Source organism: Ischnura elegans, chromosome 6, assembly GCF_921293095.1.
Source record: "Ischnura elegans chromosome 6, ioIscEleg1.1, whole genome shotgun sequence".
In the NCBI taxonomy this organism is placed as follows: domain Eukaryota; kingdom Metazoa; phylum Arthropoda; class Insecta; order Odonata; family Coenagrionidae; genus Ischnura; species Ischnura elegans.
Window position 1 is genome coordinate 1173703 of NC_060251.1, and position 72089 is coordinate 1245791.

At 39.7% G+C, this 72089-nt stretch overlaps 3 protein-coding genes across 3 annotated transcripts; 1 reads left to right on the forward strand and 2 right to left on the reverse strand.

The window, feature by feature from the left end:
- Positions 1 to 19535: 19535 nt before the first annotated feature.
- LOC124160386 lies at positions 19536 to 20825 on the reverse strand. Its single transcript, XM_046536222.1, has one exon. It carries the CDS (start codon positions 20823 to 20825, stop codon positions 19536 to 19538), a length of 1290 nt encoding a protein of 429 aa, XP_046392178.1.
- Positions 20826 to 21076: 251 nt separating this feature from the next.
- On the reverse strand, positions 21077 to 21598 carry LOC124160387. Its single transcript, XM_046536223.1, has one exon. The coding sequence runs from the start codon at positions 21596 to 21598 to the stop codon at positions 21077 to 21079; it is 522 nt and encodes a 173-aa protein (XP_046392179.1).
- A 4774-nt stretch (positions 21599 to 26372) lies between these two features.
- Positions 26373 to 28007, forward strand: LOC124160190. Its single transcript, XM_046535963.1, has 4 exons — positions 26373 to 26549; positions 26670 to 26876; positions 27013 to 27187; positions 27349 to 28007. Exons 3-4 carry the CDS (start codon positions 27082 to 27084, stop codon positions 27828 to 27830), a joined length of 588 nt encoding a protein of 195 aa, XP_046391919.1. The 5' UTR covers positions 26373 to 26549; positions 26670 to 26876; positions 27013 to 27081; the 3' UTR covers positions 27831 to 28007.
- Positions 28008 to 72089: the final 44082 nt, after the last annotated feature.

Below are 72089 nucleotides of genomic sequence, written 5' to 3' on the forward strand. Positions count from 1 at the left end.
GTGGAGAATATCGGGAGGAAATTTCTTCTACCTAGAGGCTGCAACTGGACGTTAGGGATGACGAAGACGCGTGTTATGGTATTTTAGGCACTTTTACTATTTTCATAAAAACAATTCGTACAAAAATATGTGTCAAAATTTATGTATTATTACTAATGTAACCTATCGATTAAGGTAGGTTTGTAATGAGTATTTACGAAACATTGTGGCTGTACTTCCTCCATTCATGGATTTCCTCTTCAATTCACTATGAAATTCCTTTCCATCAAATCTCTTATTTCCTTCCTATCTCTCGTTTACCAAACATTCCCTCCTGTAACACAAATTTCTATCCTCTCGTTCTATGTCCTACACTTCGTCGTTCCTCCTCGTCTCCGTCCGCTTCACTTTCTCCGTTCTTGTCCACCTACTTTTATCTTGTGTCTCAATCGTAGCTCGTGAATCTTTACGAACCGCATAAATAATTAACCAATTTATTTTTATTTATCCGTGGAATCATCATTAAAAGCACATTTTACATTCCAAATAAATAAGGATAAAGTAGGAATCCCATTTAGGCCTTGCCTGTAGGATACCTCAGCACAAATGACAATACGAATTGAAAAAATTAGTAATCTGAGACCAGATACGAAACATAATAAATGCTTGAAAAAAATAGCAATTTTTTATTAAATTTCAACCTGTCGTGCAAAAAAATATAGTGAGCATTAAACGCACAATTAACAAATGATTTTATTTGGATTTTCTTCATTAAGTTACCATTTATTTAATATTTAAAAAAAGATGTTTAACTATTTGATTCTCATATACTTTCTGACCATCAAGAAAATAATTTTGTCTTACATAGACAAATGAGCGTTTGAACGGTAAAATTTAGCTTCGGCAAAATATAATTTTTTGTTGGTCTTAAGTTTAATACATTGGTTTCAGGTTCTTCTTAAGGTTTACATCCACTTATGGGGTAGAAAATTTTGGATACTTTGAAAAGGTAATTGTGACGTAAAGGGAGAACTGTAAATCTACAAATTTATAGGGAAGAACGGTTCAAATTATATTTTGTAGCAATCGGTCTATTGCTTTTTGGAGAATCAGTATCCAACTACTCGAATTTTAATACCCCTCACCAGGTTATCAAGTAGTTTAATTATGATTGCACTAACACATTATTAATAGTTTTAATAAATTGTGGGTAACATTTATTGCGAAGGGAGTAAAACATCGCGTGGATACATTTAAATTTCCTCGAAATTTGGTTAACTTAATTATGACTTTAGTCTTCTTCTGAGTAATCCTCATGCCATATTCATCGCATCTCTTGTCTAATGCATCCACTATAGCCTTCAGCCCTCTCGCTGACTGGCTAATCAACGCCTGATCGTCCGTGAACTTTACTGATTTTACATCATTCCTCCCACTTTTACTCCAGTTCCCAACTCATCCCACGCTTCTCTTGCCATCACCTCAGCATATACTCTAGAAAGCAATGGAGATAGTGAACAGTCTTGCCTTACTACTCGGCCAAAGCTTGCCCTTCCAGTTTCTCCGTCCGCCACCTTCACTTGCACAGTCTGTGCCATATGAAGATTACAAATGAGTCGCCTATCCCTCCAATTGAGGCCTATTTTCTTGAGAATGTCCATAATTTTGTACAGTCCACTCTATGAAATACTTTTTCAAAATCCACGAAGAAGACAAACACAACATGATTATAGCCTAGGTTCCTCTTCACCAGCGACCTCATTACCGCAACTGCATCTTCACTTACCTTTTCTGAATCAAAACTGATCTTCGCCCAAGTAATTGATAGCCCCTTTCTCTATTCTTCTCTCTAATATCCTCAGTACCACTTTATCTGTCCACTGTCGCGAAATCCTCCCGCCAAGATCTTCCCTCATATATCTTGCGTACTAGTTCGATTCGAAATAGGAGACCTTCTCTTACTATTCTAACCTAGATTATTCTGCAGCTTACATGGGATATTATCCACCCACACCTTTCCTAGGTTTCATATCAGGGAGAGCTCCCTCGATTTCCATGTCTTAGGAGCGGCCTCTTCCTTGGCTCAAGATTATGCTACACCACTGCCCCTTCTAAATGTTAAATATTTCCTGCCTGTTTACGCTGTCATGCAGATCCTCCTCTTTCCCCATCCATCTACTCTGAACCTCGATTTGCTCAGTTAGCATCCTTCCATTTTTATCATTAATTTTTGACATGGCTTGTCCTCTTTTGCCGCCTGATAGCAACTTCACCTTGACGTACAACTCGTCTACCTCTCGTTACTTCTGAATCTTTTCCATTTCCTCGCAGTGTCTCTCCTTGTTTTCCACCAATTCTTTCTCTCTTCTTGGTTTCTCACCGTAATACATGATTAATTTTACTTAGAATTTTCCCTGTACTGTGTCTACATTCTTCCACTTCCTTGTCACCGCAATTTCTTTTTTAGTTTCCTTCGTTATCAAAGTTTTCTTTGCCATACGAATCTCCAGAAGTTTCTAGTAATCTCTCCTGATATTCCCATTAAAGTTTCAACGTTCTATTTCCTCACCTCCATTTTTTCTCAAGTCTTTTGAATATAACGTTTCGTTTCGTTCACTTTAGGGAGAATGCGCTGTATTTTTCGCCATTCCTAAACGTCTGTTTTACTATTATGTGGTCTTTCTGGTGTATCTCCGTATCCCTTGAACTCTTCCTGGTAGACTTTCGCACTTTAGGATAATTGGACCAGGCCTTTGTGATGAATAACTTGTTTCTCCTGCAATATTTTATTGATTTCTCTCCCCAATCGTTTCGCGTTCCCTAATCCAAAATCTCCTATTTCGTAGCCCTTCGTCCCTCCCCGAGTGAGGCGTTATAGTTCCCCATCATTACTTGAATTTTTTAAACCAGGGATTCCAATTATTATTACCTGGTCTACTTTTTTCTCCATATGAATGTTAGCGGACTTGTAGACTTGAGCTACTACTAGGTTGGTAGGTCGTGCCTCAAGCTCTACAACCAGAATCCACATCGCTTACCGGATTTATTAATACCGTTGTCTTACTCAGCTTCCCATTTAATACTGAAGCTACTTCTGAAGTTAACTTTCCTCTCTACCATAACATATAGCCACCACAATATATATGTGGGATGGGAGGTGGCATAAATTCTACCAGCATTATATGGGCAATTTCTGCGTCAGATTTTGTTTTGTTGGTCTGCGGAGTATCTCCTAGATCTGTATTTGTAGCATCTCCGGAATCCTCATAAATATTATTAATTTGTTCATTACCATGCATTACAATGATGCCCGCTATAAGATGGATAAAAATATTGAGTCATCAGTGCCAGCAATAAAATAATTTACGAACAAGGGTGCAATACCACTTCACCAATGCTTTCTTCACGAAAAAAATATGCTTTCTTTTCTTTGCTTTTTACTTGCATATCTTATTTTTTCATCTGTTAATGCAATAGGCATGGTGGTACTCTGTAAAGAAAATTTTTAAATCCCTTTTCAAATACAATTCCCGACAGAAGTCTTTCATGTGAAAACTAACGAAGCATATCTATCGCAAAAATTAATTTTATAATTCTTTTTACTATTTTAATTTTATAAATGCTACAGAAAAATTAATTAATAAGTATCGATGCACGAAGGACTCAATCATTTTGGCTATTTTCAGGCCGTATATCGTTGGTGGGCGTTGTTGCCAATGTTAGAATGGGCGTGAATGTTCACATAATCTATGTGCGCATAAAAGGTTAGTTGTTAAAATTGTTAAAAAGTTATTTTTATAGGTGCGTATGTTCCTTTGCCCTTCTGGAGACGATTACTTATTCTACCAAAGCTTTCAGTTCGAGACGTGAGTAAAAAAAATATAGCGTTAAAAAATATGCTTTTTGCGGCGTATTTACTACAAATATTGGCTTCGCAGGTAAATCGACGAAATTGTGTACGAGAAGGTGCACATGTTTTATTAATAATAAGAGCGTATTCTTCCACTCTCCCTCCCCCGCACACAATTTCCTGTCACGCACAGTAGCGTAACCGGATAATTTTTGCGGAAATTATGTGGTACGCTCAATTAACTAATTTACACAATAATACTGCGTTAAAAATAATGTAGAAAGCATCCAAATCATGTCGATTAATTACCATGAATATTTGATCAGCAATATGAGGCATTATATACTCCGGTCCGGGTAGCCTTTTTTAGTCGAAATTAAAATGACGTTGATGCACTTGGCGGCATGAAACTATCACATTTGTATGGAGCGAAATATTTAAGTATGAGATGTTGCGGATATTGCGTGAACGCGAGCATCCTGTTGGCTTAATCAAAAGTATGCAGCCGTGAATCCTTGACAAATTTATGTGTAAATGATGTGATGTTATAATAAAAAAAATAAATTAGTGACACAAGCTGAGTCCTGAAATCAATCAGTAATTTTGAAGTTTCCTAAGAAACAACACTGGTTCCATTTAAAATAAGGCATCCACATAACCATGACTTTGAGTAAATTTGGTGCAAAGAAACTTCCCTCTAAATTATGTAACAGCGAATTTCGTCTTGTATTTACAAAGGGAAAAGGAAAAAAAGTCCGTGGAACGATGCACATCAGTGTTCGGATTTATGGTTTTCCGTATGCTTCATTCCAATACATGCAGGAGTTACGAATAATGCTGTCATATCTTTTGAACTATAAATTTGTTATTGTTTTCGTCGTCAATATTTTGCATAGACAAAAAAGGACGTACGTTTAATGAAAATGCTATTGTCGGGCACGAAGTGTAGAAGTGAGTTTTTAAAAAAGCCGGATTCCTAGATATTTTTCTTAGGATTAGAACACGCAAGTTTATTAGAATTCGCATTAAATTTTTTACAAACATATTGCAAAACATCATTCGTAGTACACGTTGTCCATGGGTTCTTGATATACCTCACAACAAAATTTAAATCACTTGGAGAAACTATATACGGTTCTATAACAAAGATGTAAATCCGCACGCAGGACCACGAAGCGTAATCGATGACGCGCAATGAACGTTCAAGAATTACTATGATTTTCGCAGACTGTAGGCTGTAGTCATTCTGCCTCCAGCTCCTGACCGGAACGGACGCATCCCTTGCGCGCTCCCCAGGGCCACCTGACTACCTGCTCTTGCTACCTGCGCTTGCTGCTGCTTGCTTGGGTCTTGCTGCTTGTGCATAATAGTGCAGTGACATATATTGTCGTAGCTTATTTGTTTATTAGCGTAGGATATTTAAATTAGTCTTAGTTTTAATATAGGGGTGCAATATTAATTGTTAGTTGGTGTGGGTTTTGTGTGTGGTGTGTGCGAGTGAGTGAATATCCTGATTTTGTTTGATCCCGGTTCCTGCGACGTGTGATTATCGAGTATCTGCTAGTAGTGATAAGTAGAAAACTTACGTATATCTCAAAATTTTCTCTTCCCTTTAGTATTATTTATTGCATAGTTATTTGCACGTTATCTTTATTTGTGTCGCTGCGCCTTTACTAATCTGGTGTTACGGTCGTTAAGTAGAATATATATTTGGCTGCTTTAGATTTAATTTTTCTATCGGAATAGTGTCTTAATATTATTGAAGTAATTTTGTGATAGTTGCCCTCTTTCTTTTACATCAGGTGTGTAATCCTAACTCTTAATTCTTATTATAGGCTAACGATATATATACATATTGTTTTAATATATTTTTTTCTGTTATAAATCTCTTCATATATTATTTGTTTTACCGTTGTTTTGAGGTCTATTTTGACTGTTAGGATTTTTATTGTAATTTTCGTAGCGCAGCACTCTCATTGTGATCTTGAAAACTCTCGTTCCGTTCTCCAGTAGTGGTCATTTTAGCACATATCTCCCCTTGAAACACAGGTAGTTTCTTTCGTCCCTCTTGTTGTTAGTCATTGACTCACCCCTTCACTCCTAGCCCTCTCAAAACAACACCTGCGTCCTTGAAGAGCTAGGCACACCTCCCCCCCTGCTATCAATCCCTTTTGCTAATCCGTTTCTTCCACTTTCGGTTAACTCGAGTGACTATTTAGAGGGTAGGAGGTTGATATTTTTCTTCTTCAGTTATTTTCCATCGCATTTTCGAGTGCGGTTTTGATATTTTTGCCTTGTTAGCGTTTTTCATGTGTTAGGATATACTTTCACCAAACGCATTGCAACTGATCACACTTTTATCTCAAGGACTCATATACTCTTTTTTACTTATTTATCCAAAGTCTATTTACACTTATTTATTTAAAGTCTATTTACGCGTATTTATATATTGTTGTTAGTACTTTTATTACTTATTTACCCTTATTTATACATTTTTGTTAGTCTATCACCCTTTTTATAGCTTTGCTCTTTCGTGGGGATCATATTGCGGGGAATTTATATTTTAGCTAGTTAGTTTCGTCTTTGCTCTCTTGTTGATTATTATCGTTAATCTATTTGTCCCACGTTAAGTTATATCTTAATTTCGTTAATTAGTCTTCTTTGGAACTATATAGTTTTCTAGTTTTAAACCCATTAATCGACTTAATCCATATCCAGGTAACTACATTCCCTTATTTACGTTTAAAAAGAGACAAGTTAGTAAGTTTATCGGTTCGTTTTACACTCTCTCAAATATCTATTAAGCGTAAATATCTATTAAAAAGAGACAAGCTAGTAAGTTTATCGGTTTGTTTTACTCTCTCAAATATCTATTAAGCGTATCTCCCGTCAGGTAAGCTTTTCTGAAATCCAAAGTTGCGATAGTGATAGGATGCCTTCGAATAGGTCACCCGTTGCCGGAGTTGAAAACGCCGGTGAATGCGAGGCTCTCGGAGACCGCATTACCGCGTTGGAGACGATGGTGCGGGAACTTCGGGCCCAGTTTGAAAGGGTGGCTGATACCGCTGAGGGGAATGGTCCGAGGGGTGGTTCTTCGAAAGGTCGCCGTGCCACAGGGGCTGCACGGGTTCGCCCGATTGCAAATAGCGGCTGGTCGATCGAGAGCCTTCCTCGAGGTCCATCTCTCGATGACGGGGTCACGTCACCCCGTAAATCTGAGTTTTGGAGGGTCGTGTCTCGGAGGGACGGTGGTAGTGTCACTCTAAGGCGGGGTTTGGGGGATGCTGAGGCAAATCCCGTCCCCGTCTCGAACAGGTACCAGTTGCTGTCGGATGGAAACTCCGAGGTGCCTGACGTGCCTACTCCTACCCCGAAACCGGCACCTAGGAAGGGGCGTCAGAGTGGGAAGGGGGGGATCATAGTGTTAGGGAGTAGCAATGTCCGTCGTGTGATGGTCCCGTTACGGGAGAGGGCAGACCGCGAGGGTGTAAGCGACCGTGTAACGTCATGGTGCATCCCTGGTGGCGGTGTTCCTCAGGTGACGCAGGCGGTCGGTGCGGCGGTACGGGGCACGAAGTGCTCCAGACTGCGGGTCGTGGCTCATGTCGGCGTCAATGATGCCACCTTCCGTGGATCTGAGGAAATTCTAGATTCCCTCCGGGATCTGAATTCCGAAGTGAAGCGGGTGGGTGGGACCATTGGAGTCGGCATTGAGCTTTCGATTTGTAGTCTTGTCCCGAGGATCGATCGTGGTTCTCTGGTTTGGAGCCGAGTGGAAGGCATAAACCAGAGGCTGCGTCGTTTCTGCACGGACATCGGAGCCTCCTTCGTGGACCTTAGGCCGGCAATCCGATCGTGTAGGATCCCTCTGAACCGTTCGGGAGTCCATTACACGGCCGAGTCGGCTAGTCGTGTAGCGAGTAGCATATTTGAGCACTGTAGGTCTTTTTTAGAGTAGAGAGTAGGGCAGAGTGTAGATATATTAGTGGGTTGAAAAATAAAGGGGTAAGTTCAAAACTTTTCACAGACAAAGATTCTTCCAGAAATGAGCATAGAGAAGTAGAGAGAAAAATCAGCGTTTCAGGTATTACATTTAAGCACGAGAAGCGTCAGTCGAGCAACACGTTCAAAGGCAGTCAAGGCTCAAGTCATTTTGATAGTGTGTCAATAAGACATGCATTTCCATTTATCAGCGGTATAGAGCCTGTGAATAGTCTATTCGACAAAAGCAAATCAGAATTATTCCCGAATCGCAATATTACTACTTCCGAAGTTTTAATCGTGGCTGTGGTTAATTGCCGTAGTTTAAGAAATAAGATTCCCGAATTCCACCATTTAATTCATAGTACGAAGTGTAACGTCATTTTTGGAACAGAAAGTTGGCTAACAGATGATGATTCAGACAATGAGATCTTCCCAAAATCGTTCACTGTTTATCGGAAAGATAGAATTAATCGAGTTGGGGGCGGAGTTTTTATAGCTGTAAAGAATTCAATCGTCAGCCAAGCGATAACCGTAACTGAGACCAGCGTTGAATCTGTGTGGTGTTTAATTAAATGTCCAAAATTCAAAACTATTTTATTATGTTCGTATTACAGACCACCTAACTCAGATATAACGTCAATGTTGGATTTTCAAAATCAAATAAACAGCGTAGCATCCAAGTATCCTGAAAGAAACTTGATTGTGGGTGGAGATTTCAACGTACCTTCTATAGATTGGGAGACTTATAGCTTCATTCCTGGTGGGAGGGATAAAGTGATCTGCGAGGCTTTATTACACACTTTCACATCTAATTCATTGTTTCAAATAGCATCCGCACCGAACAGAGGAGAAAATATTCTTGATTTATTAGCGACAAATATACCACATCAGGTAATAAACGTTGGCACTGTCGAAGGAATAAGTGACCATAGGGTAGTAACTGCAAAGTTTTCTCTAAATACCGCTGTAAACTTTAAAAAAGAGCGTAAAGTTTTCATTTTTAAAAGAGCTAATTTTGATGGGTTTAAGAGTCATATGAAAAATGCTTTCCCCGAGTTTCAAGAATCAGTATTAAAGTTAAATGTAGAGAATACTTGGAAAGATTTTCTTTCGCTCGTAACTTCGGGAATAAATAGCTACATCCCTAGTAAAATAGTAAAAGAAGGCAGCGAACCGAGATGGTACGACGCGGAAGTGAGAAAATCATTGAGGCGACAGAGAGCGTGTCATGCTAAAATGAAAAAAGTCAGCACGGATTTATCCGCTAATGAACGCGAGCTAATAATTAAAAAATATAGGATGACTAAAGCCGCCACGAAGGAAGCGTTCAGGAATGCGTTCACGAATTTTAAAAGAAAAACACTAGTAGAGCAGTTACAGGATAACCCAAAAGCATTTTGGTCATATGTTAGGGAAGTTCAAGGTAAACGATCTACCGTATGTTCGCTGAGAAACGACAATGGAGATGTGTTGACAAGCAGTTACGATAAAGCCAATTTATTAAATTCCTACTTTAAGAGCGTGTTCACGGAGCCTTCCGAAAACTCACCCGAGACCGATGACAATCCCTGTCTACATAAGATGCCAGCTATTGACATTAGTACGCTCGGAATAGAAAATATATTGAAATCGCTTAGTCCAAATAAATCACCTGGTCCAGACGAAATCCCTTCTCGCGTATATAAAGAACTAGCCTCAGAACTTGCCCCCTACTTGCAGTTAATATTCAGTAAATCCATCAAGCAACACGAAGTACCTAATGACTGGAAAATCGCTAATGTAACGCCTATATTTAAAAGTGGAGACAAGGAACAGCCATCTAATTACAGGCCGATATCTTTAACGTCCATCTCTTGCAAAGTCCTTGAACACATCGTAGTCAGCTCGGTAATGAAACACCTAGACGCGCAAAACTTATTAATGGGAAATCAACATGGATTCAGGAAAAGCAGATCGTGCGAAACTCAGTTAGCGCTTTTCGCCCACGATATTTTAGTCTCCGGGGAAGACAACATTCCAGTAGACGCGATTTTTCTTGATTTCAAAAAGGCATTTGATAAAGTACCCCACGGAAAGTTAATATTAAAACTGAAATCTTATGGTCTAGACGAAGATGTCATTTCCTGGATTAGAGAATTTTTGAGCGACCGCGTCCAAAGAGTAGTATTAGACGGTGCAGTCTCCAATGAGGTTAGAGTGACTTCTGGCGTTCCTCAGGGTAGTGTCATTGGCCCACTCCTATTCCTTCTTTATATAAACGACATTGGCGAAGTAGTGCAGAGTAAGTTACGATTATTTGCAGACGACGCTGTAGTTTACAGAGAAATTCGTTCCAGCAAAGATATAGATGAACTAACGAATGACCTTGCTGCTATCCAAGCTTGGTGCGATGCTTGGCAGTTAGAATTAAATTTGGAAAAATGCGTCGTAATGAATTTCTGGAAGAAGAATAACTCCCTACAGCGTAACTATGTCATTCGGGGCGCGCAGTTAAAGGCAGTTGAATCTGTGAAATATCTAGGGGTTAGACTCAATAATGATCTATCGTGGAATAAACATATTCGAGAAATAACCGGTCAAGCTAATCGTAAAATGGGTTTTGTTAAAAGAATATTAGGAAAGTGCGACGACAAAGTGAGAGAAATTAGCTACTTTTCCCTCGTTAGACCACATTTGGAATACGCTGCCAGTGTTTGGGACCCTCATGAAAAAGGCTTAATGACAGAGTTAGAACGCGTGCAAAGAAGAGCTGCCAGGTATGTGAAAGGTCGTTACGATAGTCTTGTTAGTGTAACTGACCTCTTAGATAAACTCGGATGGGAATCTCTGTCGGACCGTAGATTGAAAAATAGACTAAACCTTTTAGATAAATTCAAGAGCAGTGTCTTTTCTGACGAAGTTAACCATATCTTGCGGACGCCAACGTACTACGGAAGATCAGATCATATAAATAAAATAAGAGAGATAGATTGCAGAACAGACAGATTCCGAATGTCATTTTTTCCACGATCAATAAGAGATTATAACGGCAGCAATAGAACGCGTAAATAGATTGCATGACTTGTAGTGTAGCCTACTAACCTATGTAAAACTTACTGCATGTTTCTGAATTTCTATTCTATATTCTATTTCTAACAGCATATAGTAGTATAGTTTGTTATTATACGGGACGTTTCTTGGACGGTGTGGTGTGCATGTGGGAGTCCAAATGCATGCTGCATGCTGGTGATTGATCACCCCCTGCCAAACACCCTAGAGGTGGCTCGCAGGGTAATTTGTAGATGTAGATGTAGGCACGGTAAATTCCCGAGCTAACCTTCTCCATAAAACATGGTCGGAGTTTGATATTGATCTGTATATCACTGATAACTTTTTAGCAAGAGAGAATACACCGATATAAGGAAAATATTATCTTACCACGTTGACAGTAATAACGCGATACAATTTAATACTGAAGTTCATATAAACCAAACAGGATAATACGTAGGATTTTTCCCCGTTACCGGCGTTTCCGATACTCTATATACAAAATTCATTACCTCGCATATACTGTGTATGCGCAAATGCTTCTTGCTTGCATTGAAAAACATCACTTTTATATAACACGAGAACGAAATATTCATGGAAAAAGATCATCATGATGAAGAAGTAATCTAGCCATGAAGTCATGTAATGTTAAAAAAGTACGCCACGTTCTGCTCGTCTACCGTGAATCAGTTCCTATTTCTGAGCGTGTTATTGACCCAGAATCAAATTCGGCTCAGAAGAAAGGAGTACACATCACACGCTAAACGCCCCTCACAAAGCGCACATTCTACATTGGATGAGGACTACTCGGCGGCTGCCGGCGTACTGACGGCAACAGACCCTATGCTAGCGCTCCCTCCTTCCTCTGCCCCTCCTCCAGCGCGCTGAGACTCGCTCAGAGGCTGAGGCGATGTGAACGGGAGAATGACGCAGCCGTGGAGAACGAAAAATAGCGTGCAAAGGTTCGCATGGATTGACTTAGTGCCGCTACTATGAGGAATACATTAAAATGGTATGGATTAATATGAAGATAAAGGATTATCGTTTAAAAAGACCGTAAAACATTTTGGGTTCCGTCATCTTACACGCCGTAGCAGGCAGCCAATTTGGCCGAATTTAGTGTTTTTCCGTGGTCAATATTGCAGTATGAAAAACGAGAAATGAAAAATTACGACGATCTTTTTAAATATCCATGTTTCTTATTCGTAAATAAGCATTCAAATGTTATGTGCATACAATAACAGAGGCCTCAGACGAATCTGCCCAAACGTCTGCAGCGCAGTTTTTGGACTAGGTATCCGGGAGCCTTAATGTAATCGCATCAAGCACAATGCACCATAGTGCATGTCATCTTGAATCGAGTTCGGTGTTTATTATCTTGAATTTCTTTCGACGTGGCGTTGTATTATTGCACTAATAGCTCGTGTGTCCATTATTGTGAATGCTGCTAGGCGTAACTGATAATTTTTGTCTGTATTCAGGATTTCCACGCTGGCAGTGCTGACAACAACGCATGAACGGGACCACAGTAGCTCCAATTACTCTGGCTTATAGTGCAATCATCCTACGGCTTCTCCTCATTTCTCCATGCAATGAATTATGCATTCCAACCGCCTGTGTGAAGGGATAATATTAGACGTCTACGTTGGCGGAATTAGTTTTCTTTTCAACGGGAATGTCTCTCCAAGGATATCTCTATCAATTTCCTCCCGTGCTATTTCTCTCAAATACTTTCGTGGAAGTGATGTGCTTACCTCCTCCGGGACTCTCCACCTGAGGCCAACCGGGAGAAACAAACTTGCTTCTCCTATCGCTGCTTTGAGGACCTTTGAGGTGGGCTTTTACTTATTTAGCATAATGAAAGCGCTTGCTGATTCCATACATCTTCATTTCTACCGATCAAAATTTCCGCATGTCATGCCATTTCCAATGCACATGATAAATGCTGTGAAAACCCTTGAAAGTGGCACTTAGTGCTGCACCGTCGAATTAAAGGATTGTGGAAAAAGAACTAATGCTTTCGTTATGCTAAATATCAAAGATATCCACAGAAAAACTTGGGAAATTTAAACTGTGCATTTGTTTATGCTTATTTTTTCTCCGGAACATCCTTTAATGTATTATCACATAAATTAAACGTATTTTTCTTTGTTAATCGTAAATAATATTGAAAAGTTATCTCCTAAAAGTTAACAAATTATTGTGATATTTATTCGATATTTCACAAAAAATAATTATGAAGGACTATTTCGGAAAGAAGTTTTATTTCTTAAAAAGTAAATGCATATCGAATGAGCTTGAGCCTTGGGTATTTTGATGCTGGTGTATGGAATTTGGTTTAAGTTTGTTTTTTTTATGTATTTCAATTCCTTCTTGATGAGTCTTCTTTTATAAGTTGATCGTGGAAGATGGGACTTTCTAGTCCCAATCTCGCCCAATAAAGACGTATTATTATTATTATTATTATTATTATTATTATTATTATTATTATCGTCATTCATGAATTCATTCAGAGGCTCTCGACAATGATGCCTCTATTCTTCATCCTTATCCCCTGTAGTCATGGATACGGAGTCCTACTTTATCCCTGGCATATTTCACTGCTATATATCACGCTGTAAGGTACTATAATCACGGCGTAAAGTCCCCAGGAAAAGATTAATGCCCTCTTTTGATGGAATTTTCTATTGTATAAACTGTGATTTAGGTGGTAGCTCTAATATAAACGCTATTCTAATATACGGTATTCTAATATAAACTCTAAAATTATTTTTCAACTGCAATTTTTAAAACCAACGTTCAAATTTTTACCCGTAGACGCGAGATATGAGATGTTTGTTGATCACCGGTGAACAAGCTATCCAATTGTACAAGCTATCCAACCCTAGGTTCTGGCCTCGCGAGTAAGTCTGTAGTTGTCAGCAACGTAATTAATCCGAGTAAATCTGTGTAGTGCTCTAAGTTTTCCCGAAGTAGCTTATGGCGAAGCAGTTTCCTTTCTTTTTTATTTGAATAAGTTATGGATTTTAATCTATGTGCCTTGAATATGTGCCTTGAACACTTACCGTGTATTCGAGGTCAGATCAAAGGAGTGCGAATTATCACCTCTCTTCCCTTTTATAGTCACTGTCTGTACTGGGGAAGTTCCCTAAATATACCCGATGAATCTTAGTTCCTTCAAGGCTATAAGATGTTCCCATAATGACGTGGAACAATGTCTTCCATAGCGTGCACCATAGTCACTGGTCATTTTAAATTTATAATGACCACCACTTGAAAAAGCTAACTGGCTGAGGTTGAAAGAAGCCAATGAAAATATTAGCGGAATTACCATACGACGTCATCTCCTACTCTCTGGAAATTAATGTCTGACGGTTTTTTATTGAAATATTGAATGCTGACACCACCAGTGGTCCACGGTTATATAAGACTAGGGAAAGATGAAGATGATGTCAGTGAGAAGGGAGAATTGCTCTTGGAAACACTTTTACTTGTATCACACATAAATTCCAAATTCGATTTTAAAAAAAGAGACAAAGTTTCACACAAAGCAAAATTAGCGACAATTCGATGATTGATAGTTGAATTTTCTACGAAAAATTGAAAAATAGTGCACCAAAAATACATTGGGACCGATATATCTATCACACACATGACACAGACTCTTTTGTGTGACTTGAAGGTGGCTTTTTTTTAGTGGTGGTGATATTAGCTTGCAGTGGAACCTTTGCGATTATGCTTGCGTTGAATGCCTTTCCTTTTACAGCTCATTCTACGCTGAGGAAATTCATGTTATTCAGGAATTTTCAGTGCTCATTTTCGATGTGAAACGAAAAGTTTTGCGCATATATATAACGCGGTGATTATATTGAAATTTTATAACCAAGGGGACATTTTGACAACCCTTTATTGATGAATGGACTCTAGATTATTATTAATATCATAGTATTCAATGGATAAAGGTAGCGTAAAGTTTTACTGCACTGAATCAGTTTGACTCTTGCATCAAAATATTATTCTCTGAAAATACCATGGATAAAACGGGGAGCCTTCATAAATTTCAAAAAGTTTTGTTTGTGGAAAATCTAATGTAATATTGTTATCTTTCTTTAGGGGCCCGACTTGCTCAATAGTATATGGTCGTGGCCTGCTTTCAAAGGATTCCCACGCCGTTCTCTTCTCTCGGAATGTCTTCGACGAAAGGGTGTTTTTGTGGATGGTGTTGTCGATGCGTGCTTGGACGGCGTTCTTTTTTTCTTCAGCGTGAATTTGATGCCAGAGGGAGAAAGGGTCCTGTGGAAGGAAATGAGATTTGGCCGGCCCTGGGAAGGGCAGTCCTCCATAAGCGATAAGCGAGACCCCTGGTGGCTGAACATCCCATTCCACGCACCTGCGGCCGATATATATGGAATAGCAAGCATCCGCAAAAAAAAACAGGAAGGGTTGGATAACGTGGATAATATTAAGGAGAAAAAATATCGTGTGGAAGGTAGTCGGTGTCTCGACACACAGAGGGATCATTTTTATGAAACGTTTGATATACTTTACACTTTTATTTCATATTTCCTCCAGGCCTTCCTCCTGTAATAATGTTCTTTTGGTGAAATGTGAGGACCTTCGCTGTAGCCGGCGGCGGCGAAGGAACCGTGAACTTGAATGAGTGTGTGTTGAAAACTATGATACTGAATACTATGATAAGAATTTATTTATATCATTAATGGTTTAATATTTTTTGTTTATTAAGGGGTGATATCAGGCTTTAAATTTCCAACGGATGAGATTGTTTTGCTTTCAGTTTCAGTTTGCCGAATACAATTCAGAGATTCTTACAAAAGAGCGGGATTCCTCCGTCTCTTTTCATTCGCTGCATTCTTTTTAAATCATAAAATCACTCTAAATTATTTTCTCGGGGTAACTGACATGACATGAACTGCTTTGCACAATGAATGTCGGATCGGGAGGGCATCCGTAGAGTTTATTTGATTGACGAATTTGGCTCGCCAGTGTCTTTTCCACCCACGATCATTATTGACGACGACATTCGACGTTAATTAAATCAATCAAAGTTTGCAACTGAAGAAGCTTAAACCGTGTATCAGTGAACCCTGACGTCATCGCAGATGAACGCACGTCCAAAACTGAATTCACCGGGTAAATGGTTATTCTTCTGATGTGGGCAGAAACTGAAGCAACATTTTGTTTCGTTATTAATGAAGGTATGGCTACGAGAAGAGGTCCAACTTTGAATATGGTCCAACTTTTTGCCAGAAATTATTGTTACCATCTAATTAAATAATAATTCTCTTGCATTTCAATATCAGATTGGAGTAAATAAGCCGTTTGCTTCGACTGACTGTTACGCATAGATAATTCAGGTGATGCTCGTAATATTTATATCTTGAAGTTTTTTTGATCATTTGTTATCAAAGGTGTAATGCTCATGCTTTTTTTCAAATGATGACACTTTTTGCCTCTTGTTTCAGTTAAATACGTAGTTTCAAAGCGTATTAAAATATTTTATTTTGAAATATTTATCCTTGAAATAAACTTGCGCTGTATGTTTAAAACACTCTTCAAATATACCTATTCCAAATTTTATCCATTGATAAATAATGCCTCGTTTCTTTAATTAATTTCTTGATAAAATCGTTACCAGATACTTTTTTCATCACCATTACCGGAGTGAATGGAATAATATAATAATTGCGTGACACCATATTTCTAGATTGACGCACACTTTAATCTTACTTATGGTTAATGGATAATGACCACGCAACTTCTATATCACGTTGATTGGGGTGGGTTCATCATCAATACTGGTCAACAACCGTGAGAACGTCTTCACGCAGCTCTCTACTCAATTCGTATGGCTGCTAATCTTTTTGCACCCCTTTATTTCTTCTCTTTCACATCCTTCTTAACTTGTTTCAAAACTTCAATTCCCATTACATATTATGTATTTATTTACTTATGACTCGTGGCCCACCGTCGTTTAATTTCAAATGGCATTAATCTCGGATCAAATATCTCTCCGGTTACTGACTTTTGTTATGCGTAGTATCCTTCTTGGTTTTCTCCAGAAATTGTTTTGCCTATGAGAAATCAACAAACACAAATTCGAGTCAACTACGAAGCCGAGGACTTGAGGATCTTTGGAGGGAACGCTGGGGCATTTTTATCATCTTTGTCCTTTTCCACCCCTCTCTCTCGACTAATCTCAACGCGATGCCATTTTTGCCCATTTCATTTACCATTGCCATCCACATTGAGCGTGGCCTCGATGCCTTATGTTCATACGTCGTGTGTCAGTCATTAGCGCTGTGCTTGGGAATTCCTTCTTGGTAGTCATTTTGCTGCAGATGGACGCCGATGGCTGCTCAGGTGAATGTTTTCTCATTAGAGAGACACCTGGCGGAAGGAGTTCTTCACCAGTAATCCTTAATTACCTTCATTGGCCTTATCAAAAGTTGGGTATATCATTTCCTGAGGTAATGCAGTTAGAGTACGGATGTCCTATAGAACGAAGAATTCATCCGAAAAATTGGAAATTACGTTTAATTTTCGTCATGCTAACTAACGAGCCATCTATATTTCTTCCTGCTCTTTGGAGATCCCAACGGAAGCAATTACACTGTTCTGCAAAAAATAGTTCAAAAAATGCCCGCTACAATTTAGGATGTTTCTGGCTAATTTTGGGTCGCTGAATCCGAAAATGACCTCCGTTTTTTTTCTATCACCCTCCATTTTTACGCAACCCCTAAATTGGGGGAAACAACCCCTTATCTAAACTTATCGCTTTTCAAGGGACTTTTACTAATGTTATCTCCTTCTGATTGAAAAAAGGCTAATAGGGTCAAGAGAGAGACAAATTTCACTGGGGTTGAACATATTTAGGGGGTGAAAATTGAAAAGAAAATACTTAAAAAACATTAAAATAACCATTTTTCTTCGTTTTTTATGACATATGATATGGTAGCTAATGAAAAGTTTTTAAGGGATGAATATGCTGTTCATCCCCCCCTATTTTTGTAACATATAAGATTTGTATAACATAAAATATAACTGGTGGTATCACTCCTTCCCCTCTAGGCAGTGGTATAAAGATCTGCCAAAACAATGTGAACACAAATCAGATTTGTCAAAATATTATTGTAACAGCGTCTGTTCGCGCAATCCGGCCCGAAGGTGGCACAGAAGAAATGCGCGCGGGGATGTGTGCCCCGGGTTATGATGAAATGAAAGGCGAGGACACCTTCAATCGACTTTAGTTTATTCGCGCGCAACTCGCGGGGAAGCGCACGCCGAAACTCCGCGTCCACACGCTCCCGGTTTTCAGTGAACACTGACAAACACCCACGCCGTCGGCGAGGGCATCGATGCTAGGGTATGAGGGTTACTGACCCTCGCTTAACGGCACTCCCTCACTCCAAAAGGGTGTGAGTCGAGTCCCCTTGGCGGAGACCAAGCGAAAGGGGGCCGAAAGGGACTTCGCCGGGCGTTGGAAAATCCCGAGGGCGACGACACTCGCCGCAGGGGAGGGGGGGAAATACGCAACATTCCGCCCGCCTTGAAAAGCTGTGATTTTCAATAAAGAGCGTGGAGCGTGTGGGGGAGTGCAAAACAAACAAACACATACATCATATACACATACATGGAAGAAACACATAAATAGACAACTGCCAAACATAGTGAGAGCCTTTTGAAATGAAGTCTCTGTGTCCGTGATGAAGGCTCACTTCCATTGCATGTGGCATATTCCACATAAATACAAGTAATGAAAAAAAGAAACTGAAATATCACCCGATATTTACACAAACGACACTTGATGAAATCACTGACACTCTCACTAATAAATTATCACTCACGATAATTCACTAGTTCACTTGATAAAAAATGTCACCTATTTACAATGATAACTGAAAATAAGTCCATTAAATTATGAAAGTTTATGATTAAACAAGATTCTCTAAGTCTGCAAATAAAACTTATACAAATGGAAATTTACAAAAATGAAATTCAACGTTCAAATTTTAGCTTTCCTCTTTAGGCAAGGGACAGATTTTGTTGACCCCCCGCCGTATTAGCCCGGCAGTCGTTCTCACAGTTGCCACTCTCGAAACCCCATCCTCTCCGGGGTGGAGGTGCACGATGCGACCGAGTCTCCACCGGAGAGGGGGTAGATTGTCCTCCTTGATAAGGACCGAGTCACCTTGCTGCATGCTGGGTGCCTCTCTGGTCCACTTGGGTCTAACCTGGAGGCTAGACAGGTACTCCTTGTGCCAACGAGACCAGAAATGCTGTTGCATCCTGGTCACGTGCTGCCATCTGGATAGACGATTGACGGGGATATCAATCATGTTTGGGTCAGGGATGGCAGTGAGTGCGTCGCCAATTAAGAAATGGCCAGGAGTAAATGGATTGAGGTCATTAGGATCTGATGACATTTGGGTAATTGGTCGGGAGTTAAGGCATGCCTCTATCATAGTTAAATAAGTATATGTCTCCTCATACGTGAAGGATGCGTTCCCAACAATTCTCCTGAGATGATATTTGAGTGAACGGACAGCCGCTTCCCAAAGGCCTCCAAAGTGGGGTGAACGAGGAGGAATGAAATGCCAATTGATGCCTTGTGTGGATGAGTAGTGATGAAGTCTTTCCTAGTGTGACTTCGATGAGAATACTTTCTTGAGATCCTTCAATTCCCGATTCGCCCCCCAAAATTTGTGCCATTGTCTGAATAAATGTCGCTGCACTTTCCTCGTCGAGATGTGAAGCGCTTTAAAGCTCCCAAAAATGCCTCTGTCGTCAAATCCCCCACTAATTCAAGATGCACTGCCTTGGTGGAGGAGCAAAAAAATACAGATATATAAGCCTTGATTGGCTGAGATCCTCGACGACGGCTAGTTTTGACATAAATGGGGCCGCAATAATCAACCCCGCACCTTAAAAAGGGGCGAGTTGGTTCAAGTCTCTGTCTAGGTAAATTGCCCATTGACTGTGGTACAGCCTTAGGGTTACTGCGAAAGCATCTTGTGCATTGATGTACGATCTGACGGCAGAGATTTCTTCCATTTAAAAGCCAGAAACGTTGCCGTATTGACGAAAGAAGCAGTTGCGGTCCAGCGTGAAGTTGCCTGGTGTGTTCTTGCATCACGATCAATTTTGTAAGATGATGTTTCGGGGGCAAGACAATTGGATGCTTCTGACTATAGGAAATGTCAGAGGAACTTATTCTTCCTCCCACCCGGATCACGTTGTTTTCATCCAGAAATGCATGCAGCATTTTCAAGCTTGATTTGCTGCTAACTTGATTTTTCCGCTGAAGGTCATGAAGCTCATTAAAAAACACTTCGCTTTGAGCTGCTTTCATCAACTGCGTAAGAGCCACCTCGATTTCTCGAGCCGTGAGCTCTCCCATTTTCCTCTCAGTGCGTGATTTTGAGGCGTTGTGTCTGAATTGCAGGCAATAAGCCGTTACCCTCTGCAATTTAGATAATGACGAATAGCGCTGGATTAATTGGTTCACCTCCACTGCAATTAAAGCGGTGGCCATTGGTCGTTTCTCGGGGAGCTCTAGCATCTCAATGAATGATTCTGGCGGCCATTCATTTTCATGTCCATTCATCCAAGGAGGTCCTTGCCACCATGATGCCATCTCGTGCAATTGTTGCGGGGTAAGCCCCCTGGAAATGTGATCCGATGGATTGTCCACTCCTCTGATATGCCTCCATTTGCATTTACTTGTGAGCTCGTGGATCTCGGCAACCCTGTTGGCGACGAAAGTCTTCCAATTGGATGATGGTGCCTTCAGCCATGAGAGGACCACTGTAGAGTCTGACCACAGAGTAGGGCTTCCCGAAAATGAGAGTGATGATGAGACCTTTTGAATGAGGTTGGCGAGGAGTACTGCTGCGCAGAGTTCTAGCCTGGGAAGAGTGATTTTCTTAAGCGGCGCCACTCGCGACTTGGAGCATAGAAGACGCATCATGAATTTTCCATCTGATTCGATGGACCTGACGTATACACATGCACCATAAGCGGATTCTGAGGCATCACAAAAGCCGTGAATCTCATAAACACTGCAATTCTTCGCAATAACGCGCCGGGGAAGTCGCAAATCATTTAGGCATCTGAATGGTTCACGGAAATCAAGCCATTTTGAATGGAGCTCCGCAGGTAGTGATTCATCCCATTCCAATCTGAGTTCCCACAGTCGCTGAAAGAATATTTTTGCCTTTAGAATGGTCCTATAAGACCCAGAGGATCAAATATCCTAGCAAGATCGGAAAGAACTGATCGTTTAGATACTCGGGCTTTACAATCGAAGTTCTTCGTGTCGAAATGGAAGACATCCGCGTTTGGATTCCAAAGAATTCCCAGGCTCCTGATGGTGTTGACACCTTCCGGACGAATCTGATAAGATGCCTCCCTGTGGTTCAATGGAATTTTCTTCATCAATGCGGGATGATTAGAGCACCATTTTCGAAGCCTAAAACCTCCTCTTTCTAACAATGCGATAATTCCTTCTTGAACTTTCTCAGCCTCCTCGATCGAGTTGCTGCCTGTGAGGAGATCATCCACGTAGAAATCTTTCATCGCCACTGATGTAGCGCGAGGATCACGATGCGATTTTTTCCTTGGTGGATGGTCCTCTTCCTCTACGACTAACTCCATGTGCCCAAGATCTCCATATTCCTTCATGAATGAAGAATATGCTAATTTCCTCTCCTCATCCCTTTGAAGTCGCTTCTCAATCATGATAAATCTGCGATTGGCGATTTGCTCAGAATCTCCAAGGTGACTGATGTCTCCTTTGATGGGTAGTCTAACGATGAAGCGCCCATCTGCCCCTCTTGTGGTGTTTTTCTTGAAATGTTCTTCACATTTCACCTCTTCTCCTGAGAGTTTTGAAGCAGGTTTGCACTCCTCTAATTTCCAGAAGTTTTTTACCTGGTCTTCCAAGTTTGTCTCCACGCTAAAATGGCATGATGATGACGATGACGCTGTTGACGCCTCCCACTGGCATGGAAGACTGTATTGCTGGTGGAGACTGGATTGCTGTAGTGGACTGTATTTGTGTTGAAGACGGAATGAATGGTGCTGAATTTGCTGGTAGATTTATTTGCGGGAGCTTCACGGGAGCAACAACGTGGCCATTTTCTTTTGATTTGCTTGTGGTGGGTGATTGTATTATTTGTTCGGCCTTTGTGACGGCATCAAAATACGCGTCTTCGAATTCCTCCCACTCTCCGTCGCCTCCCGCATCCAATAATTCGATCTCCGATTGCACATCTTCGAAGGCCTGCCATAAATCCTTAAATTTCTCCAGGCGGAGACGCAATTGATGGATTCCATCAGGAATCTTAACACTTTCCACAAAGTTCTTAAATCTAGTGACTCTAGCCTTGATATGCCCGCGTTTTATAATTAATTCTTTAATTTTCTCTGCCATCGCTGTGAGAAACGTGCCTTAATGGGTCAATTAGCAGTGGGGAATGAAAGGAAAGGATATGCACTCACTGCCTACCTTGTGCTTCGATGGCTGCGTAGTAATGCTGCGCTGCTGGTGCGCCGATGCCGCTGCGGTGACTGATGTGTCCTCCGCTGGTTGGATGACACCTCTCTGGAGATGCTGATTGATGAATAGTGCTGATGGTCCTCTGCTCTGAAGACCCCGATTTGAGTGTTTGCCGGGAGATGCCTCGCGATGAAATAATCTTGCGCCGATGCACAAAGATTCCAATTATGATTGCCGATCACTGGTGTGATCCGGCCCGAAGGACCAAAAATGTTCGCGCAATCCGGCCCGAAGGACCAAAAATGTTCGCGCAATCCGGCCCGTAGGTGGCACAGAAGAAATGCGCGCGGGGATGTGTGCCCCGGGTTACGATGAAATGAAAGGCGAGGACACCTTCAATCGAATTTGTTTTATTCGCGCGCAACTCGCGGGGAAGCGCACGCCGAAACTCCGCGTCCACACGCTCCCGGTTTTCAGTGAACACTGACAAACACCCACGCCGTCGGCGAGGGCATCGATGCTAGGGTATGAGGGTTACTGACCCTCGCTTAACGGCACTCCCTCACTCCAAAAGGGTGTGAGTCGAGTCCCCTTGGCGGAGACCAAGAGAAAGGGGGCCGAAAGGGACTTCGCCGGGCGTTGGAAAATCCCGAGGGCGACGACACTCGCCGCAGGGGAGGGGGGGAAATACCCAACAGCGTCTGGGGGCTAATGATTTGACTTCGTTGTCCTCCTTACTTTTAAAGTAAGAGCTGAGACCTTTCCATAAACTACATTGGAGAACGTTGGGAAATACATTGTAAATACATTAGAAAAAATTGGGAAATACTCTGTAAAAGTTATTCACCACATGTTTTGACACGCTTGGACACGTTTTAACGTGTCTTCATGTGTCTTGGCAGTCGCACTTACTGATGTTCATTTATGACATAAACCGGTGATCTATTCAGTACGTCGCACTCTTTCCTGCGTGTCGGGTTATAATCTTACAAGTTCTTTCTTTATTATTCTAGCATGTGTTCGATTTAGCGTGCTATTTAGCGAGCGATAAAGTGTTTTCTCGCGATCATTCAGCGATCCTTCAAAAATCATCCCAATTCACTTTGTAACACCTGTGGAAATTTAGTGTTTAAAGACTAAAGGAAAGCGATGACTGCGATTTTGCGAAAATCTTTTGAACTTTATTTCGGGTGTGAAATTGGTGACCAAGACAAACCGTGGGGCCCTAAATTCTGTTGCAGTGGTTGTCATAGAAGTCTTTGTGAATGGCTAAACTGGGGAAATCGTTCCCTAAATTTCGGAGTGCCAATGGTTTGAGTTGAATTCACTTGCCATTTAACGAATTGCTATTTTTGCGAAACCGACCCTATGCACAGTGGGCGGAAATCGGAAAAAGCCGGACAAAATTACAAAATGGCTTTGTTTGAGTTATAAACTTGAAACTTCGCAGGTATACTCAGAAATGATTGAAATTTATGGATATGTACTTCATTTGACATAGATCCTACCCGTTACTGAGATACAGAGGCTCAAACGTGAGCAAATTTCCATAAAAACGCCCGTCTTCAATTTTCTCTGAAAATCTTCCAAAGTAAGTGGATGGTGAAGTTATGGGTGGATTCTTGCGGAATAAAAAACCACATAATCTGTTGGCATGGTGTTTTTTCTTTAATTTTCCGTAATCTTAAAGAATACCGTCCATAAATTCTTACCGTGCAGTAACAAAATGGCGGATACTGTTTTTCGACAAAGTTTTACATTTAGGTAGAGTTTCAAATGGGTTTTCGGCAAGGTCGCGCGGAGTAACTTATACGAGACCATTCTTTAAAGATTTCTGGAGGTATATATGCAGTTATTTTTGAAATAAGTTTGCGTCGCCGGAAATTACATTGATTTTTCGACCGCGCGGCAGGGTTCGTCTTCGCGCGTCGGGAGTTGGATTAGCCGCGACGCGGTAAGGTTATTGAAGCTGTATGGGTTTTAACGCTCAGCATTCACCGTTTTTATGTTTTTCTTCAAGACACCGATTCTCAAATGGTCTATGGTGAAGGCAGTGGAGAATTTTCATCCGAGGTAAGTGCCCGTTTCATTGAAGTTCATTTCGTTTTCTTTGGATACGATCGAAGACCATACTTCTATTAAAAGCGTTCAAACCTCGAAAAAGTGAGTTGTTTTCCTGGGACTCATACAAAAAGACCTCCCACAAAGACACCAGCTGAGACCCTTGTACCTTCCTTACTCTCCGATCCCTGACCCCCAGGATCCTACTGCGAAAACGGTCGTTTTATGACAGCGCGGAGCGGTCTTAACGGTCTTAACGGGGTGTTTCCACGGTAAGTTCTAGCTTTTTTAAAATGTGCATCATACTTTCAGTTCTACTTTGACTGTGGTGAAGGAAAGTTGAGTTCTCTGGAGTGTGCAGACTTTGTGAAAGTGGTTTGAATTAGTTTGTGGAGAGTGCAATTTTTTTTCCGTCAACTGGTGCTGCGGTAGCGGTCAGCGGTAATTTAATTTGGCTATAAATCTGGCCATTTTTTCAGGTATGTGTTTTTTTATCAACATTTTATTCGTCTCCTCTCTTTCTTATCAATATTTCTCATTGTTCTATGAAATTGTTATAATTTGTTTTTATTAAATTATTTTCAATATTTATTGGAATGCCCATGTCTGTTACACATTTAGCACTCGTTTTTCCCCTAGTACTCATTAGGACATTGGCTAACCATAGCTTCTATAAATATAATGTTTATTTTTAAATTTTAAATAGGCTCCTTCCGCTTTTCAATGAAAAATGCCTCCTCACAGTATTACACGACTTGATATCCATAAAATAATATTTAAATTGGGGAACAAATCATTCACTCAGAAAAAAAAATATTTGCTGCGTTATTTATCGCAAAGGCTGAATTTAAGACAAGACCCTGATGCTCTGAAATTACTCAATGACTTCCTGACAAAACGCATCTTATCGCCATACCTTAAGAAATGGGCAGAGAGTTCACGAAACAATGGGCGATTTTTGTGTAGATACAAAAATTGGCTAGCTGAAACCATAACATTTCCAGAATTTGTTGTGCATCACGTTCCCGATACTTCAACGACAGCCGGTTGGTATTCTTATTTTGTAAAAATCTATTCCTTTCAAATTGATTGATTAAATAAAATTCCACCTTTAGCTTTATGTTACAAATTTCATATTTTATTTGCCAGGCACTCCCGGGCGACAAAAAAAAGAATTTCGCACCTCATGTGTTAGATCACGTAGGCGAAAAATTCAAACTTTAAAAACTAATACTAATACTGCTGAGCTTGCTCTCGCGGCATCTGTGAGTTTGAGAGAGAAGGGAGATACTGCAGCAGCTCAGCTAATTTCAGAAATAACAACCACGACCCCTACTCGGGCTAAGAGAGTTCTTACAAAGTGGAGGACGAGTAAAAAGGTACACACTGAGATGACAGTGGAAGAGGCACTGTCATTGATGATTGCCTCTGAGTTGACCAAGAGTCAATATCAGTCTCTCCGTAGGACAGCTCTGAGACATGGACACGAACTGTATCCCAGCTATGACAGAATAGCGCTGGAAAAAAAGGCGGCTTACCCCGAAGGAATTAAAATAACGGAGACTATGTGCGAAGTAAGCCTTCAAGCTTTACTGAATCACACTGTCTCGCGAATAATAGCCTGCTTGCCCACCACTTCCACCGCTCAAGAATTTAAAGGTGTGATTAAATGCACATTAGTCTCTAAGTATGGCTTTGATGGGAGTTCGGGCCACTCTCAGTATAAACAAATGTGGCAAGAAGTTGATGCATCAGATGAATTTCTATTCATGAGTTCTCTTGTACCTCTTCGTTTGATTAACGACGCTACAGGTAACGTCTCAAGTTTTTTTCCTCTTTCTCTTGGCTAATTACATTTTTATCTTAACTTTTGATACAGAATTTAACTTGCATCGGAGGCACTTCTCACATCTAGGCTCTTCAATTTCAGGTGACACTATCTGGGAGAATCCACGGCCGTCGTCGACACGATTTTGTCGTCCTATCCGCTTTCAGTGGACAAAAGAGACAAAAGAAATCACAAAATCAGAAAGGCATCATATTGAAAGGCAGGTGGATGACCTTAAAGATTTCGACAGTGGAATTTACACCATCAAGTTCTGTTTACTACTGACAATGATCAACGGAAAAGTAATGCTTAGATTTTTTAACTTATTTTCCTAATTTGTTTCTTAATCTTAATGCTGATATAAATTATTATCCTATAGGAAAGTATAGTCATTTCGAAATTAAGAAAAACGAATATTATAGGTTTGCAACACACTGACCGACAGCGGAAGCGTGAGGTGCTACATCTGCGGAGCAAGAGCGTCGGAGATGAATAACCTTGAGGATGTAAAATATCGTACACCTGATGTCGATAAATATTCTTTTGGTTTGTCTACGCTGCACTGCCACATACGATTTTTTGAATGCATATTGCATATATCGTACCGACTGGAGTTCAAGCAGTGGCAGGTGATAAATTAAGTTCTAATTTATTTTAAGTTAAGACAGGAATGATGGGAAATTTTTCAGTTAAAATTAGTAACACATATTAAAATAACTACTTTGAAAAAGATGTTCAGGAATTTATTCAAAAATGTACTTACAGGCACGTGGAAGTTTGAAATTACTTCTCTAAAAAAAAAAGGCTTTGGTACAGAAATTGCTAAGAGAGAACATGGGTTTAATTGTTGACATTCCTCGGCCCGGATCTGGTAATACCAATGATGGTAATACGGCTCGTCGTTTTTTCAATTCTCCAAAATTGGCAGCAAGTCTCACAGGTAATGTACTATATCGCACTGTCTTGGCAGTGGAAGCAGTGGTCCAATTCCTTTCTCTTGAATGCGTCATACTGCATTTATTTATAAAAATCGATATGACACTAATCATTGGATAAATAACGCTTGTGTTGTAATCTAATTGTTTTGATTTATATTTATAGGAGTTAACGAAGATCTTATAAATAGATTTTCAATTATCTTGAAAACATTATCCAGCGGCCTGCCGCTCAATGATGTAGCATTTTCTCAGTATTGCCTGAGGACTGCCGAGCTGTATGTGGAGTTGTATCCGTGGTATTACATGCCTACCACGGTGCACAAGGTCCTAATGGATGGAAGTGATATTTCAAAAAAGCTTATACTTCCGTTAGGTGAGCTTTCGGAAGAGGCACTGGAGGCCAGAAATAAAGACGCCAGAAGATTCCGTGAGCGATTTACAAGAAAGCACTCCAGGGTGGCTACCAACGAGGACCTTTTCAAGAGGCTTTTCCTGACATCTGACCCACTACTTTCCTCCTTTACACATGCATCGGTGAATAAAAAAAGGAGAATGCCAAAAGAAGTGAAAGAATTATTAATAGTAGATGAAATAGACAATGAATTATTCGATTCAACGAGTGATGAACATTCATCGGAGGACTAAAAGAGGGACTAAATTGCTTTGTAATTTATATTTACGAAATTAATGTTTTAGCATGGAATTAGTGCCATCAAATATCAACAATCATAAATATTAAGTGTTCTTCTTTGTTAATATTTATATATAATTTATCCATGAGGGCATTTCAATGAAAGTACTTCATTTACAGGTTTACATTCTGATAACATCACTAGAGATCTCTTTTTGTATATTTTACCCTTTGATAATACATTCTATTTTATTATTCTATTCTGCGATGAAGTGTCTTATTTTTATGGTTAATATAGTTTCACAGTCCACTATGTAATTTAATTATCCTAAAGCCAATACTTTGTTTCACTTACAGGCTTTACTTCCTTGTTTATTCTTCAAACTATTACTTGAATTTAGCATGAAATTCTTGCTTCTACTCCACCAGCCGAAATGTAAGCAAGTGTAGGGCAGGTCATTTTGGTGGACAAAATATAGCCCGTTAAGACCGTCAAAGGCTTCGCTCCGCGCTGTCATAAAACGACCGTTTTCGCAGTAGGATCCTGGGGGTCAGGGATCGGAGAGTAAGGAAGGTACAAGGGTCTCAGCTGGTGTCTTTGTGGGAGGTCTTTTTGTATGAGTCCCAGGAAAACAACTCACTTTTTCGAGGTTTGAACGCTTTTAATAGAAGTATGGTCTTCGATCGTATCCAAAGAAAACGAAATGAACTTCAATGAAACGGGCACTTACCTCGGATGAAAATTCTCCACTGCCTTCACCATAGACCATTTGAGAATCGGTGTCTTGAAGAAAAACATAAAAACGGTGAATGCTGAGCGTTAAAACCCATACAGCTTCAATAACCTTACCGCGTCGCGGCTAATCCAACTCCCGACGCGCGAAGACGAACCCTGCCGCGCGGTCGAAAAATCAATGTAATTTCCGGCGACGCAAACTTATTTCAAAAATAACTGCATATATACCTCCAGAAATCTTTAAAGAATGGTCTCGTATAAGTTACTCCGCGCGACCTTGCCGAAAACCCATTTGAAACTCTACCTAAATGTAAAACTTTGTCGAAAAACAGTATCCGCCATTTTGTTACTGCACGGTAAGAATTTATGGACGGTATTCTTTAAGATTACGGAAAATTAAAGAAAAAACACCATGCCAACAGATTATGTGGTTTTTTATTCCGCAAGAATCCACCCATAACTTCACCATCCACTTACTTTGGAAGATTTTCAGAGAAAATTGAAGACGGGCGTTTTTATGGAAATTTGCTCACGTTTGAGCCTCTGTATCTCAGTAACGGGTAGGATCTATGTCAAATGAAGTACATATCCATAAATTTCAATCATTTCTGAGTATACCTGCGAAGTTTCAAGTTTATAACTCAAACAAAGCCATTTTGTAATTTTGTCCGGCTTTTTCCGATTTCCGCCCACTGTGCTATGGGTCAAAAAACAAAACAATCCTGAAATGATTTATCTGAATTTACTGCCAGCAATTCGCACGGTGAAGCATACTGATGCTATTCCTATCCCTAAAGCTCAAGCTACTAGCACCCTCGATGATTCTGATGTCATAGTGATCGAAGCTACACCGGAAGTGGAAGCAGGTCCTAGCCATCGAGATACAGCCCTGATGTAGAAGAACCCCAGACTAGTTAAAAAGGGCATCTCATTCCATAACACTAGGACCTAAGTGATCTAATACAAGATTTAGACTTAGCAAAGGGTAAAGCACAACTTCTTGGCTCGCATTTGCAGCAGCGGAATCTTTTGGCCCATTGTGTGAATGTTTCTTACTACAGAGGCAGACAGTCAACCCTCACTCAATTTTTTTCAACGGATGATGAAAATTATGATCTGATTTTCTGCACTGATATTGAAGGACTGATGAGGAAATTAGCGATTTAGAATGATCCAGACCAATGAAGGCTATTCATTGACTCGTCGAAGGCAAGTTTAATGGTTGTTTTACTGAACAACGGCCACGATTTACCTTCGGTTCCTGTTGGATATGTCACTGTTTTAAAGGAAACTCATGTTCCAGATTTTTGTGGCAGCTCTTTATACCACCTCATAAACCCCCTCCTATACCACTCGTATACCCCCATTCCCCTCTTATATTTTATGCTATAATTATCCCTTGCAAAATAGGGGGTGAACAGTGTATTCATCCCTTAAAAACTTTCCATTTAGCTACCATATCATATGTTATAAAAAAAACGAAGAAAATTGGCTATTTTAATGTTTATTAACGTTTTTTTTTTTCAATTTTCACCCCCTAAATCTTTTCAACCCCAGTGAAGTTTGTCTCTCTCTTGACCCTAAAAGCCTTAAAAGGTCAGTTTTTTTCAATCAGACGGAGATAACATTAGTAAAAGTCCCTTGAAAAGAGATAAGTTTAGATAAGGGGTTGTTTCCCCCAATTTAGGGGTTGCTTAAAAATGGAGGGTGATAAAAAAAACGGAGGTCATTTTCGGATTCAGCGACCCAAAATTAGCCAGAAATATCCTAAATTGTAGCGGGGGATTTTTTGAACTATTTTTTTTGCAGAACAGTGTTATTAACGACATTGTTGATGAGTGGCGCACCACTAAAAGTCTTCTCTCTGTTGCTTCCACCTTGGCTATCATAATATATATCTTCGGAAAATACGCATCTCTTTTTTTTTTGTTTATTGCTAATTATATGTACATGGTCAGAGGTAAGTTTAAATCGTAATTAAATTTTCAGGCATGGCCATTGCTAAAGATTCATGCGCACCACTCCCACTTTATCCTTACTGTTTTTCTTTCTTTAATTCAAATTGGTATTGGCTCTTGGTTTCCCATGGTATTGATTAGCGGATGTCTTAATGTATTCTGGGTTTCTCTGCACCAATATTTATTCTGAAATGACAGTTTCGCTCGCATTCCCACTATCGCCTTCGGATCGAGTCCCGGTTGGGCATTTGCTGAAAATGCAATGACTTGTTATCAAGTCTTCCGCGAGGTCTAGGCATGGAGGAATATCCGCAATATCTTGAAATGTGGACGAACTGGAAATCTAAATGGCCTCAAATTTAAACGAATTTTGCAAAAATTGCCCGTATCGAATTTTTTCAAACCCAGCTAATGGTACGCCTTTTGTATCAGTGCAGTGAAACCAAAAATTTACAAAAACGGTTGAAGTGGAACCATCGATGATATCCTGCATATGTCGTTCGTTAGTAGCTTCTTATGAGTCTCCGTCGTCGAGGTTAGAGTCGGCGCTGGCCATCGGCCCTGGCGCTGGCGGACGCCCATCCACTGGACGGGCGTCCGTCCCTCAGTGTTTCGGCGGAGGGCGAACTCAGTCACGACCACCTAGAGAGAAGGCCTGAGCACTCCATCGTGACGTCATGAGTCGTAGGCGGACGGAGGGATTAATGAATACTTTCATTGATAGCCCCAATTTGCGGGGAATGCGTAAGAAAAGCAAACGATACGTAAACAGATATTTCTCCGGGTACGATTTCCTTTATATAACTGCATATGTAGGTACATTTAAATTATGTTAAAATTATTTCCCTTCCTCGGGGAAGGATAAATTTTCGAATGGAAAAATGCCTTCGCCGAAAAATCTTCTTTGAACAGAAACGACTTGCTTCCAAATGCATTCGAAACCTCGAAAATATTATCTAAAGCCTAATATTCAGAGAAAATTGTTCACGCATTACTGGTAGTTAGAAATAAAAAGTCATAGAATTTCTACATCCTTCACGGAGCTTCTACTTTTTCAGCATCGCTGATTCAAACGATGATATAATACAATAGTAATGTTCTTATACATGCGCAAGATTAGGATAAATCTATATTTTACTTCTGTCAAATGCCATAGAGATTGCTTATGTACAAACAAGAATTTCATAGCAAATTATGCACACACCATGGCGGAAGGTAACCTCTGGTGAGAAATGGTGAAATAGGATTTGCTGCTTTCAAGTGGCTGGGGAAATTCTTTTTGAATGGACGAATTCCATATCCTGCCTTTGAACAAATAAATATAGCACATTATGCCTTCATTTGGGAAAAATCATCATTTTTACTGCCTTCTTGTTGATGGAATTGCTGTCTCTTGTAACAAAAACCATTTCAAGACCAATGTTGGCTTTCTTCAGAATAGCATTTAGATCACAGGCTGACAGAGTACTCACTGGCAATATAAGGACAACATCTATAAACGAAGAAAGTTAGCTCTGTACCACAAACACATGAGCACTGAAAACTAAACTGCTGGAGTGATATACAGATCCTACTATATACCCGCCTTTGTTGTCTAGAAAGTCTTTCAAATGAATTCCATCCATCATAAGGGTATTATAACAGTAATGGCTCTCTAAGTGAGATACTCGGTGTTTCATGTAAAATAGAAACCCATACTCATCTTGCTCATTAATTGGACCAACTTTAAACGAATATCAGAGTCGTTTGTTAGCAAGGAGATGATAGAGAAAAAAATTTCCAGAATTTAGAGAAAAAATGTAAGCTTGAGATGTTAAGAAAAACATCACAGCAAATACGAAGATGTACCTCAATCTTTCCTTCTTTTCTAGCGCAAGCGAAATTTGGGATTTGATAAAGTGATGCACTGATTCATTTTCAGAGTATTTAAATTTGCATTCTTCCAGTAGAGCTTTAATATCACTATAAATATTTCTATTATTTTTGGAGTTTTAACATTCATTTTTCAATTCTATCCAACATATCATACACTTCATACATAAAAGAGGCTTGAAAAAGTGGAGTGAATTTGCCTATTGCTTCTAATTCCCTTTTTCAGTGGTATGCTTTGATATTATTATGTCTATTATTAATGAGTAAGTGATAAGAGGTGGTTTACACTCTTCCAAATGCATAAATATTACAGCCCACGGCTTCACAACCACATCCCAAAATGCAGAATGTTTATCCATCTTCACCAGAGAAATTACGTTTCCGAAAGAGTCTAGCTTTTTCTCAGCCTTATATGCTTCCTGAGTTTTCAAACTCTCAGCTAAAGCAGCTTCTACAGTAGCACTTTCAAGACGCTCTTCCCTCATTGAAGGCGCATCCCTGGTCTGCTTCGTAGTCTTAAGGTACCCAGGGCAATCAGAGAAGACCCTTGGCATGGCATAATCCTTCGGTTTTGGCCTGTTTAGTGGTACGGCCCGCAGTTTTCCTGACTTCTCATCGAAGTAGGAGCTTTCATGAAGCACATCTTGAACCAGAAAATGCCGGATACTCACCTTAAAATAGAGATAAATTTATTGGTACAAGGAAAATAAACTGTATTGCAAATGAAGATTACCTTCGTATTATAAGGGTGTAGTAAACAAGACTTAAGTAATTCGCTTTGCACACAACGGTAATTAGATTAACAATATTTGATCCAAAATTCCTACTTAGTCATGGGCCATATTTATCTCGCTTGTAGGTAGCCCATTTATTCATCCCGAGCGTTTCACATGCCTCCATAATTTACTAACTACTGAAGAATCATTCATTTAATACCCTCGAAGACTTTAAGATTTCGCTCTGTACACAGTCGTTCCCAGATTAACACGATTAGTTGGTACATATTACCTATGTAAGAACTACTTAATGCAAAAAAAACTTCTTTTCTAAAACAGTAATACTACCCTATGCATGCGTAAATAGACAATGTAAAATTCCATCTTAGGCATGGGTCATATTTATTACACAAGTAGATAGCCCATTTATTCATCCCGAGTGTCTCACATGTTTCCACAATTTACTAATTACAAAAATTATTCATAATACCCTCAAAAAGTTAAGTCTCTTCGTAAAAACAACACCTTAGAACACGAGGATATGCGCCGTATTCTATTTTAGCATTAATATGCGAGAATTTCAAAGACATTTAAGTACTATGAAATAATTAAAACCGTTAATTATTCAAGCGATAACGTAAATAATATTAAAACCAACCTGCGAATACACTCGAGAGTAGAATTGTTTCAAGAAACTAACAACAATTCGTATACCGGTCAATGGTTATATCAAATATCTTTTTAATTCACCATTAGTGGCGATCAACATTTACATTATACTAACATTTCCCTGAATAATCACCCCGTCCAAATAGAAAGGAAAAGATAAAAACTCACCATAGAATATTTCGTCGGCTGGAAGTCTTTTCTTGGAATGGCAAGTATCCATTTCCTCTTCGTCCTTAGGAAATTTGAAAACGCACACTTTCATTTCCTCCCTGTATTTTCCTTTGCACATAGGCACACAACACTAGTACACCATTTCTTGAACACTTATATTCAATACTGTTGCCCACAAAAACACCGCTAAAGCTTTAGAACTCCAAAAAACATAGCATTCAACAACCTAATCACCATTTTCACTGCAATGGCTTATAAATATAAACAACTGATTAGATTGGGAGACTTATAGCTTCATTCCTGGTGGGAGGGATAAAGTGATCTGCGAGGCTTTATTACACACTTTTACATCTAATTCATTGTTTCAAATAGCATCCGCACCAAACAGAGGAGAAAATATTCTTGATTTATTAGCGACAAATATACCACATCAGGTAATAAACGTTGGCACTGTCGAAGGAATAAGTGACCATAGGGTAGTAACTGCAAAGTTTTCTCTAAAATACCGCTGTAAACTTTAAAAAAGAGCGTAAAGTTTTCATTTTTAAAAGAGCTGATTTTGATGGGTTTAAGAGTCATCTGAAAAATGCTTTCCCCGAGTTTCAAGAATCAGTATTAAAGTTAAATGTAGAGAATACTTGGAAAGCTTTTCTTTCGCTCGTAACTTCGGGAATAAATAGCTACATCCCTAGTAAAATAGTAAAAGAAGGCAGCGAACCGAGATGGTACGACGCGGAAGTGAGAAAATCATTGGGGCGACAGAGAGCGTGTCATGCTAAAATGAAAAAAGTCAGCACGGATTTATCCGCTAATGAACGCGAGCTAATAATTAAAAAATATAGGATGACTAAAGCCGCCACGAAGGAAGCGTTCAGGAATGCGTTCACGAATTTTAAAAGAAAAACACTAGTAGAGCAGTTACAGGATAACCCAAAAGCATTTTGGTCATATGTTAGGGAAGTTCAAGGTAAACGATCTACCGTATGTTCGCTGCGAAACAACAATGGAGATGTATTGACAAGCAGTTACGATAAAGCCAATTTATTAAATTCCTACTTTAAGAGCGTGTTCACGGAGCCTTCCGAAAACTCACCCGAGACCGATGACAATCCCTATATACATAAGATGCCACCTATTGACATTAGTACGCTCGGAATAGAAAAGATATTGAAATCGCTTAGTCCAAATAAATCACCTGGTCCAGACGAAATCCCTTCTCGCGTGTATAAAGAACTAGCCTCAGAAATTGCCCATTACTTGCAGTTAATATTCATTAAATCCATCAAGCAACACGAAGTACCTAATGACTGGAAAATCGCTAATGTAACGCCAATATTTAAAAGTGGAGACAAGGAACAGCCATCTAATTACAGGCCGATATCTTTAACGTCCATCTCTTGCAAAGTCCTTGAAGACATCGTAGTCAGCTCGGTAATGAAACACCTAGACGCGCAAAATTTATTAATGGGAACTCAACATGGATTCAGGAAAAGCAGATCTTGCGAAACTCAGTTAGCGCTTTTCGCCCACGATATTTTAGTCTCCGGGGAAGACAACATTCCAGTAGACGCGATTTTCCTTGATTTCAAAAAGGCATTTGATAAAGTACCCCACGGAAAGTTAATAATAAAACTGAAATCTTATGGTCTAGACGAAGATGTCATTTCCTGGATTAGAGAATTTTTGAGCGACCGCGTCCAAAGAGTAGTATTAGACGGTGCAGTCTCTAATGAGGTTAGAGTCACTTCTGGCGTTCCTCAGGGTAGTGTCATTGGCCCACTCCTATTCCTTCTTTATATAAACGACATTGGCGAAGTAGTACACAGTAAGTTACGATTATTTGCAGACGACGCTGTAGTTTACAGAGAAATCCGTTCCAGCAAAGATATAGATGAACTAACGAATGACATTGCTGCTATCCAAGCTTGGTGCGATGCTTGGCAGTTAGAATTAAATTTCGAAAAATGCGTCGTAATGAATTTCTGGAAGAAGAATAACTCCCTACAGCGTAACTATATCATTCAGGGTACGCAGTTAAAGGCAGTTGAATCCGTGAAATATCTAGGGGTTAGACTCACTAATGATCTATCGAGAAATAACCGGTCAAGCTAATCGTAAAATGACTTTGTTAAAAAAATATTGGGAAAGTGCGACGACAAAGTGAGAGAAATTAGCTATGTTTCCCTCGTTAGGCCACATCTGGAATACGCTGCCAGTGTTTGGGACCCTCATGAAAAAGGCTTAATAACAGAGTTAGAACGCGTGCAAAGAAGAGCTGCCAGGTATGTGAAAGGTCGTTACGATAGTCTTGTTAGTGTAACTGACCTCTTAGATAAACTCGGATGGGAATCTCTGTCGGACCGTAGATTGAAAAATAGACTAAACCTTTTAGATAAATTCAATAACAGTGTCTTTTCTGACGAAGTTAACCATATCTTGCGGACGCCAACGTACTACGGAAGATCAGATCATATAAAAAAAAAAGAGAGATAGATTGCAGAACAGACAGATTCCGAATGTCATTTTTTCCACGATCAATAAGAGATTATAACGGCAGCAATAGAACTCGTAAATAGATTGCATAACTTGTAGTGTAGCCTACTAACCTATGTAAAACGTAATGCATGTTTCTGAAATTCTATTCTATATTCTATTTCTAACAGCATATAGTAGTTTAGAGTGTTATTATGCGGGACGTTTTTTGGACGGTGTGGTGTGCATGTGGGAGTCCAAATGCATGCTGCATGCTGGTGATTGATCACCCCCTGCCATACACCCTAGAGGTGGCTCGCAGGGTATTATGTAGATAGATGTAGATGAACTGCAAGCATTGGCGTGGTTGATAGCCTACGGCTCGTGACGTCAGCAAATTGAAAGGCATCAGCGCTCAGGTCTTCTCTCTCGGTGGTTGTGACTCAGTCCCGGGGGTGGGTGTAATTTCAAAAGTATCCTACGCTTTGTACCTGACACATAGTGCAAAGAATCACTTACCAAGTTCAATATTTGGGCGTGGAAACCGTTATTTTAATCGTGTTGCGAATGATACGTTTAAAACATTCATAAATTTATTAAATATTTACATGGAGTTTCAGTTCGGCATAATTCATACTGTAAAAAGTATCTTATGTTTAGTACCTGACAGACAGTGCCAAAATTCACTTAGCAAATTCAACATTTGGGCGTGGAAACCGTAATTCCGATCGGATTTTGATGTGACACATTTAAAGACGTTCGGAAATTTAATACAAATATTTATCTGGAGTTTCATTTTGGCAGAATTAATAGTTTCAAAAATATCCTTTCATTTGTTCCTTGCACAGACAGCACCATTCCAAATCAAATTTTTGGGCTTGGAACCGTAATTATAATCGGATTTTGATGGGAGAGGTTTTGATCCGATCAGAAATTTATTAAAAATATTTATCTGGAGCTACAGTTACGCAAAATTAATAGTTTGTAAAATATCCTATGATTTGTACCTCACTCACAGTGCCAAGAATCAATTTTTCATTTCAACATTTGGGCGTGGAAACCGTATTTCTATCGTTTAGCACGTTTTAAAACGTTCATAATTTTATTAAATTTGGAGTTTCAGTTCGACAGATTTAATAGTGTAAAAAATATCTTATGTTGTGTACCTGACGCACAGTGCCAAAAATCACGTTTCAAATTTTACACTTGTGAGTGAAGCCATAATTCTAATCGGATTTTGATGGGACATGTTTTAAAACGTTTGAAATTTTATTGCAAATATTTAGGTGGAGTTTCAGCTCGGCAGAATTAAAAGTTTAAAAAATAACTATTATTAGTTCCTGATGTACAGTGCCAAGAATCACTTTTCCAGATCAAACTTTTTGGCTTGGAACCGTAATTTTAATCGGATTTTGATTGAATACGTTGAAAACGTTCAGAAAGTTAATACAAATATTAAATGGATGTTCAAATCGGCAGATTTAATAGTTTCAAATGTATCCTACGCTTAGTATATGACACAGTGCTAAGAATCACTTTCAAATTCAACATTTTGGCGTGAAAACCGTAATTCTAATCATATTTTAATGGGACACGTTTTAAAACTATCAGAAGTTTATTATAAATATGTATGTTTAGTTTCAGCTCGGTAGAATTAATAGTTTCAAAAGTATCCTATGATTTGTACTTTACACACAGTGCCAAGCAACGGAGGCGCTGCAATCCTTGTAGATATAATTATCGTTTGTAAAGTGTAAAGTGGCGTAAAGTATCTGTGGAGTTTTTTTTTCTTGTTTTACTTTATCAGAAGCCTGCGTTTAACTATCCTTTTTTTGTATTTGACCTGAAAATTCTATCATGCTACATGTAATTTTCGTCCTCGCGCATAACTTCAGCCGTTCTATCTTCTATTCAATAATTGAACTAAGCAGCATTCTGATGAAGAACGTTTTAAAATGGAAGGAAGAAGTTAAAAGAAATTGTGTATCGACATTTAAAGATTTCAAAGAAAAGAGAAAGTGAGGGACTACATAAAAATTGTGTTATGGCATCAATTTCAGGACATCAGGACAAGTTACGTTGGCAAGATGAATGAACTAATTTGAATCCATTACGAAACCCTTGAGAGCTCTTGATGCAAGTATTGCTTTCTTGAAATCGCTGGTCGATTTAAAATTGTGGGAAAAAAGTGCTTTTAATTTTAGAGTCAAGATATAGGTAGGTAAAATAATTGAATTGGAAAACATAAAGAGTGGAAGCATTTGAAATGTGGTTCTACCGAAGAATGATGAAGATAAAATGGATTGACCGTGTGAGTAACCATGAAGTGCTAAGGAGAGTAGGAGAAAAGAGAAGCCTCCTAAATACATTAAGCAGAAGAAGGGACAACTTAGTTGGCCACATTTTGAGGCACGATGGTCTGATGAAGACAATCGTGGAAGGACAAGTGGAAGGGAAAAAGGGCAAGGGACGGCCCCGAATGAGTTATATCGGACAGGTTATAAAGGATGTAAAAGAGAATAAACATGTAGCTATGAAGAGATTAGCGGATAGGCGAGAGAAATGGAGAGCTGCGTCAAACCAATCTTAGGATTGTTGACTAATGATGATGATGATGAAAGAGTTGTGAAAGAAAGTCATAGTTAGTATCTGTATTTTAGTACAGTGCGTTAAGACATCAATTTTTAGAATATGAGGACAAGATAGGTGGGGAAGATGAACTGTAAAATTAGAATATTTAATCGTAGCACTCGGGCAATTTTTTTTCAATTAATTGTAACATAACAAACGAACTCCATGATGAGTTTTCACGAAATATCCATTACAAAACTCTTAATGGCACTGTTGCATTAATTCTTTATTTCTCTTGTCGATGTAAAATAATAGAGATTGCAAAAAAATCTTTGATTTTTTGCAATCAGATAAATGGTAAAGGAAAGTGAATGGAAATCCATACATTTTTTAAGTTAATGGGAACAAATTTTCTTTCACCTGATTCAAAATATGAAGTGAATGGAACTATCATAACAATAATAATGATGTTACTGGATTAAAATTGCTTGTATAATTTAAAGGCCATTCTGTCTTGCCAAATCTGGCATTTTTTGTAAGTAGATTTGAAAACTTTTCTTATAGCTTTAAATTATAATAATTAATATCGCTGAAAGTTAAAAGTCTGGTATATAAGACTGAAGATTTTAGACAACCACTTGCTGTTGGCTGTTAAAGTTTAAAAACCTCATAAAGTTCACTCTTGGTGGTTGCACTTAATATTTAAATCGATCGCAAAATTCCTCTCTAACAAAACTAAAAAGTCTAAAATAATATAAAGGCATAAAAAATGACTGTTTCATGAAGACCCATGCTTTGTCAAAAAGAAGAAAGCAACGCCTTACGACATCGTAACTTATTGAAAATTTCAAAAGTGATTAATGAGAAAGTTAAAAGAAGTTTAAGAAGAATATTTCAGAGATGGAAAACGAAAAGCGAGGTGCGCATGTAAGATCATGAAATTAATACTTTCTGGTCGTTGTACATCATACTTGTCTCATAGCAAAAGCGAAAATAATCTTTGCGATTACCTGTACTATTTTGTGATTTGATCGGAGCATACTTTCGTCAAAAGGTTTAAAAGTAAGTTTTTTCGCGAATATCAGCAGCACCGGTTGTCGCCAACTGAATGTTTTTTATTAATTTTTAGGGATACAATTTAGGCACGCATATGTTTTTTGTTTTTTATCTCGTTGAGTAACTTTTACTCAAATATTAGTGGATATTATTTGAATTTTTCATCCGACTAGCAATGATGAAGAGATTGAGGTATGCCATTTAAAATGCTAATGGTGCCTAATGCCTATATAAGGGGTCTTTGTGCTCCAGCTCTAGTCTTCTTTTGCATCTGTCCTCATTTCAATGCTTCTTTCAGTTTAGTGTAAGTACAATTGCGTTTTCACCCTGTAGTTTTTCCTGTTCATGCATTTTCTGTAATTGCTTACGTAATCTATTGGCATACAGTCTGTTTGTATTTTCTATCCGAACTGTTTGAATTTATCCGAGTGTTGATCAAGGCAATTGTGAAAAATCGCCTTGTGGGTTCATTTGCGTCCGTTTTAACTTAAAGATGGTAACTTCCTATTATTTCATTTAAGCGGATATTTTTTAATACGAATCTTATTCTCCTTCGATGGGGTTATCTTATTCTTACATTTTATTTCGCGTGAACCCAAGGGGCGAGGTTGAAATTCAGTGAATCCGCAATAATCTTCATTGTGCGGAACTTAATTTTTGGGGATTTACGGTGAGCTTCATTCCCATAATCACGTTTCGTCAGATCCCCCTTTTTTTACAACTTTAATTTTTTTATTTTTCTTCTATCTTTCTTTGGCTCTTTTTCCACCTCGGAAGTTGGCGTGCCTCGGATAAAACTCCTTCGTGTTGTTCGCTCCAATTCCACCTCCGTATATTGATCGGTCCTCCCAATCTCTCGTTGTGGACTGGAGCGCAGTGGACCGCCTCTTCCCCATTTCCGAACTTCCGACTTCCCTGCCCCTTTTTCTCTCTCTCCACGTACCCACTGAACATCCCTTTTCCTTTCTCCATGTGAGTTTCCAACTTCAAACCTTCGTAGAAATGTGAATACATCTCATGGCCCCCTCAGGTTTTCATATAAGTACAATATGACGTCAGTTGTTATTGTTTATGTGATTGAATTGATGATGGATGTTCTCAAAGTTTTATGTTTGATTTGCAACTCATATAACATTACAAATTGTTACTAAAGATGTTAAGTGCGTTTAACCCTTTAACAGCGGAGTTCGCTGCTTCTGCGGTGCGGAGCCAACACCGCAGAAGCAGCGAACTCCTCTGACCTCAGCGACCAGAAGAAAGCCTTCCTGCCATACATTAAGGGGACGACTGACAGAATAGGAAATATCCTACGCAAATTCCAGATAAGGACAATATTCTCGCCTCACGTACAGATAAAGCATCTACTGAAAACCGTCAAGGATAGAACTCCACTACAAGTCGAAGGGGTATACCGAATTCCTTGCCAGACCTGTGGGAAGAACTACATCGGCGAAACAGGCAGATCGGTTAAAACACGTCTAGAGGAGCACGAGAGAGCAATTCGACTGGGGCAGTCAACGAAGTCCGCAGTAGCCGAACACGCAGCGCTGGGCCACACAATCGACCTTAAGGAAGCAAAAATTGTTGCGAGAGTGAAAGGCTTTAAACAGAGACTCGTAAGAGAAGCAATAGAAATATCTAAAGAGGAGAAAAACAACTTTAACAGAGACACTGGCCTTAAAATTAGCCGTACTTGGCAACCCGTAATCGGCAAAAATAATCGACAACCTACTCCTCCAACCTCTCACTCCCCTCCCCCCACCACCTGACACGTATACCTATATATACCAATTTTAAATCCCACCTCTTCAGATTCCCTTGAGAAAGCGACCAGCATCGGTCGGGAAACGTTGGGGCCACCCAAAATCTGACGCGGTGACATAGCCCAAAAGTTTTAATTCAACATGACGAGCACCCGCGAAAGTTTTAACGAAGAATTTTTTTTTTTTCTGTCCAAAGAACTTAACAGTATAAAACTCAGATTTGAAAACAGTTATTGAATAAAAAAAACACGTTATCAATGCGTTTATTAACAAAATTAGTCCTATATTGCTGGTAGAGTCTTTGAATGATATAAATTGGATTTTCAATTGCCAAGTATGATAGAATTTCATTGAAGGCCAAGACCTGTACAGTGTACACTTAGCATATTCTGGGCGCGCGCAGGAAGAATATTCTGCATAAGAACATCGGCGTTTATGAAACGGGACAAATTGGCTATCACTACCATCATACCTTATGTCATCAGACTTTCTATGATTGGTTGCACTTGATCGTGAATGTTAAATACGACCGCCAGGTCTGGGAAAGGTACATCTTCGTTACAAAAGTGCTCTTGCAATTACTTGTGCAATCTCTCGCCTTAAGGCTTACTGCGGTATATTTGAACCATAACTTTCCGTACAGATCCAGGCATTTACAATGACAGCATCAAGGAGATAGCTTCATGTGGAACATCACCATTTTTTCCTCTGATAACATTCCTGTACCTGTTGATATTTTGATCCGTGAGATCAGTTCCGCCCATCTAAATATTGTAGCTAGAGACCACTGCTGGCTGCCTAACTTGTACCATTTTTGAGGTAACACATGGGAATCTCGTGACCTTTGTGAGTGGGTGTACACATTGGCAAGGTGACTTGACAGTCACTACCGAATAGTCATTCTATCTAACAACAACAATATTCCCTTTTTTCTCCCGTGCGAAAGCATGGGAGCAGCGGGGCGGTTCAATGGTTGCTTGTTAACTTTCGTCTTGATTGTCTCCTTGCGACTTTCATTCAGGGATTGGACTGAGTTGGAAAAGTTGATAACGAGTTCAATGTGGTCGATGTGATCAAGGTTCAGTCTCCTTTTTATTGTTTTAAAATTTTATACGCAATACAAAGCGCGTCACCATGAGCTTCATCATTGTATTTATCAAACATCCTTTACCCTTCCACCATGCCCCTGATTGTTGGGCCGTATGTATACCAGTGGTAAAAAATAGCCCTATCATTCTTCATACTAGGTAGTTGAGCAAAGTATAACGCAAGCACCATGAATAAAAGTGTTGAATAGTATAAAATGCATTTTTTGTACTAAAAATTAATGGAAATATTACCAAAAAAAATACAGCAAAAAATACTGAAGTCGTTTTAATCGAATTACATAAGAAAAATGAAAGATTGACAACAACTTAGTGTTTTACATCGAAATTATTTGATAACAGACCCAATAACGACGTTTGTAGCGAAGGACACCCGCCAAAAAAGACACCCCCGGCTACCGGCTAGCGTGCCCATATGGGATCACTCAAAAATATATTCAAATTCCTTCTCTCATACGAAAGATATCACAATTCAGGCAAAAGAAACCGAAGTTGACAACATTCATTATGAGGATAAGATTAAATACTTAGCCGAGTATAAAAAATAAAAGGGAAAAAAATCGCATTTACTGAAGACACTTCGCCATTTTTCCTCTTTTGCCGCCTCGAACAGAGTGAGTTAGAATACATATCATGCCACAGTCAACTGCAGGTACAAATGCTGGCCGTAAGCACACGAACCGAGTAAAGTGATACATTGTAATCATTCTTGGCGAAAACAGCATGCTCTATAATGTTTGGGTCGGAATTTATGCGAAATTCTTTAGACCACTGCAGCTGTGCCCATATGGGCACGCTAGCCGTTCAAGGGTTAATATAGCTTGATGTATTGTCAAATAAGAAACATGTGTTTTGTCTTTGTGCACAAGCTGACAAAAATGAAACAGTCTTTATTTGTATACATATATATGTTGGGAAAACTTCAGTTTTTTTATAGAAACACCAGCAATTGCTTGTAATTATTTACGGAAGACAGTCTCGATATGGATGCTCATTATTATAAGAAAGCCCTACTGCCTTAATGATGAAATCCCTACTCAAAAAGATGCAGTTACTACATTGCCTACAGGATCGATAGAACCTATTTAAAATTTCACTTGTAATTTACTTTTGATTCCATAAACTTCTAAATTCTGTCCTAGAAGCCTAAGAACCACTCCTTTGCGTCCTGCGTTTTCGGCTCCTATGTCCACAGTAAATATTTAATTTTTATACTCACACTCTCAACAACATCCATCCTATTTTTAAAGGCACATTTGTTAATTGAAGGCATGAAGTGTCATTTATAGAATCTTCTTTGCACTAAAAATGAATCGTTGTGCTTCAGTCTCGCTAAAACTGGAGGGCGACTGCACCGATTTGGCTAATTTTGGTTTAAAAATATTCGTGTAAGTTCAGGTAAAGTTTAAATGGTGAGAATATTATTCCACAGGGCCCATGAGGTCATATAGTTGAAACATATTCCATTGGAAAGAAAAATTAATACACATTATTGTTTTTGCAATAAATTTTACGTTTCTCCCTTGACGGCCGTTGACATATGTATATACGTATGTTCTAACGGATATATAGAAAACCCTCAATAACTTTCAGTATTAAAGTTGCCATGGAAAAAGCAATAGTGGGTTGTTGTTGATTTTCACGGAAAATGGAGAACACGGAAGAATTTTTTGTAAGTCAAAGATTTGGGGAAAAATAAAGGAAGGGGGATAATAAACTGTGAGTAGTGGTCGGAAAATTGATTTTCTCGCTGCATTACGGTAAATTGGCGACCGAGACACGACAGCGCAAAAATTCAGTTGTTCCAGTAATATCTCAAAATATTTCCATCCGAAAACTTAAGTAATATTTGCAAATTATCAATCACCACTCATTAAAACCCTTTTTGAGAACCGATTTCTTCCAGCTAACCTCTGAAATGATTAAATGTAAAAAAAGCACACCAGTTAGGGCACTTTCAATGAATTTTTCAATGTAGATACAATAATATCACAAACTATATCCCATCCCAACACAAAAGGATCACATGCAATTTATCAACCACAACTCGTAATAACTCTATTTGAGAACCAATTGCGTCCAATGAACTTCTAAAATGTTTGATTGTATAAAACACACCACGCATTGAAGTTTAAATGAATTTTTCGCAGTATTTACGATAATATCACAAAATATTTCCCTCGACTTACGTCCCCAAAGCTAATACTAAGTTCGTTCGCCTCGTCCATTTAAATTCAACAAATATTCAAGGCCTTTAAGATCGTTGATATAAATTTTAATAATAATTCCCAAGGTTTCCAAATCTCGCATTTTTGGCAATAAAGTACTATTTCAGCCACGGAAGAGTGTAGCGAAAGAAGATTTTCTGCAGACAGAATGGCTGTAGCATGGAGACGACAAAACCTGCTGCTTGGACATGTAGAACATTTGGTTTTTCTGCAAGACAATTTGAATAGATCAAATATTTCAAGATTCAATTAGGTACATAATCTTCATAACAATAGGATGGTTTCCTAATATTTTTTATTGGTTAAATCGAAAGTTTATTACTGCTGGAGTACGTATTTCACGCTTTGAGGTTTTTAAATGACGATTTTACGCAATTTAATGAAAAGAGAAAAATTTCAAGCGCGCGAAAACGCGACGACTAAGTATGAATGCTGGGAGAAGCCCGTGTGACCTCATTCTGGTTCCGGCTGCCGCCGCGTGAGGCCACCTTGATGCGAGGCTGTGAGAGCCGCTATGATGGAGGCTGCTAGTAGGTAGCAGAGTACCCTGCTAGCAAGTAGCGCTTGGCTTAAAATCAAACGAAGGAAATTTTCCGACCTTAGATAACTTTAAATGGTGATTATTAAGAGATGTTTAACTGAGCTCTGTGCCTCATACATGCATTGGTAATCTCAGATGATGTAAAACTCCTATCTACTCGTTGAAGTTATTTCGGGTTTCCCGCCGGGTGAGGTTCTCCATCTCTGCCGACGTTTCGATGGCCGTGTCGTCCATCGTTATCAGGGCTTGATACCTTATCCAATGAGATTAAAATTGATCATTAACATTCGTCTAAACTGGGATATCTAAAACAAAATAATTTGTGTATTATGAATACACAAATAGTGGGTAACGAATCGCAATCAATGCATTACGTTTTCTTTGATAAAGGAAACTACCCTATTGTGAAAATACCTTTACTCAGGGTTCTTCCTAGCGGTTTGGTAGTAATTAAATTGACGGTATATCACTAGAGGTTAATTCATTTCAATAGCGCTTATGAAACTTTTTAAGGCACGTGAATTTTCATTCATCTCCTAATACTGACACAATTACCATCAACATTCCTCATTATATTATCCTTTTTAGATCAAGCTAAGCCTTTACATCAAGCATTCGGAATAGGAAATTCACAAGGGGATTGGAAAATTTTGAATGTGTTGAAGTATGCATTGATGTATTGCCTAATTCAGGAATTACCATACTCGACTCGACTTGATACTCGCGAGTAGTTTTCAACTCGACTGTATATTCGACTAGAGATCAAAAAGTACTACTCGCACATCCCAATTATAATATAGACGAAGTTTACTGTACTCCTGCAGCAAAGGCCTTAAATAAATTTCTCCTGTGAGGGTAGGAGCATGCCTTTTAGGATAACGTTGACAGAGAGTGAGCGGCTGTTTACTCCGCTAATGGAGGCACCCGACCCATCTGCACCCGCACGCCCCCGCCCATCACCCACCTTCCACTCACGCGCACTCCACAACCTCACTCGTGGAAGCTCTGTCGTCACCTGCCGACAATTATTTAAGTCAACCAGGGTTGCTCCGGCAACAGACATCTACCTCTACATGATGATAGCATGTGTGCCACCCCGGGGGTGTTTGGCAGGAGTTGATCAATACCCACATGCACACCACGAGGTCCTAATAATGCTACGCATACTATCAAATTATGCCTCCACATTCATTCAAAGGCAAAACTTACTAACTACTCATGAATCCAATCTGCCTATGAATCTAAAACATGTAAAAAATGATCTAACTAATGCCAGGAAAATTTAGAATCATGCAATAAGGAATACATAAGTTAGTAATTCAAATAATGTCAATACTCATTTTCTCATCTGTACCGAATACATGATGAGTGTGATTGAATCGCTTGTTACAGGAGAGACTTATGGTTGAGAATAAGAATGCAACTATTTAGGAGATATGCTAGCTCATAGAAACTCTCCGCAAGTTTTAAGTGAGGCGAAGAGTTTTGCGATACGCCAGGGTTGACTGTAAAAGAGCCTTTTATTTCGGGATTAAACTTTCCCTAAGAGAAAAAGTCTGTTTTTAGATATTAAAGTCTCAAATCTGATTTTATTTAAAAATAGGATGATATTATCTACTGCCGCACATATACTCGTATTTTAATAATAAACAAGGTTTCTAATAAGTTGCAGGGTCGGCGGACGCTGTTACGCCCAATATTTCCGCAATATTTCAAGAGATCTCTAATTTTATCCTCAATGCATGCCAAATACGACTGGAAATATAGAAAAAATAGGTCTTTCCGTTATCATGAGACCATGCCCTGCCATATTCATTACAATCGTACCCTAAAATAGCTGAGGCTAAACTTAAGATTTGGACGCGGAGCCATGAATGTATTCTAGTTTCTCAAATCTTTGAGGCAATACTGCAAATTATGCAAACGCTAATGGAGTCTTTTGAAGGTATTGCTTCATGGTCAACTTCGCGTTCAGGTGATACTTTCATTGGAATGAGGTGAAGGCGGTGCCTTCCATTCTCCTTGAAGTCGTTTTTTGCTGCTGCCTTTCCTTTCTTTTTAAAGTCGTTATCTAAAATACAGACTAAAGGTTTTCGAAAACATTGTTCTCTGTTTATTTTTGGAATACAATTTTTATGAATGCCTGTCTAAGAAATAATGGCATGATATTTCTACAGAGCGTCCTTGGTAATTTTGTAGAAGTATACAGAACTGTAATAAATTCAGTAAATATCTACTGAACTGAAAGGAATTGAGTTTAAATTCCATAAAAAAGTATTTCAATTTATCTATTTAGCACCAAAAACAGCAAAGAGTTAACATTGGGTTATAAGTAATATAATATTAAGGTTCAATACTTACAAAATTACTGTACAGAAATTCTTCCCAGTATTACAGGGTATTTGTGGAAATGTTTCAATGTAAATTTCTACAGAATTTTCTGGAAGGCAACACTAGCTGCGGGCAAATAATACTTCCCTCAAAGAATTGAACACAGTCAATGGATCGTTGGTTAGCTCTAGATCATGTTGGAATTCGTGGATGGTCATCGGTGAAACTTCCTTCATATCTCCTTGCAATGCTTTTCGTCCTATGTTTGGATGAGATGCTGCCACCCACCCAAACAGCCAATGGGGAAGCAGTTTCCTTGTTCACCCTCGTGCGCTACAGCCCGCATAGTGGATGGCGAGTGAATTATGGACTTCAACTCGAAAGTAGTTCCCCCGAGGCCCGCCAGGGGCGCCATGAATAATATACGGGTGGTCTTGGGAGAGAAAGGGTTTCATGCGGACGATAGGGTTTTCAGGGTATGTGGTAAGAGTAGCACATACATGTAAGATACCTATAAATACCGTGGACAGATGGGGTTGAAGGCGCCGAAATGGCTTTGAAAGCGACCGATGCGACCTTGTTACAGGGCTCTTGGCGGAAGTTTAACCGGGACATTTATGGCGGCTGCTACTGGACAGAATTTATAAAGTTATTCTTTTACACAGTGGGGCCTCAGAGTATGAATGCATGAGAATATTTTAACCATGATGTCAATGAAGTTTAAAGTACTCATGGAAATAACCGCAGACTAAGTATCGGGGGACCTTCGTTACGCATCAACTGATGATCTAAAAGTGCGACAATTTCGCAAAAAAAGCAAATCATTTTCCATGACATGGTTTGAAACCCGCATCTCCTATATTCACAACAGGTGTTCTCTTGCTGCGATTTCCAATGGATTTTATTAATCTGCGGGTATGAACACCTGACGCGACTCTGAGAGACCCTAGTTCGAATCCTGTCAAGAAAAATGAACTTGCGTCTTCCACGCGCATGCAGTTTCAAGTTATGACTTCATCCTCATTGATCCCAGTCATTCCTTCCAACGGAATAAAGCGTGCATCCTGTTTTACTGTCGTTAACAATTATTCAAAATGCTGCATTGCCTTCATTCGCTAATTTATGTTTGTAAACTCAGTATGTTTTCTTTTTTGTAGTATTTTGCGTATCAATTTAATTTTTAAATGTTTTAGGTCCTCATTTTTCGTAAAAGACGTGGACTCTCTCCAAAGTCGTATTTTTATTTTGTAAGTATTTTCGTACATACAAGGAACCGCAGACAGTGCAGACCAGCAGTGGGGAATAGTGTCAGAGTCTATCTTCAATTACGCAGGTAAAATTGTTGGCAGACATCGGCAAATGTCGGAAGTCGGAAAGGCAGTTATGCAGTAAAATAGCCGGAAGGTGTAGATTTATGTTGCAAACTCAAATTTTAAAATGTTTACTGTGGCCATAATTTTATTATCGATCGGACCTCAAGGAAGAGAATATCCCTCGTATTTTGTCGTTTCTCTCAGACCTGAAAATAGAGTGAAGTTCTTACAAAATGTGTTTGCTAGATACTTAGATTGCCTAGTCTCCGCGAATATTATCTTTCATGTAACGCTCACACAATCTAGTTTTAGCATGAAGTCTATGTCTATGGCAGCTCTCACTGCTGAGCTAACAGCTCAGTAACTTCAAAGAGAATGTATTTTAGACGGCCTTATGATGGTGATTATTCATCGAAACTCGGGTCGCTTAATTTAAAAAAGAACAGGTAAAAGCAGTAGATAAGCAGTAGAAACCTTAAAAAAAGGAATAAAACAAACCGTGAAGAGCATTTTTCCACGTCATATAATCCCATTCATAACTTTCGCTGCTTTTTCACAGTGCTATCGGAATTGGTTATCTCCCATCGATTATACTCTCGTCTGATATGTGTTCCGTCTCAAACTCCACTGTACCCACGTTATCATGCTACAGCCAGTATTTTCTCTCGCATACTTATCCATTTCGTTTGTCACTTGTTCCAAAACAATTCGTTCCTTTTCTTATGTGGATAGTCGTCCTAGAAACGCTAAAATACTCGTGGAAACTCAATCGGGAAACGAATCGCTCCCCCGAGGCAAGAAAACACTCGAAGGGTTTCTCTCTTCCTTGTACCTTATCATGTACCCCTATTCCCGAGATGCGTGGAATGCTGAAGAGGGTTCTCGTTTGCATAATGCACCCTCGCGGTTCGAATGCCAAAGGAAACAGCTTGTGTTTCAAGTGACGCGGAATATTTGAGTGAGGAAAGGCGTGCTTAAACGCGTGTCGGTGCTCAAATTGAATTTCCGAAGGGCGTGGTCGAGGAGGGCGTGGATTGATGAGTAATGACTTGTGGTGTAAACGAGAGCTGCATCGATGGCTCTGAATGAATGATGGAATCGCCAGTGTAATATCGTCATCGTGTTGTAGTGTAATCGTAAACACATTTTGCAGTGAAAGCGGAATCCGTGTCGTCTTGCAATATTGAACAGGATTTGTACGCTAAGGCTTAAAATTCAACATACCATCCGGATCCCGTCAAATGTGACTTCAATTATTACAATTTATTTTCTGTGATGCAAATAATTATAGGATGGAGTTTAAAAAATTATAACGGAAGAACAGTAAAATTTTAAGTGTCCTTGTTTCGATTGTATAATCTTACAATAGCCGTTGGTATGAAATTAGATCTCGCTTGTTTTCACTGATCTTTCAAGGCCATCAAAGAAAGTCTGTAGATATATCTACATATCCTGTGAATTCAAGTTTTAGCTAGTTCATTCCAAGTGTGTTCAAAGCAAAAGTGAAGATTTATTTTTTCTTCGGCTTTGCCAGTAGGCCATCAAATTTTGTACATTTGCTGATCCATGCAAATCATCATTTAAGAAAAGCAATTAGCGGTATTCCAATGCACTTCAGGAGAACACTAAAGGAAATCTAATTGAGGAAACTGGAAAAATTTGAGCGTGCCAGCGTGGAAATATACTACGATAAGTCTATTTTTTTATTTTTACCATAGATACTGCATTTAAACTTGCAATTTCGAATTATTTCTTATAGATAAAGCCCAGGGTCATGTAGTTGGATGGATTTTCAAGTTCTATAAGATTCTCGTCTTCAATTGATACCTTGAATGTTTCCAATCACTTCTCTTTAATTACTTGAAATTTACTTAATAAGGCTTCAGCACATTAATAAATACTGTAAAGATCAGCTTTGGTGGAAAGAAACTCTAAGAAAAACCTGAATAAGGTGTCCGCCACGTCATTGTGAAATGCATTAAACCTCTGTTCGCTAGAATTCTTGCATAAATTGCGAATGTCAATCAGTGTGCGTAATTTGAGTATACTCGGAGAGAATCTGATTGGTAAGTTCCTTTGATATTGAAGTACACCGGGACTAGCCACAGTGATAACTTTTATGGAGTCACCAGAAATGCACAAATTGTGCGAAAAATCCACAGAGGAAAAATCATTCGCCTTGGCCGGGATTCAAACCCGGATCCCTCGATTTCCGGCCGATTGCTTTAGCCAGTTAAGCTACCGAGGCGAATGATTTTTCCTCTGTGGATTTTTCGCACAATTTGTGCATTGCGGGTGACTCCGTAAAAGTTATCACCGTGGCTAGTCCCGGTATACTTAAGTAAGTCTTGAGCGAACACCTCTCGTGTTCAAAGTTCGGGCTTTGCTCTCCGGCTGTGGCGCCATGCGCACGACCTGGACTGCTAGTCGCATAATATGCTCAGCAGTCCATACCACCTTGTCCGGTATAGTCCACGAATTTCCACAGGGGAGAATGACGCCTCGGTAGCTTAACTGGCTTAAGGACTTGGCCGGAAATCGAGGGATCGGGGTTCGAATCCCGGTCAAGGCGAATGGTTTTTCCTCTGTGGATTTTTAAGTTCCTTTGATTTGCTTGGAGTACCCTTGGATTGACTGATATACGATTTGGCTTCAATGGAGAACTGTAGGCTAACTTATTGGTCAATGAAATGGAGAGCTTTGATTTTCAATTCCATTTATTTGATAGCGCACTCTTAATTCATCCAATCACTTTGAAAATATGATCATCCGTTTTCGTTTGCTTCTGATAATCCTGTCTTTCGTGATAAATTCTGTGACCCCTCCCTCTTCTCCGAATATTTAGCAAAGGTGTGCAAATTTGTTTGTCTCTATAATGCATAAGTGATTAAGTAATAATTGAACGCCTCCTAATCCACCGTGTTTCCTTCCTTGCAGGAGGAGCCGCGTTTTCTTCTGAGGCTGCCTCAATCAGACGAGGAGTCCTGAGGTAGTGCTACCTTCTTACTCTCATTATTCCCTTCGTCCAAGCAATATTCGCAATCAATTCATGTGCGCACTAATCCATTATATGCTACTTCAATTACATATGATGTTTTGGCCTTCTGATTTTCTCAAATGATCCGCACATGCGGCATAAGAGAGAAGCGAACTCAATTATCCTCGGACTCTCGTCACTGGGAAATCGCACTCGATTCTCGCCAAAATTCAACTGCAGTGTGGGTTTTGTTCGAATTCCTCGTGAAAAGATCTATGAAAAGATTAAATTTCCAAGCTTACATGGAAAGTATAATACTTATATGATTCAAACTTCACAGACTCCGTATGTGTATCATAAATTACTCCTTTTTTTATAACCATGTGATCAATATACAAAATACCATTAAACATAAATAGATAATGTGAAACCTTTGATTCACAATTTTTTCTGTGTGATGCTTTTCTCTGCTAATTTGGCCGTACGATTGGAACAAGTCCATTTCTTTATCCGATGTGTTTAGTTCATTTGTTACGGCGCATAGGTTCCTAGTATTTTTGTCAATTTTTCTGCGCTCTGGAAATCCTTAACACGAACCAAACGGAGTAGCAAAGATGCCATTGGCAACACATACATGAGGCGACAGGTAATTTAAATCGACCAGACTTTATTTCATTCCTAGTTGGACCACATCTACTTTTTTCAGGAACCTGTATCATTTAGTTCCACATCAGACGGGATCTATTTAGGTCAGAAATTCCCAAACCTTTCTAGGGTATATATTTCGTTGAAGTACTCATCCCCTGCCCAACACCCTAGTAGATGGGTCTGATATGCGTTTTTGGATGTGTGTACCCTTCAATAGGGCAAATTGGAATGTGCTCATTATCGCCTTCCTTCCCCTGGGCCATTGCCCCCTTCCCCTGGTTGCCATGGGAACTCACGGAGCAGGGTTATACGAGGAGGCATGGCGCTAATTTGATTCGGCCCATAATTCCCTCATCATCAACCCCACACCTCATAGCCCTTCCAATTTCGACCCACCCCCGTCTCCCTTCCACTCGCTTCCCAATATTCATCATAAGGCCCATTACCTCAATCGGATCTAAGGTTTCCAAGTCAATTGCTACCGGCTTTCATGAGAAAGCTCACCGCACGTAGGTCACAAAAGGTCTTATTATCATTCTTGCTTCCGTTCTCAGATAATGACTAGTATGAAATAAACATGACGATAATTATTATCAATTGAAATTCCATGACAGTGCATGTAAGTAATGATGTGAAATTCCACGTGGCCTTAATCTTTATTGGTGAAATTAAAGGATTGGGAATGGTTTGGTATGTGGAGGAGGCGACCGACAGCTGAGGTCATTTGCGCCATGAGGGAAGGGGTAGGCAAAGTAAGGAAGGGTGGAGAGAAACCTGGCGTCAGCATTAGCCTGCTCTTAACGAAAATCACCAAGGGGACCACGCTTAACGTCTTATCCGACGGAAGGAGTGTTGCGATTTAAATGTCCTTCCCAAAAATATTTAAGGAGGGATCGTGCTGTAGGCCGGCCCTTATTTTTCAGAATTGCGAAAAGTTATGTTTTCCTGGTCTCAAAATGATCCAAATGAGGTCTATATTCACGTGTTAAAATTTGGTTACTTTAAAATAACGGCAACCCGTGCCCCAAGGGCCCTAAGTACTAAGGACCCTCAATTGAGATTTTTGGGGTCGAAAAAGTGCTATTCCTATGTAAAACGTAAAAGTAAAGGTCTTTAGGGCCAATTTTCTGTTTGTTTTGACCTATCTCTAAGCGTTTAGGCGATATCGTCCGTCGTAATGCAATCCACCCCCCAGGGCGCCACCTCGCACCGCGGCACCGCTGAGGTACGGCCCGCACCACTTACTACAGACTTCCCCTCAACCCCCTCCCCTCCCTTGGCAAAGACTTTGCTCACACTGGCAAGATCTAGCCTTTGAAGAAACCTGCTTACCTTAGAAATAATTTAATTGCCATAACAATACTTCCAATCCAAGAGATCAATTTATTTTCACTCTGTCCATGAATTTCGGTACATTAACCAAAATAAAATACATTTTCATTGTATTTCTAATTCTTCTGACACTGTTAGGAGCGGAGAACCACACCTTTTCCTTTCTTCTTGAATATATTGAAATCTATTCCACCAATAACTGCATTTCGTTCTCCTCTTTATTTGCGTAAGAACTTTATTTCTTCAGCCCAAGCACATTTATCCGAGAGATTAACAGCACTTTCCTCATCGTGCGTCAAAAATTCAATGGTACCGCTCCTTGCAATTTCAAACAAATCATCAAGTTTTGTTACGAAAGATTCTATTCTCTTCATCTTTACTGTAGTTCGCGCTCTCTTTATGTCGTTGCACGTTCATCCATTCTTTGCGTCATTTTTCTAACTTTTCAATCGCCTTATTTACCGTAATAACAGGAATTCTAGTTTTGTACCATGGATGAGACGCTTTTCTCACGTTTTTTTTGCACTAAGTCTTACAAATTTCGTACCCATTAGGTGATAGGGAAAACACACAGTACTTCTGACAATGTAGGTAAATTTGAGCCGAGTATTTCTTCTTTCTTTTCCTACCAGTTCAATGCCTGGATTTAGTCTTGATTACACGCCTTTCCTTGTTGGTCTATTCTTAAAATGAACGTCACGTTCATGATAAAGTGTTTATTTCACCACTTTTCTCCTTACATCCTAAAATACTTAGCACCTTCTATCCCTTGCACACTATACACAAGAACTATCTCTCTACAGTGATCTGTATCCGTGAACTGACTACCTCGTTTCGTCTTCCTTGAATTTTCTATCTACTGTTGGAGCCCTGGAAGCCCTGCTCATTCCCTTCATTCCTTTATAATTCATAGACATTGTATCACATGCTTATAATATTTTGTACATAAAGAGCACTTTGGAACAAAGCCTGCTGGAATGGTTCGCAGCCGTATGGCGCCAAAAAATCAAGGTTTAAGGGGTCGGTACCCAGTACATAGGACGGCGTTGAAGGGTTAAAATTGACATTATAGGCTTTACCAACGTTAATCATGATTCAAGAGGAACAACATATTCAATACTGCACCACTAGCATGTAAATATTGTCATCAGGAGCAAAGTCTTTGCCGAGGGAGGGGAGGGGGTTGAGGGGAAGTCTGTAGTAAGTGGTGCGGGCCGTACCTCAGCGGTGCCGCGGTGCGAGGTGGCGCCCTGGGGGGGATTGCATTACGACGGACGATATCTCCTAAACGCTTAGAGATAGGTCAAAACAAACAGAAAATTGGCCCTAAAGACCTTTACTTTTACGTTTTACATAGGAATTGCACTTTTCGACCCCAAAAATCTCAATTGAGGGTCCTAAGTACTTAGGGCCCTTGGGGCACGGGTTGCCGTTATTTTAAAGTAACCAAATTTTAACACGTGAATATAAACACCATTTGGATCATTTTGAGACCAGGAAAACATAACTTTTCGCAATTCTGAAAAATAAGGGCCGGCCTATCGTGCAGTTTGAAAATTATCTGCCACCGCCGGGATTTGAACACGAGTCCATTGGGAGTAAAGCCAACAAAAAAGCTACCGAAAATTGGATATGGAAGGGATCTTTTCCCTTACATTACTTCCATTTTTATCTATGGCATCTAATTTTCTAGGGAGATGAAGAAGGGAGCCAATCAAAACGGTATTGGAAAAGAAAATGAGTATCACGTAAATACAAATGGACGTATAAGCTCACTAACTCACATATGAGTTTTGCTCTCTACTTAGGAGCAAATTCCGCGTAGGTCTCAAACACGCGCGCAAATTTAAACTTCGCTACTGGAGTGCATGCGTGCTAGTTCGCAACCGGAGTGCGTGTACATTCGGAACGAATTTGCGAGAGGAATGAGCTGTAATGTGTTTTATTAATATTATTTTGGACTTCTTGAACTCTCTGAGCTGGTTTGCCCCAACTGAGTGAGCTACTGTGTCTCATTATTATTATTATTGACTCAAAATTGTGTTCAAATTCATGATTAAATGGCATCTTGACAAATACTATGTTAATCACCAAGTAATCAACTTTTATTAATGCAGCTGGTGCGAGTATATGGTTGGTGTATTGTCCTCGTACGCTCTGGATGAAGCGAACAAAATATTGAAAGTCAAAGGAAAACTGTGTTCCACATCCGCAGTGGTTGTCCTTATTTTGGGTGCATACGTTGAGCCCTCTCTTACCAATAGGGATAATACGAAACATCTTCCCTCATGAACTTTCTTCGGGTAATCTGTTGAAAGAGAGTGCGCAAAGGCAGTTCTCGTTTGTTCCCGTTTCGAGTATTTTACTTATCGGCGCCACTCTTATCTGTGCGCCAGAAAGCTTTCGGTGATTCTTTCCTCAGAAAGGTTGGTATCGATCCGATAGCAGCAAGCTGTAAGCGCCTTAAGGTGGAATAACCTTCGACCTTCGTGACTGTCTCGACTTCATGGGGATGAGAAAGCTCTCTGGACTGATTCTGACCAGGAGACGAGATTGATTTCAGAGAAGGGTGGAGAAAATTCAGTTGGACATGCGAAATATGCAAACTGTCCAGCTCACGACAATCTCGGGAGTGGACAATGAACCACGGTCGCAAGGAATTCACAGAGATTTATATGCTTTTCTCTTTCGAGAAGTTTTCATGCTCTCATGGAATACAGAAAATTATCATAAAAATGCTAGGGATATTTTAAGTTAAATATTGGCATCAGAAAGATATTGGCATTGAAGCAATAGTGCCATCTCATGAGAGAATCTTATTCTCGAAACTCATTGTGAACGCAATACCTATCTTGCATTTTTTTTGGATTAATCATTTTCTTTATAAACACTGTAACGTTGGATCCCGTTGTAGCTAATGCTTACCTATGTGTGTCATGCCTGATTTCAGAATATCGTCCGGTTGTTGTAAACAATTACTTACGCTCTTGAGCTATTTATAATTTTAAGTTTCCCTGCTAATACATATTATGTCATCATGCAGTTCCTTTGATGTCATATTATTTAATAAAGATTATTACCAAATTGATGAGCTTAAATTGTTCTTGAAAAGCTTACTAATTGTTCACAATTTTGGGTGGGTAGTCCTCGCATGAAAGTGCAATGCCAACGAAGCTGTCATTTCTAACGAGAGCATTTTGAAGTAGATATTAGTGCGAATGTGACCCGACCATACCTTGTGTTTGTCTATCCACCTGAATAGAAAGACAAGTTTTACTTTTAATTGAGCAAATTTTAGATTAGTTTTTGAATTTTTAATGGCCAATAAATCTTTATTATAATTAAAATCTGTTTCCCGATTTTTCTTAGGTTTGTGGACGTAGGTAGGTACCTAAACTTTGGGGGTTGGCCAGCGTTTTAGTGATTTCCGCCAATTCACCCTGCCGCTAAATTCATCCACAGTTAAAATCATCGTCGTGGTCCTAATAGCTGTAATTAAACCCATCGGATTCGATGTTCCATGAGATTGTCCGGACGACAGCGTAACTATTGGTTGCGTTGAAACCAAACTGCCTTGATTACCGAGTCTTGACGAAAACGTTGATGCTGGTAGGGCTTAACAGAAAACGTAATTTTTAGTCTATAGGTTGCAGTTTGCGTCGTTTCGGTTTTCAGCCAGTGAGAAAGTAGCTTGCAGGTGGAAACGGAGGAGTGAATAAAAGAAGCAATCTCATTGGCGCGGATATGCAAATCCGCTTGCAGCTTTTGAAGCGCTCATTCAGCGCTGAGAGACATACGGCTAATAGTGGAAGCAGAATATGAGCAGCGGCGTGTATGATGATAAGAAGAGGGGAAGGTGGATTTCGGCTTCTTAGCTATTGTTACTAATAATGCATATTTTTCCGTGTCTTCTCCATGTGTGTGACTTGACTCGATTTTCTTTAATCTGGGTAGGATATGGTGAGGTCACTCCCTCTTCTTGCAACCCATTGTCTCTCATAGAGGAATTTAATCAGTTAAAATATAACAATAGGCAGAGCTATCTGACTATCGCACATTTTGGATACGTTTATGGCCGAGAAAAACACATAGATGTACTAAGCATTCCATAGGTCTGCTCACAAATTCGTTTCTTTTTTAGAAGAGAAACAAAATAAAATACAATTTTAATTTTTCATCGTGAATAATATTCAGACATTCCTCTCGGTCTCTACACCAGTTTATTGCATTCGTATGGACAAAATTTCGGAAAACGACTTGTTTTTCATCATCATGGCGTGTGCGAGCGCTTCAAAAGCTGCAAGCGGATTTGCATATTTGCGTCTGTGTCAAGAGAAACAGAAACACTCCTTAATAATGGAAGACGAGTCGTTTTCTTCAACGTTGGCCAATACGGCTGCAATAACCTGGTTTAGAGCCCGAGAGAAATACCCAAAAGCAAAATACCGTATATAATGACTAGAATGTTTTAGGTTATGTTGAACACAAATTCAAAAAACACGAGAATGTCAATGGGAGGAAATTTTAATCCTACATTCCAAATTTCAAACTAGAGCACTAATAAAAAATATCGTAATGATTAGAATACTTATTATTTTATTTTTCGAGTTTCAAATGAAGATTGTGAAATTTACGTGATGGATTAGATGGATGGATGTGTGAGTTTCTCGTTCACGCAGTGCCGCCATATTCTTCCCTCTGCGCCGTGGAGAGGTCGGTTGGGAATCCCACGGCTTCCCAAGGCCACGGGTGAAATAAATGATAAAATGCGTGTGCTTCATGAAATCAGCCCTTTTTTTAATTTATGCACCCATTAGTATACCCTGCTCTATTGAGTTCCGAGAAGAAAATTCGCGTTAGTTAAGGTAGGTATTATTCATTTGAATTTGGTGTAATTGTGAAGCAGTTTCCTCAACGCTTTTTTTAAATATTTTTACACTATAAACCATGTCCTCGCCCAAAAGCTTTTAGGATTTACCAAATGATGTCTTTGTTGAGTCCAAAATTTCGGGAAAGTGAACACTTCTAAAACTATTTACCACCCAAGTTTTATTACAAGATTTGACATTGATTTTACTGTATTATTGTTATAATTTTTTCAAGATCATCTTTTTTTTTAATTTTGAGTTTGAGTTTCAGGATTTTATATCAAATTACCATAATTTTGGGGGTACATAATTTTAGTTTTTGTAAAATATTAGTCCTAACACTATTGTCTATTAAACGACATTTACAAACCTTCCATTCCCATCCGCCCGGTGGTCTCAGGCATAGGCTCCCCAGTGCATTCCCTATCCAAAGTTGTGAAGTGCAAATTCATGGAACATTCCAATTTCCTTGCAAAACACAGTATTAAGAATTCCATAGAATTGACAACATTCTTATCAAAAATAACACCGCCTAAAAATTCTATGCTAGTTTCCTTTGACGTGGTGAACTTATTCACGAGTGTTCCAAGAGATGAAGCAGTGCTCCTGGCCAAGGAAGTGCTACACGAAGCTAAAACGCCACAACTCATTTGTGACGAACTAATATCTTTATTGAAAGTGTGTACAAATCAAAATTATTTCATGTTTAACGGAAACTTCTACCTACAAAGAGACGGTTTAGCTATGGGCTCCCCATTGTCACCTCTGCTATCCGAAATATTTGTGAACAATTTAGAAAAGAAACTTTTCAATAGTGACCACCCCCTCCTAAAGAATGTTCATTATTGGTTCCGCTATGTAGATGACATACTTTGTTTATGGACGGGAACGAAGAGGCAACTAAGAAATTTTTTACACCTTATCAATGCTTTAAAATCAAATATCAAGTTCACTATGGAGTTACAAGAGGGCAGCACTCTAAATTATTTAGATCTAAATATTTCCATTAAAGACGGCGGGCATAAGTTCTCCATTTACCGAAAGTCAACTTATACAGACCAAGTCATCCACGCAACTTCCAAGCATGCCATAACCCAAAAATTGTCAGCCTTTCATTGCATGCTGCATAGAGCTTTGTCGATCCCTTTAGAGCCCTCAGATCTCCTTTCAGAAATTACCACCATCAAAAAAATCGCGATAGCCAATGGTTACACCGAAAAATTGATCAACGATTTGTTTGAAAGCAAAAAGAGAAAATTCTTACTCAGATGTATTTACTCTACCACCCCCACGGATCAACATTCATGGCGACGCATAAAATATTTAGGCCAACCTTCTACTAAATTGGAAAAATTACTCAAAGTAATCAACATGAAACCGGCCTTTTACAATAATTCTAACCTGAAGAGCATGCTACCTTCAGTCAAGGACCCCACTGACTCAGGCCTCAAGAGCGGGGTCTACCAATTAAGGTGTGGTGATTGTGACTCCAAATACATAGGACAAACAGGAAGAAGTCTGACCGTACGAGCGGAGGAACACCGGCGCGATTACTACAACAACACTGGGATGTCCCAATTCGCTACCCATCTTCGGGAGGAAGGCCACCAAGCGGATTTTACCCCGGAATTGCTGCACCGAGTCAAAAAAGGAACACAGCTGGACATCAGAGAACAGTTGGAAATTTTAAAAATTGTAAAGAGGAAAGAACCCATTGCTAATGATCACCTTTTCCCTTTCCACTCCCCCCTCTTAGACATTCCACTATTACACCCCAAAAAATCCTTGTGACGCCAACCCACGCTCTTCTTTGTAACTACCTCTGGTTTTTCCCCTATCCCTTCCCTCCTTCACCATTCCCGTCACTGACCTCTCCCCTTCCCCTCCAATCACCCGACCACAGAGTATATATACCGGCAAATTCTGATGTGTATCACTAGTCTTGAAAATGGTACAGTGTAACCGAAACTAGTCGGCAATAAAGTGTGTGTTTTTGTAGAAAAGCTGAGAAATTTCCTTCCAAACATTAAATATGGAATTCTTCAAAGTAAAGGCCTCAACAATTCAGTGCATCGACTTGATTTATTTCACATTTTTGTTTCAAAATAATGTGCTTTTATTATTTTTGAGTAATTTAATCTTCCGTCTGCTTAAGTATCATCTGTAAACCAACCACTAAACTCATGACAGTAAAAATTTGCTCTATGGTCATGATAATAATACGTTTACAAGAATTGAGCTTTACTTGTAAAATTGTTTTTAATAATATGATATTTTCCTAATGAAATGAAAAATACACAACCTTGCTAAATTTTCACTAGAAATTATTTATAGGTTCGACGCGTTTCGACGCTGAGGTGTCATTCTTCTTTTCCTAACATTTCCTTTCAGCAAATAATCTGTTATCTTTTTCGTGCAAATAAAATCTTGGAAACACGTTTTGCAAAGTCAGTGCCAAAGTTACACGTTAGCAAAACGTGTTGCGCGACCGATGTGCAGTACATTCTGGAGTCTATTAGTCTTATTCGCCTCTCTTCTGTTTGTCTTTCCGGAGCCTTGTTAGCTCTGCTCCCTGTCGCCTTCTGTAGTCCACCCCGCCCGTTAATTTGTCTTCTATGGCAATGTTAGTCGAATGTCTGGGGTTCTTTTTTGTGCCTTATGCAAATTCCTCCTTCATTCAGTCTTTGCTCAAACATTCATCCACTTTGTGAACAGAGCGAGACATTTTTAAGGTCTTAGACGTTGAACTTCCTTGTCTTTAATGCATTGGAGAATATTGGAATGCGGTTTCGGTTAAACCTCTCGTACATGGCGAATTTAAGGTCGCCAAATATCGCCCAGTTAAAATTCCCAGTTATTTTCAACCATCTCTGCATAATTAATTAACTCTTAGAAAAGTAACTCTATTTTGCAAAGTTTTCTTTAAAAATAATAATTTTTGGCAGTCAACATTTTTGGCGGAACTGGAGCATCATCAGTGAAACATGCTGACTATAATATATTTATATTTTAATAGGAACTTTTCTTATTACAATCACTTTTCGATGAAAATAATGGAATTCTCCAACTATCGGCCGCCGCAGTCAATGTAATCCGTATAAATGCCACCGCACCTTTCAATTCCCGTATTCTTCAATTTTCTTGGAACTAAATCCCCTCATGCGTGTTTTTTAAATTTGCGATGCATAATTAGTTAAGGATGAGTTGTAATTCTAACTGTAAAACATCAGCTATAAGCCTTAAATTGATGCTTCAAAATTGAAACTATGGTCATACCTAAATTATAAAATTTGTTTTGTAGCAATACTTTATTATAAAATTAATTGTTTTGTAGCAATATTTTCAATGTTTATTTCGAAATTACTTTGGTCTGACAGTCAATAATTCATCCATTTGCCCTTTGTTTAATACTCTTTTATGTTTTTCGACGACGGCCTTTCCTGTGCTTGAGACAATACGTATCTGTCAATGCAAACGTTAGTGGGAGATTATGCATAAAAGAACTATTCGCTTAGAAATCATGTTATGTGTATCATGCTTTATGTTGTAACTGTAAGCGCTAAGCTTATAGGAAGGGCCAGGTTCGTAGAAGACAGAATGATATGACAAGTCTGGTTCCACACGTTTAATTATCACTAGCACAGATACAAACTCCCCCTCCGAGATACAGCGTAAGACTATTCCCTCCAAGAGGCTTCCTCCCGTGTCGCGTCCGTCTCGTGACCCTCTCGGCGTCTTCCTATTGGCCGGAAAAGGTCACATGATTATGCACATCATACGCCTTCCCACGCCAAGATACTGCAACGTGTTACCGCATAAAGTGTTGGAGGAATACGCGGAGACCAATTCCCACGAGAGAGCAAGTTGCAAGTTGTTAATCGGAGTAGGGTGTCAGAGTCATGCACGAGGATGGATCCCACGCGAGAGGTTGCAACGTGTTATGAGTTTCAGATACTGGACCCATCACTCGAACGCGACTCTGCGATTCTTCCGTTACCCTGAGAGCGAAACCGAGGTGGCACGAGACGGCGAGCGACACCCTTACATAACGTTAGTTGTTTCTCTTATTTAAGATGAAGTCATATTATATACGAGAAACAATCCAACGAATTTCTTTTCATGGAAGGCGAGTAATGCTAGCATTAAATCAACGAATTTGATTTGTATATCACAAAACAGACTTCACCACTATGTATCTCCAAAAATTAGTTTCCGCAATCTTATCTTTTTACGTTCTCGTTACCAAGTACTACATTGCGAAGACGTGCTTGAGTTATAACATGGTATATACGAAGGAAATACTCTAGGATTGGAGCTGAGTACCCAACAAAAATTTCAATTTCTCGCTCGTTCCCGTTTCTGGTGGGTTATACTGAGATTGGTTAGTCGCGACTCACCTATAAACTCTCTTATTTATTATTATTAATTTTTTAATGCTAAATTGCTTTTCATGCATAAATGATACAGGTTATTCTTTTTCCTTTCTTCCCGCCCGCAAGTCATGTTATTATCTACTCCACCACGGTTTATATCATTTATTAGCTCAGTTACGTATCACTGCTATGTATTAAAACTCAACAGGATGATTGACACAGCTTTTTTGTATCGCGAGTGGCGTTTTTACATCTGATTGTAATCCGCGTGGAACGACAAAAATTCTATCGGCAGTCTTGAGAACGCTGTAACAAAATATTCGTGGTCCTTACAATCCGCCCAACAATTATAAGACGTCTTCTCTTAGTTTCGGAGTTGGTCCCATTACTTACACAGAGTGGAAAATTGGCGCTATGCCATCACCTGCGTCATGACCAACGTCATCCCAGAGAACTTGGCGATGGAATCACTCCCCCCCCCCCCCACTTATGCAGGGTCGAATTAGAATCGCAATCGAAGGGCCTCTTGTCAGGAAGGAACTCACGCATGTAGGGTGGACTCTGAATGCGGGACAAACCCGAATCGCACGATCATTGTTCACGTAGAAGATCAGTGGTCATTTCAGCTGTGCTTTTCAATTTCGGGGAAAATAATTGCCTAAGCTATCATTTTCTATACGTTTAATGCGTCCTTGATGTTTATTATATTCTTTATAAGTACTAAAAATGAATGGTGTCGCCAAAATATGTGTTTTTTCTCGTGCGCTGATTTGATGCTACTTTATTTCCCCAAAGTGGTCAAAGATGAAAAAGGCGGCGGCAACGAAGAATGTATTTAGACGGTGTTCCCTACGATTGCTGATATCCCTGAAAATGAAGACGTCAGAGATTAATCCTTGGAGCTGTCATTGTCGCTATCCCTGAAATTTATGTGAAAAATGATCGTGTGACATCAGGCTTTGTGTTTGAGAGATAGATACGGACAATATATTATTACTCATTATTTTGATGAAGCTCCCAGTGGGAAGAGCGAAACGTCGAAAGGAAATGACTGGGACGCAGAATTTCCCGAATCTACTATCGTATCTATGATCTCGTCCTCCAATGGTTGTGCCGATGAGCCAATAAGAGGTAGATGGCTGAAGCGAACTCGCGAGAGTTCCATTGTGCATGCTCAGACAATGGGGTAGAGCAGCGGTTCCCAACTTTTTCTTTCCGCGACCCATTTTAGCCCAAAAGTTTTAGCCGCCACCCCCTAAAAATGGTTGTCTAAGTTTAAGTACATAGTTCACCGTATTATTTCTATACATCTCGCGACCCCTTTCCGAAATGCCCGCAACCCCACTGGGGGTCGCCACCCCCCAGTTTGGGATCCGCTGGGGTATAGGAATGCATTGTGTTCGGTGGGCTGGCCGTTGGTCAGAAAGCGGCTTCTGGTGGAGCAGGGGTCAGTTTATCCAAGAATGGAATCCGCGAGGTTTAAATCAGATAAGAGAGTGCAGATTCCAATTTCTCCTATTCACAGTTTTCACGGGGAAGGCGTTGTCTGAAACTTCGTTGCAGAGTTGCTCGAAACCCTTCATTAATTACCGAAATGTTGATTCATTGACGAAGTTACGAAATTTTGTGAAAGTGAATTATACTCGGCATAATAATCACCCTCTGATATTTTCATATGTAATTCTGTCCAGTATTGCATTGAAAAAAATGCTTTCTGAATACTTTTCTTCGGATTATGGTCGAAGTACAACTGTGTATTTTCGTCTCCGTACGTACAACTAATTTTCCTCTGAGTACTGTATTCTCTGAGTCAGAAACATTCTTTTGAAATCATCTGGAGTAAGCCCCTCTCTCGCGTCAATTCGAATCTTATCAAAGAGTGCAGCCTTATGAAAAGGTCACTCAATCCGTAAGACCTTTAGTTGGAAGTTTTTGTCCGCTTTGACCATAAATCCTGGACGTGAAAGAAGTGGATGCTTTTTGAGTTTGACCTGTGAAAATTGGTTCTGTCTATTTAATATTAAATGCAAGTTGTAGCCACCATGATTAGGGTAGACCGGGGCACGTTTACGCATGGGGCACTTATACACAGGGCATTTTTTTGCAACGAGTTATAATAATTGGCGCGCCACTAGCCATAGCATATTGATGCTGCTCCTTAGCCGGCATTCTCACAAGTTTTTGAACGTCAGTCTGGCACTGGTCTAGCATACGGAATGGATAACCTGTTTTCTGACGGGGTGTGTAAAATTTTTAGTTAACATATTGGAAATTATTGTGAACTAATAATACTAAGTTAAGGTTAACAAGCATATGAACGGTATCAAAATTGCGCATTTTTTAGAACTACATTTGTATGAACTGAAATGTCATTAATTTCGTTGTACGTTAAAAATGAATCCCGACATGGTGACGGAGCAAGTTTACGCATTAAGATCGAGGATCCTTCCGAGGCAGCATCAACCATCGACCCAACATCGGCTTTGTATCGGCAAAGTCGACCAGCTTAAGCCGGCTGAGCGCCGACATCGGGCCGACATTGGTTGAGACTTTGCAAACGTAGAGCCGATTTCGGGCTAGCGTCACATGAAGGTGTCACGGCCGACACTTTGCCACAACGTTATAACTTCGTCTGCTTGGTCTGATTATTATCGATCAAGATACTTATGCATTAGGGAACTTGGGGCTTCTAATACGCATATGAAGAGGGATGAGGGTCCCTCTGAACATAATCATTACAATTCAAGTAGCCATGAATGTCAGCTGAATACCGCAGATCAGACCATTCAGAACTTAGTTACTGCACTACCGAAAGTGCAAAAGTGTTCATATGACAAGATATACTTTACATTATATACGAGATTAGTGAATGTAATTATGTACTTCTCACCTATTTAAAGATAATTATTTTACTTATTTATTGTTGTTAAGGCTAAACACGACGGTTACATAGTGTAAATCTATGCCAAGAGATGGAATTACCATTGGGATAAATCTGCGCCCTAGGATTGTAACTACGTCCGTAGAGTACTTACTCTGTGCTGCGTCGCGTAGTGGTCCGGATCCGGAAATAGGTGGACTACAATAACTTTTTCGAATTATTAGAAACCCGCTTTGACTATTTAAGTTATGTAGTTACATGGATAAACTCTTCTCGGGATTCCCACCGGGTTTATAATAGCCAGCGTTTCAAGCTCCGACTCGAAGCTCATCCTCAGTGCTGCTGAATGTTGTTTTTATGATTTTTTGTTAGCTTAAATATGTCCGGGGCATCACATTTCATGCATACTTTTTTATAAAAAATTGTTAACCTAGATATATTGCGCTTTCTTGAGCTATTTCTGAGGAAATATATTTCTTCCGTTTTTTGGCAAATTATGTATTTAGGTTTATTTTTGGCTTTACGTCGAAGACAATTTTGGAAAAATAAATTGGCACTTTAATAATATAGATAATATACTATCATAAAATCTCGATATCAACGTTTTATCGATGTCGACGAGTGCTGTGGGAGTTAGTGAAGAGGAGTAAATCTTTTCGCAAAAATTCGCATAACTGCTGAGTTATAAACATTTTAACGTCGATTTGCGCGGAAACGTAAATCGGCAACAAGAAAGAACAGCATTATAAGGACATAAGTGAAAAAATAGCTGCAAGTTCTTGCAAGTAACCGAAGGGCAGCGATTATTGTGCCTATCCGGCGTTCACGTGAGCATCAGCGCAGTGACGGCACGTGGTAAAATACGTCTTCCTATGTTTCATTGAAAATGATTACAAAAAAAGAAGTTAAACATTTTATATATTATTCTCTATTTTAATTCTGTCCAAACTTTCTATATGGAAGGATAAAATAATTTCAGCGTAATTTCAGCGTTGGTAATCTTTTGATGCTAAGACGCCTGGCTGTTTGCACTGCTGTTGGGATGACCCAGAACTGACTTTCTTTTCTTTCAATCCGGAGTGGAGTGGTCAGATCCTACCTCTAATTTTCACACAGAATTGAATGCCCTACTAAAAACAAAAGGTCCCTCCGAGGGCCTAAGCCAGTCTGACATTTCCCTTCTCTTACCAGCTCACACCACTTCGCCATCTTTCTATATCCTTCCAAAAATTCATAAAGCTAATAACCCAGGCCGCCCCACAGTTTCCTCTCGAAACTCTCCTACATCTCGGCCTTCGTTGATTTCTATCTCCAACCCTTCGTTCAGTCCCTTCCATAATACATCAGAGATTCTCATTACTTCCTTTCTAAACTCAATTCTATTTCCCTCCCCTCCAATCAGCCCATTATCATGGCCTTTATTGATGTAACCTCACTGTACACTTCAATCCCTCATTCTGAGGGACTCGCTGCTCTCCGACACTATCTTTCATTACGATCTACACCTCAAAACCCTAGCACTAACTTTCTTCTTGATCTTTCCAATTTCATTCTCACCCACAATGCCTTCTCCTTTAACAACAACTACTATCTGCAAGTGTCCGGCTGCGCTATGGGAAGTAGGTTTAGCCCTTCTTATGCTAATCTTTTCCTTGTCCTTTTTGAGGAAAATTTCCTCACCAATTACCCTCTAAAACCTCTTCTTTGGCTGAGGTACATTGACGACATTTTCATTCTCTGGCCTCATGACATCGACTCTCTTAACACCTTTGTTTCTTCACTCAACTCTTCTGCCTCAGTTTCTTTCACCTCTTCCATCTCCATAACTAACATCACTTTCTTAGATGTGGACATACACTTTTCTGGCAACAACAAATTCATCGGTTCACATCAAAGCCACAAACAAACAGCAATACCTCCACTACAGCAGCTGCCATCCACCACACAACAAGCGTTCCAACCCTTATTCCCTCTCTGTCCGGGGACATAGAATTTGCAATAATCCTGAAGACCTTCAAAAATTCCTCTCCAAACTTCACACCTCTCTTCTTCACCGCGGCTACCCCGAAAAACTTTTGATGAGTAAAATAAGAAAAAAACCGGGTATTTCCAATAAACCCCGCTCTGACAAACATTGCTCTCCATCTCTGCTCACCACCTACTTTCCTGGTGCTCACGTTCTACAGAACATTTTGAAATACTTGTATCCCATCCTGTCTAAACACATGTCCACCTCTCATATTTTCCCCTCCACTCCTCGGATCACAATTAAGAGACCACCGAATCTAAACACCATATTTAAAGCCACCAGCCCTCTTCAAAAGTTGCAGTCAGTCACCATCTCCACACCCTCACCTTGCAATAGACCCAGGTGTAAAACCTGCAAGATTTTCTCTCCACCCCCTGCCTCTTTTTTCTCCAAACTACGATTTTCCCCTTCATTACTTGTACGTCTACCAACATCATTTACTTCCTTCACTGTAATTTCTGCCCCGCTTTCTATGTCGGCCAATGCACCACCCCCCTCAATCTTAGAATTAACAATCACCGCGCCTCCTGCTGTCCATCATCCCCCCACGCATCTTTAACAGTTCCTACGCATTGTTTATCGCGACTCTGTCTTTAATCAATGTTTCAAAGTTTCAGTCATTGCCTCCCTCCCTCCCACTTACTCTACCCTCAATCTCCACACCCTCGAATTGGCATGCATTTGGCACTTACAAGCCATCACCTTTCCGGGTTTGAATGTCGCTTCCTAACGTCTTTTTCTAGCCCCCTCTCCCCTCTTATCCCTTTTCCAACGCTCTCCTTTCCTCCCGACTCTTAGCTAGGTTGAGAAAGAAGACAGTTCTTCGAAAGCTTCCGAGTTTATTTTCCAGTGTGAGTGTTTCTTTTTTTGTGTTTCTGTGTTTATAGATATGGACTTGAACTATTTATATTACGAGCTACGTGCATTTCATATTTTCCAAAACATTATATATATATATATCCGTTGTCCTCGTCCATTTTCTATTCCATGTTCCTATCCCTTTCTTTCCTCACCTGTGAATTTATTTGTATGTTTGCGCTTAAGGCGCCGTGTGAATGAATGAAGTAGTGTATCGGCCATTTTGGCTTATTTCACTTGGGCTCTGCGTGCCCCGAAACGCATGTTCCTGTCTCTTTCCTGCTATCGTGTGAGTGTGTACCTTTCCTTTCTTCCTTGTGTCCTCGTCCATTCCTTCCGTTGGTGAGTGGTGAGCTGCCCCAGTGCCATCTATTGGTTACTCTTGTGGGCCATAGCAAAGGGAGTTTTCTGTGTATAAACCCCCGCCGAAATCATGGCAAATCTAAGTGTCCTGGTAGCGCAACTGGTAGAGCACCTGGCCGGCAACCAGGAGGTTCTGGGTTCGAGTCCCAGTCAGGCCGCATTTTTACCCTCTGATTTCTGGCTTTTTTCCATCTACCACAGCACCGTTGTCCTCGTCCATTTTCTATTCCATGTTCCTATCCCTTTCTTTCCTCACCTGTGAATTTATTTGTATATATATTCTATATTATATACAACCCGATGTGTGACAGATACCTCACTCATTGACCACTGACTGATTCACGTATACAAATTCCCGACCACTTCCGGACGTGCTGGGAAGACGAAATTTTTACAGGTCGTGAAGAAAAAATATTCATCGGAGGGAAAAGTCCGAAAACTCGAAAAAGTCGATCGGTTTTCGAGATATATCGATCCGAATTAACATTGGAGCCTTATGGGACTAAAACGTTTTCCATTCTTCGCCTACTTGCAAATGTCGCGGGAACATAGAATTTCACTGACGGAACTTAGATTTTTGGCCGATTTTTTGATGTGAAACATTTTGCCATATTTTGATTTAAAGTATTTTTTATAATTTTTTAAAATTTCCAATGCTTTTCTTATGGGCCTATCTTTGGATTTTTTTTAAACCAACTTCAAATCGTTGTAGGAATAATTCCTTAACGTATGAGATACTAGATTTTTTGCTTGATTTTTTAGTGTCGTTTTCTCTGCAATATTTTGATTTAAAGTATTTTTTTTAACTTTTTCAAATTTTCAATGCTTTTCTTATGGGCCGAATTTCGGAATTTTTTTCACCAATTTGCAATAATCGTAGGACAAATTCACTTAAATGCAAGATACTAGATTTTTTATTCAATTTTTCGGCTATCTTCATGTATGCAAAGGACGAAAGAATTTCGAGTTATTAACGATTATGTATTTCCATTGAAATTGCGACTCCTACAACGTTTGGTAACTTACAACACATCCGCCGTGAAGTTTGCATTCCCTCAACACACGATTTTAAATTTTTCCGAATTTTTTTTTACCCTTTCCCGACGTGGTACGGACACCAAATTCAGGTGATTGACGTCTTTCTCGTGCCCCTACGCGCCGCTACCAGGAGAACGCAGAATATTTAATATTAACGGGTGACACCGTCGAAAAAGCATGCTTACACTACAGCTACAGAGCAGAAATTTTTATCCAAGGTAAACGATGCCGCGTTATACAGAACAAGCACTTTAGGTCCCCCGAAAACCCCCTGTGAACCCCCCAAAAAAATAAAAATTACTTAATAAGTCGTATATTTCGTGTACCATTCATCCCAGTTGTATCGTTTTTATTGATTCCGAATGGGAATTGTGTCGGCTATATTTACCCGTCATGTTCAATTATCCTGCCCCAATTACACACCCGCAATAAAACTTCAAATTTTTAAATGTACATTTCTTAACAAAATAGTAGAGGTATAAAAGGGCTTCCAGGACATGGACACCTAAAAGCGATTTTTTTAAACCACTTCCCCATAAAGTACGGCTACGAAATTCACACGAGTTATGCCTTATTACAGCGCCTATGCACCGCTATGTGGAGAACACAGAATTGGTAATATAAATGTGAGTAATACGGGAAAATTCATTGTTCCCCTAAAGCTAGATCGCTGGAATTTTTATTGTAGGTAAACAAAGACCTTTTATGCAATAAAACTCCTCAAAGTTTCACGTGGCTTCCTATAAGACCGGGGAAAAAATTCTTCTTTTTCTGTTTATAGAATGTTCTTCGGTGTTTTCGCATATTTTAGCAGTATTTCCCTTCTCCTATGACTCATCGCTAAAGAATTCATTTGGATGATTGTGACCGTTGTCAGTACACTCATAAAAAACCCTGGCAACCCCCCGGACCGCCTTCGAAACATCGTCATAAGCTAAAATGCCACAATCACAGCTAGCATGCGTCTACATTCTGCCTCATTATCCCCCGGTAGCCTTTGTAAACGATGGGGGATAGCTGGTAGTACGCATTGCTCTGTGAGGAGTGGAAACCCTGGCGGCGAAGCTGCCCCCGCCCCAAGAACGACGGAGCCATTCCGAGGAGTCAGAGGCGCGGAAAACCTCCGAGAACCCTCGGGCGGCAAATCCGCTCCAACACGTGGAGCAGCCGAATGGGTGTCTTACGAGGGGGGAGGGCGCCGATAACCCTTGGGCGGCGAAGCCGCCCAAAGACGAGGAACGGCGAATGCGTTCCGAGGAGTCGACGGTTCGGGGGGACACAGTAAACCTTGGGCGGCGAAGCCGCCCCATCACGCGGAAGGGCGATGCCGTTCCCAGGAGTCGACGCCTCGGGGGGACACGGGTAAACCTTGGGCGGCGAAGCCGCCCCATCACCAGGAAGCT

Excerpts from the sequence above, each read along its gene's own strand:
- LOC124160386 (XM_046536222.1), bottom strand. The coding sequence starts at position 20,825 with ATGCGTCTTCTATGCTCCAAGTCGCGAGTGGCGCCGCTTAAGAAAATC.
- LOC124160387 (XM_046536223.1), bottom strand. The coding sequence starts at position 21,598 with ATGATTGAGAAGCGACTTCAAAGGGATGAGGAGAGGAAATTAGCATAT.
- LOC124160190 (XM_046535963.1), top strand. The coding sequence starts at position 27,082 with ATGGGTTTAATTGTTGACATTCCTCGGCCCGGATCTGGTAATACCAAT. Across the intron at positions 27,188-27,348 it reads ATTGGCAGCAAGTCTCACAG|GAGTTAACGAAGATCTTATA; the intron begins GTAATGTACTAT and ends TTATATTTATAG.